The 72,089-nt window shown below is 41.8% G+C and overlaps 1 long non-coding RNA gene and 1 pseudogene across 3 annotated transcripts; one reads left to right on the top strand and one right to left on the bottom strand.

The window, feature by feature from the left end:
* Positions 1–4,062: 4,062 nt before the first annotated feature.
* LOC146702613 (uncharacterized) lies at positions 4,063–5,756 on the bottom strand (annotated as a pseudogene). Its single transcript, XR_014922073.1, has 4 exons — positions 5,317–5,756; positions 5,007–5,159; positions 4,650–4,733; positions 4,063–4,551 (listed from the first exon to the last, which is right to left on the bottom strand). The product of XR_014922073.1 is annotated as an uncharacterized LOC146702613 (transcript).
* A 34,034-nt stretch (positions 5,757–39,790) lies between these two features.
* LOC146702612 (uncharacterized) lies at positions 39,791–58,977 on the top strand. Of its 2 annotated transcripts, none has more exons than XR_014922072.1 (3): positions 39,791–39,933; positions 54,059–54,237; positions 58,766–58,977. It is a non-coding gene; the product is annotated as an uncharacterized LOC146702612 (long non-coding RNA). The 2 variants fall into 2 exon arrangements; XR_014922071.1 differs by having other exon boundaries at positions 39,791–39,952.
* Positions 58,978–72,089: the final 13,112 nt, after the last annotated feature.

Below are 72,089 nucleotides of genomic sequence, written 5' to 3'. Positions count from 1 at the left end.
TGGGCATCTATGGTTTGATTTCTCTGCATGTGTGGATTGGATTGTTTGTTATCAACATTTGGTAAGATTTTAATGTCAATAGCGCCTTTACAAAATATATTTATTTACAAAATTTGTGACGTGTTCAACACTTATTTTACCCACTGTATGTGCAAAAAGTCTGCATAACTGTAAAATGGAATTACAATATGTTCCAGCAAATTACTGTATAAACCTATAACAGTATCCTAAAATGACATAAATTGGATAAGTCATTAACAGTTATTACATTCTCTAAATGACACAAGATATTCTTAAATGTCTCATCTGCTATTCATATTTTACTAGATAAAAAGTGCATTTTCCTCACTGAAGCATAACCTAATTTTCCAAAAGTAGCAGCAGGAAAGCCAACATTAGATGTGTGCTTTGCTAAAACTATTCACATCTGCACTCATTCTCATCCAGGAATTTGCAAGCAAAAATATTCTGCCATCAACAGCATTCTGGCTTTCATTTGTGGCTTACGCATTGAAATCAGCAATCAAAAACCTTGCCAACGTATGGACTCTACATGATGCTAAATATGCAGCAGATCCTTTAGGATGAGCTGGAACGACTGTGGAACACGCTTCTTTCAGCACCATTCCCCATCATCCTATCACCAGTTTGTGGGATGTCCTTTCTCTGACAGGTTTTAGGAGATAAAATCACTATTGCTTGGAGCGTCGTAAGAGTCTTACCACTTCCCAAACTCTTCACCTTGCCTGTCTATAACAATATGATCGTTATCAAGGTGTTTCTGGCCTTTAAACCTAGGGAAAATAGGAAACAGGTAAAGTGAGTTACTGAAACATCCAAACATAGGTGAAATATATAAGGCAAAACAGAGTTTGCACAATTCTGTTGAGCTCGAGGGTCGGCATTTGGTATAAAACCTTGATTCTTCAATAAAACTTGGAATCTCTTAGGCAAACTTTCTTGCCATTTTTTTCTTTAGGAACAGTCCAACGCTCTTCATTGGAAACTGGCCACTGTTTTCGTTGTTTTCTATAAAGAAGATCTCACACAGCTTCAATAATGTTGAGTTCTTGGCTGGAGGCAGGGGGTGGGGGAGTCCATGTCTGATAGTATTCTATCAGATTGTGTGTCTCTATCCAGGTATGCCTTTACCACACTGGCAATGTGTTTGGGATCATTGTCATGCTGAAAACTGAAGTGAGCCAAACTCCTTCCAGATGGTATTGCATGGTGGATCAAAATCTGATGGTGCATTTCTGCATTCCTTCAGTTTTGACAAAATCCCCAACACCGCTGGCCGAAATGCAGCGCCAAACGCTTGGCTGTGTTTTACAGATGGCTGTACTACTCCAGAACAAACCAACCAGAAATATCAAATTTGGATTCATTACTCCTTAAGACCTGTTGCCACAGATTTTAAATCCAAATCTTGTCTAATTTGGCATTTAAGCTTTGTTTTTGCTAGGTTACCTTATTTATGTGTACACAACACTGGTTTGTCGCTGGGTGCATTAGCTTGAATGAGTCATAAGTCAATATTAGTGGCCAAACAAACAAAAAACATTCATCTGAAAATAATCAGGTAAAACGATTGGACTGAAACTGAATGAAAAAGCAGCCAAAGACCCTGTGAAAGCCTGGAGAACAGTGGTCTGGCTCAAGACTACTTTAAAAGTTAGATGAAAGTCTGGCTTCTTGGAAGCCAACTATAAAAATTTGAAGGGTGTCTCAAAACTTTTGCACAAACAGAAACATTCCAGAGGGTTCATAAACTTTTTTATGCCACTTAAACTTTGGACGGTCTAAACTCTGTCTAGTAGATAAACTTAATCTAATGGTCCTGAGGCCACGGGCAGTTTCGAATAATTCGTCATCTGAAAATGCTGCCAATTAAACAAACAAAGCACTTATACTGAGGATTGATTTCATTTGGAACTACTCAAACCCAAGTGTGTTTTTAACAAGCTGTAGAAATGTTTGCGGACTTTGAAACAGAGCAGCTAACACAGTGACCTTTATACCTGCTGCTGTCCGCTTTCATCTTCAGACTTATCGTAGTTATCGTCTGCCTCGCTTCAGGAGTGCTGCAGGGAATGACAGGACGTCTGGCTCATGTCTTGCGCGCGAGCTATTTCGGATCTTTTTCTGTCTTTTTCAAAAGCAATAACCTGCTCCAGAAAGCACGAACACGGTGGAAAGTGAGCCGCACTTCAGACAGGAAGCGCGAAAGATAATATATTTTATGCTATATGTTTTGGGAACAGAGAATGTTAGTGTGACTCCATATATTAAACATACACCCATTTAAAGCTAATTGAATACAAATACAGGGTCAGTATATAAAATAAGATAAGTGGGTAAAGAGACATATCGGGTATTAATGTTAACTGTTATATTTTTCCTGCTAGTAGGTGAGATATTCTATGTCCAGACTATTATAAGACATGAGGCCCCCTAACATATTTTTCTTGGACAGGGCCCACACACTACACACACACATCCTCAGTGGAAGCTCAGCGTGCTTGGAGAGGAAAGGCGGACATTTCGGGGCACGGGGCTACATTATACTATAGTAGCGGCTTTTATGAGACAGACAACATGCCTGGCTCCAGCAGGAAAACCTCATGATGGACAGGCACTTTACCTGAGCCAAGAGCAGGCGGCCTAGGAGGAGGGAAAATGAAATAAAATCAATACTCGAACATAACTTTTAAAATAAACATTTGCACTCTATGGACATTGTTGGCAGTGGGAGCTGGTAACCTGCCCCTATTGGTGGAACTCAACACCAGACCGTGCGTGGAGCACTGGCTCCCATCGAGGTGATGGCTACTGGCAAGATGTGACATGAATAGCAGGCTATGTTATGTTTGTCCTAGGTAGAAAGAAGAGAGAGCGAGACAGAAAAGAAAAAGGAGGAAAAGGTAGACGGGGCTCTAATCCTGCTGTAAAGCTGCTCTTTCTCTTAGCGAGGGTTTTCGCGGCTTGGGGATCAGGCTGAAAGCTGCCTTAGCCCGTGCAGGGGTGACGTCTGGTTAAGCAACAATTCTCTTCCTCTGTTTAAAATGCAGCAGGTTACTTCTCCTAACTCAAGGTGGGATTTGAATTTCTTTCTGTCATGATAATAATGATGTATTTAACAGCAGCGTCACGAATGGAATTTTAGTGGTACACTGAAAAAAAAAGTTCTTTCAATTTACTTGATTTTATTGTGTACATCGGTCCCACATAATATGAATAAGTATGACTGACTTAATTTTCCACTTTCCCTCAAGTAATTAATGCTTGTCAGATCAAAGTATTTTATTTACATCAGATTACTTTAAAAAATCATGTTTGATGTACTAATATTAATCTATTATCATAATATAAATGTATTGCATAATGTCAATATATTTTAATGTTTAACACCAACTTATTTTTATTTGCCAGTGGTACGCAATGATATTATGTAATGTAAACACATTGCAATTATGTTCCTGCAACACAAATTATGGCTTTAAATCCTACTTAATTTTTTCAATTGAAATATTAACTGATTATTATTGACAAAAAAGGCAAAGACTGTGAGTGCTACTGAACAATTCACCTTTATTAAACTGTAACAGCAGTGAAAGCAGCAATTCTGCCATGAACAAGTCCAAAATCGCATCCATATAAACTTGTTAACACATTTTTAAAGATAGCCTGCAGAAATAACTAAAAGAAAAAGTTAGTTTGAGAATATATTTGCAAATATTTCACAAAAAACTGACCTCAGCAGCAAATAAAAGAAAGTGCTTATAGATGATCCCGTCATCTCTTACATATAACATTTGTATTAATTACACAATTGAAAATGTAAACTAAATTAAGACTACCTGAAAAAAAGCAACACGCTTTTATGAATAAACAGATTTACCCAAATATAACTTGTGTGTTATTTGACAACAGTTTCAGCTTCTGTACATGTATTTACCTGTATAAGATTTCAACTAAGTTGAGCCTTAAATGACATTGTTACATAACTAATACCAAACACCTACATGAATTTTAATCTTCATTTTAAACATGTTAGCAGGACATTAAGGTTGACTTAGAACATATTGCTAAAAATCGTCAGTAGAAATTTCTTACAACATGATACCAAAAGGAAAAATTATCCTGCATTGCAGTCACACGAGGGGAAAGCAATAAAAACATAAGCAGTATAACGTTACTGAACACAAAATGAAAAACTGCAAAGAATTGCAGAAGTGCAGTCTTTGACTTTTCAATGAAACAGATGGTTTTTGAAAGCAAGAACTTTAGAGAGTTTAGCTCCATCCAGTTCCATGAAAACCTTCTGGAAAACGTCAAAGTTGCAGCGAAGGTCAGCAGGGTAGGCAAGGTTTAATGCATACATTAGTCCAAATAGCATTATCACAGCAAATGCTACATTATCCAAAGTCTTCGCCACCCTGATGCCTGCAAGGACAACTCTTGTTCATCTGCTGAAGCTTGCTCTTTAAGAAGATAAATTCAAACAGTGGTGTCTTCAACAGTCTCACTGATGGCACGTTCTTCCATGCCCTGTAAAAAAGAAGCCATGTTAGTCATTTCCAAGTAAGTAATATGACACACTGTGGAAAGTCCAAAAAAAAAAAAAAAAAAAAAAGACAAGTACATACCACATACTCCTGGATAAGCATGCCAGGGTCTTCACCCATGTAGATACACACTCCCTTGACACACTCAGCATCAACATCTTCACACTGAAATGAAATGTATGTAATTAGCATCTTCATTCAGCTCTTGTTTTAATAGTGTACTTTACATGAATGTTTTTAAAGTAAAGGCACACAAATTAATAATAGGTTTACTGGCAATTAATAATAAGTTGACAAAGTGAAGGTTAAAAAAACAAGCAGATGTAAAAATACAAAATGAGAGAATTTATCATGGGAAAACATTTGAAATCTTCCACAATTGTAAAATTTCATCCAAAGAGGATCATGTTAAGTGAATGTTGAGGCTTTATCACTTACATTATCCATTTATGCCACAATTCTTTTCAGTATTAGTCCAAGCTCTCCTCTTCTGTTGACCAACTTCACCAGGTTGTCCAAGTGGAGATCCAGCTGAGCCAGGAACTTTGTTTGAGGGGGGATAGTGGCAATTCTCTTAAACTCAGCGTTGATCTGAAAACATGAGCACAGAGAAATGAGCTTCAAAGGTTTAATACCTGGAAGAAGGCCTCAATCACTCATGCTGAAGAAATGGGCTGTCAAATAACAACTGTGCCTTAACCATTTTAGGCTAATACCACAAGAACACCGTGTATGAGGCAAACCTTACCTCATGGAAATCAAATAGAGCAGGCCATCTTGCCATGAAAGCCTCCACCATTGGTGCATCACGAACAACTTCATGTCTTCTGTATGAAAAAGTCTTTTCCATCTTGAGTTTCACCAACTCTTTTACTCTTTTTTATATCCATGTGGTGGGCTTTGACATGTCAATAGCTTTAAGAGTCCCCTTGTCTGCTACTTCTGAAACTGAGGTAAGGTTAAGAAACTCATTCCCAAACAAGGAATCCATAAACTGAAGTCTGAAACTGCCCTGAAGACAACACTGTCTCTTGACTTCAGCGATGAGATCCTCAGTTGATTCAGGCACTCCATTAGAGAGTGAGCCTTCGACAGGTTCCGTCAGCCAAAACAGTCTTTAGGACCATAGGACTCCCCATAGGACTCTGTAGGAAAAAAAGAATTAAATATCAGACATTCAGAAAGAATCATTTCAGTTTAGTTTTCATAAAGCTATCCATACCCAATACTCAAAGCTATAAAGATCAGACATAAAAAAGAAGAATTTATCGAATGAAATACATGCGACTGAACCTATTACACTTATATGAACACCTTTTATTTCTATATGCCTTTTTAAAGTCACAATGTGGACTGATCCAATCTCATAGTCAACCAATGGATAAGTATCAAGGAGTTCACAGAGCGAAGCGAGAGTGAATATTCTTGTGGATACTGGGCGGAGCTCAAAAGCTCTGTCGTGCTCTCTGTACCAGCCACCAAGCTCTCTGACAATGTAGAATATGCTGTGGTACAATGCAGATATGGTTTTTCAGTATTCTGGCAATCCACCTGCTGCCCTTTGGGCCAGTACCATTCCATTTCTATAAGTTATGCCCTTTAATGTCACACACTGTGCAAGGTTGACCTCTAGAATGTCAGGGAATATGTACCTAATGACTTAAGCTATCTCCTCTTTAAGCAAATCCACTAGAAAGGCCGATACAGCTGAGCCCTCTAATTCAGACTTGCCAAGAGATGGGGAGTTTAGATAGTAAGCTATCATCATCTGATGTTTTGACTTCTGTAATCATAAAGGTAAAAATTCCACCATCACAAAAAACATTAATTTTAATTGAAGAAAGGTATTCCAGTCCAGAAGAGCATCATTGGTTTCTTTAATTTCTTTTGAGAAGCAGCTCACATATGTTCTACACAAACTAGAAAAAAAGAGGGGGGGAAAGGGTCCTAATTTGTTTTGGGCCGATGTTGGAAAATTCACAATACATCACTTAATAAGACATAGTCTGTTGAACAAACTTATCTCCTTGTAGATATCTGCTGTATTATTTGGGCATGACCGATAGAATAGTCAAGTAAGTGACACTTCACCTAAAACAATGACTAAATGGAAAAATGATTTGGCATTTATGGGTACAGGTTCTCAAACCCACGTCTAAGGTGGCAGGATGCTTATTATAACTTGAGTGCATGTCATCAGCAAGAATTAAGGTATGGCACTGTGGCCCTCCCAGCTTCTGAAACTCTGACGGTTACAGCCAGACTAATTACCCACTGTAGCCATAGCTAGCACGAGTAACACAAACACTATTGCGCTCTCTCAGTGACGTTTTAACTTGCTAAGCCATCAAAAACGTCAGTGCTCTCTGTCACATGCATAAATTCCATATCTGACCGACAACAGCTGCTTTCTCCCGACTATGTGCAATTCGTTAATATTTTTCAGCTTTAGCCACAAAGCTAATACCAACTTTAGCTAGCACTGTAAAAACAACATGTAGATGCATTACAGATTACGTTTCATATAGCATGCACTACAACAATTCTGTGAAAACGTACCCAACTAAAACAAATGTATTTAAATTACTTACCTTCTCACTATGCCTGACTCAGTGCCAAAGGTTGCATGCGGCTGAACAGTCTTCCAGAATCTGGCGGTCAATTGCGCTGTCCTTAAATTATGTTGTTGTCTTATTGGATAAGGTAGGTCTTATTATCCAATCACATTTAGTTGTTGTCTTTGAATATATTGCATCATTTCCGGTTGTGGTCAAACACGATTACAATGGTTTTAGTATTCTAATTTAGTCACTTTAAATCAATGCAAGAAAAATGAGTAGTCTCAGTATTGTTTATAAATAAATGGTACTTTATTTAATCATGTAAATAAGGGAAACATGAGAGGCTTGTGTAGCATTAACTAAATTCATTTGTGCAAATTCAAAAGCCTGCCAATTCCCATTTTTTCAGTGTAGGCCAACATGTCACCAATGGATGGAACAGAGGTTCATTTTCCTAAAAATCACATACTTGCACTTATGTTACACCTGTACTGTAAGTGCTTTTGCAGCATCAAACACAGCTATGGAAATTCACTAAGACAGGAGCATGTCCAGAATTATTTACCTCTCCTTCAAGGTCAATAGACTGATCTGAAGCTCACAATGATAACAATGTGATATAGAGCTATTCAGATTTTCAGCCTCTGTGGTAACTGTGGTAGATCTATCATTTGTCTCATCCTCATTGGTCAACATCTTGGCTATGAAGTGGAAAGAGGAGGGCCTTTTACTGACAAAGGGCGAGTAGACACAAAATATGAGCAGACTGTTTTTTTGCAGGCATTCAGTATATCTAAGATGATCACTAAAACATGCCAGGGAGCATAAACGTTGCAAAATGCAAGTGTCCGACTCATATCTTCAGATTCAAGACACCATCCTATGGAAATTCATGTACTACACAAGTAAATATGTGACATCTGAAATGAGAACGACCGAGACCATTAGTCATGCTGTTCAGTGGTAAGATTTCCAAAATTGTGGAGGAATTTTGATTATTTGAACTAACATTCAATAGCAACATTGAATAGCTGCCATTCTGCATGCATAAGATAAATCATTTGTAGATACCCAGTTCTACATCATCGCTAAACCAGACTGCAAGTTCTCCACGATGCCTTTCTTCAGACCACTTCTGATATCCAAACCTCTCGTCCATTTCACGCCTGCATTTCACCATAAATTCTAGCAAACACACAAGAACCTTCAAAAAATAAACATGTGATTTCATAATTCAGTTCCTATCTTCTGTGCCTGCAGGATTACATGTTGCAAGCAGGTGATCCTGAGCCAGAATACCCTGCAACAAGATCTAAACAAATAATTGATTATGTGTGTTAACTGATTATGTTTCTATCCAAAGTATGATTTATCTTATTATTGTAAGCCATATGTGCTGAATATTGATGACGCATTAGGATGCCATAGGTGGCCACACAGAGGATGCAGAGTCAGAGGCCAGCTCTTAGTCTCTCGTCTTAGAAAAGGTAATGCTCTTTCTACATGCTTATATAATGTATAGCTCATTCTCTGCATGCTTATCAGGGGAGCAGGTTCAGGCAAGGTGGGTCCTAAAGCATGAATCACAGCACTGCATCTCATATGAACCTGTGGAATGCACTGAGCGTTGCAGACTGATGAGCGATGTAAAAGTATCTGAGGGGGATTTTTGCTTAAAACAACAATAGACAGTCTGGGACTAATAGTCCACAGGATAAGCTGGGTGGCCTGGTCTGGCTGCTGGTCCTGCCCTGAGCTGGCCCAGGTGCTGCTGACTTTGGTGGAAAAGACCTCTCACTCTCCTCACAGCTGGCTGGAAGGACACACACACACATGCAAACGCACACACACATGCACACAGCTGGTTCCTGCAGTGGTCCAGCTGCAGCAGCTGCTGCCACACTGAGTGCTTGATGGACGGTCGCCGTGAAACACCTGGAGGTGGATGTAGTCAGGTTATGTTTAAAAATAAATTAATAGACGCGTCTCACATTTCAAATGTGTGAGCTGCTAAATGTGAACTTTGATTGTGTTTGTCACCATAAAAAACACAAGTGATGGTCCATTCGATGTCCAGATGGCAGTATTGTAATTTTTAAGTGATCAATAAAATAAGAGTGGCTTCTATTTTCACTTTGGTTTTGCATTATGGCTTGAATGCTTCCTGGATCTTCTTTCTATTAAACAGTACTGTGCAAAACGCCGTTTAAATAGCCCTCATTTTTCATGCTTCCAAGGAGCCAGAGCTTCTTGAGCAAGAGTTCTCCAGGCTTTGTGAAGGTTATTGAAAGTTTTTATTTGACTTCTAGTTCATTCAGTACAGTTCTTGTACCTAAAAATTGTCAGAAGAATTGAGATTGTTTGATTGGTCAGCCACTTAACATCAATCTATGGATAATTTCAAGCATAAAAAAGCCGTGGAGCAGTGTTGTCTGCACAACTTAGCTAAGAACTACATTTACATTGTATCTTTAGGCCCTTTGCTACCAGCAGCCCATTGCAAAAACATATTTGTTCCCATTGCTCTAAAAATGCCAAACATAACACACACAAAAATATCCACAGTAGATGAACGATCTGAAAGTCATGTCCTTTAGAAATATGTAAAGCTTCAGCAAAGACCTGACAAGCAACTGAGAGATGAATCTGGCTATTCAGCTGATCCATCTACTGTTTACTGAAGCCTCATTAAAAACACTCATTCTTAAAGAAGGGGAAACGGGGAGAAAGAGCTGAGGTATGCCAAATTACACAAGAGCTGGCCTGACAATCAGTGGCAACAAGTCCAGTGATGTGATTAATCCAAATTTGAAGGTTTTGGTTCAAATCATCGTCTAAATTTAAGAGGTCAGGAGAAAGGCACGAAAGCAAGTGTCCCCAGCATCTATACAACACTGTCATGTCATGGTTCGTGGCTGCACTTCAGCCAGCGGTGTTCAGGATCTTATTAATTAATTAAATCAAAACAGATTAAATTATGAAGGCAGAAGCTACCGTCACATTTTGATCCATCACAAGCAATTGGAAGTAGCTTCATTTTTCAGCGTTACAATGATTCCAAACACACTGCCAGTTCAGTAAAAGCATACCTGGATAGAAACAGATGCAATGGAACAATACCAGTCAGGGATTGGCCTCCACAGGGCCCGGACCTCAACATTGTTGAAGAAGTGTGGGATTGTCTTATCAGAGAATGGAAAAGAACGCAGCTGCCATCAAAAGAAGAGCGTTAAATGTTCTTTAAGAACTTTGGAGATCTATTCCTGCCTATGTGAAGAAATTACAAGAAAGCTTCCCTGAGAGACTTAAGAAAGCATACCAAATTTTGACTTTCAAGGTCTTCAAAATTGCAAAAAGTCCGTTTTTGCCTTGCTAGTTTGAGATTTTTACACAGTACTGTATATTTCCAAGATGTCAGGATTATTAGCAGCTTAAACCTGCAACTATATAAATGTATATTAAATGCTGTATTTGAATGCTGTATGAGTTAAGTGATAAATAACCTCATGGTAGTGAAACTAAAAGGAGGAATGAAAGAATAGGAAAGAAAAACGTTCCGCTCTTCTCCCCTCTGCTCTTCTTCCCTTTTCTGGGAGGCAGTGGGGAGGTAGAGCGTACAGCCCGATCCAGCGGGAAGGTGTGGGAAGCCAGATCGGGCGCTCCTTTCTGCTCTCTCCTATCTTATCTTACTTACTTGTCTTACTTCTCTCTATCACCTTTTCTGTCCCTTTGAAGAAATGAGGCTCCATTAATGTTAGAGGTAAGTATTTCTCAGTTGCTGTGAATAGATAGAATAAACTGTAGAAAACTAAACAGCAGAAAGATCTTTCTCTCAAAATAATGTTTTGTTTGAGAAGAGAGATGGCACTTCCTAAATAAAGCTAAGTGTGGCTGAATATTAGTTTGGCATCAATTTACTGTTAAAGAACTGAGTAAAAATAAACCAAGGTGGTAAAAAAATGAGCTGGCTCTGTTAAGGGCAAAATGATTAAGTTACAATTGGAAGTAAAAGCCGGGGTGAAAGAAATGTGCACGCTTAGTTCTATGGGGACATCGCGGCATGACTGAGAAGCAGCATGTTTGTTTCTTTAACTTTTGTTACTGGAAGAGAAGGTAGGGTGTGTGTGTGTATGAGGCCTGAAACTGCTGTGATTCAGCTGCATGGTTGTATAGAGAGGACACTTCATCTGTGGTCAGCCTTCACACTCACATTTAGAGGTCTGCACAAACACCACCGGCACACTTGAAGACACAAGACATAAACAGTGAAACACCAGCAACACATCATCTTCCTGCCTCTTTTGACTTTATATCACTCTCTCTGTTCTCTGCGGCCACACACGTAAACATCCACCTGCTTGACTCAGAGCAGATGCAGTTCACGCTCAGACTGTGCTGACTGCATGGCCTCTGCTCCGTATGCTGCACGTAAGAAGGAAAATACCCATAAATCTCTCAAAACGCCATGTTCCACCAAGTCTTTTCTCATTAGCTGCCTTGGAGAATACATGTAAACACACCTGTCACAAAGGATGATCACTACGGGGAAAATGACAGCGAGCATGCAGGTCTTTCTGGAAAACTAGCGCCAGCATTAAAAACTGAGATTTAGCTGAGATTAACATTCAGCAATCCAGTTCTGACATTTCTATTAGACGGCAAAAAGAGCTGCAAAAATCAAGTCATGGACTGTATATGTCTATATGTGTTTAATAAGGGAAAGGGCAGCACTTAAGCAAGGCACTCAACCTGACATTACTGCTCAGTGTCTAGTATTAGCAAAGGGTGGATACTGGACAGATCACAGGTGTGAATGCATGAAACTGTGTGAGTGGGAAGGAGAGTTAAATGAAGCATTTTATTTTTGAGAAGAGAGCAGGAGTCGGTCTGTGCGAAACAAGCTGAGTGACTGACACAGAGGCCTGAAGAGGGTCAAGATGTGTCTGTTTATTTTTAAATATTAATTTGTCCTCCAAGCCTAGAAATATGTCTTACTTGTGACTTTATATCAGTGTAAAAACCTAAAGGCTTTGTGAATAAGTAGTATGTCATGTGCACTGCATGTGTTTGGTTGTGTTTTTAAGGAATAGCTCTTTTTTATTGTTACGACCCGTCTAGGGCCAGGCCATAACATGAGCGAGGCACTCGCTTCCCCCCCAAGACCCAAGCAGTCACACGAAACCAATCCGTTAGATACAAGGTGATTTATTTACAATGTGAATAAAGAGAACCAAAACGGGAGTGTCAACACTTCAGGGTGAGCCAAGGCCAAAACAATAAACAAAACAAACCTACACAAATCCCGCACCCCTGACCTTACCAAAACAAAGCCAAAAATAAAGACAGAGTCTGACCTCCTTAACTAACTCAAAACAGGAGAAAACGGGTGATCAAAATAACGGCAGCTCACCCCTACCCACTCCACTTCCACAACTTTCAAGCGTATACTGCAGCCAGCGGCTACCACAGGACTACTGCTGGGTGATGAGGAGAAGCGCGAGGGCCTCTCCCGCTGTAGCACTCCAGCCTCCTTTTAATGGGCGGGTCCTCCAGCTGGATCCAATCACGCCGGGGCAGTATATCCACGCACCAATCGGAACAGGGCCCTGGCACAGCTAAATTAACATAGAAAAAAACACAACACCTGCACAAACAAACACATGGACATACAAGTTCGTAACACCCCCTTCCATAAGATTTAAACAATCCTCCTATTGTTTAATTCCTAAACTACAAAATTGCTCTCGACAGGGCGTCCGCGATGACATTTTCCGTCCCTTTCTTATGCTTGATCTGCAGGTTGAAGTCTTGCAAAAGAAGGGACCAACGCATAAGTCTCTGATTTGAGTTTTGCATCTGGGAGAGAAATACCAATGGGTTATGGTCAGTGAACACTTGAACAGGGATAGAGCTGGATCCGATATACACCTCGAAATGCTGTAGGGCTAACAACAAGGCAAGGGCTTCCTTTTCAATAGTACTGTAGTTCATCTGATGTTTGTTGAATTTTTTTGAGAAGTAACAAATTGGGCGATCCACGCCGCAATGGTCCTCCTGCATAAGGACAGCTCCTGCACCAGCCGCACTAGCGTCAACCTCGAGCTTGAAAGGGGACATGAAATTTGGTGCCGTAAGAACAGGGGAACTGCACAGTAATGCTTTCGCAGACTCGAAAGCAGTCTGACAAACAGGCGTCCACACAAAAGGCTTCTTCGGACTGATCAAATCGGTGAGAGGAACGACGACAGTGGCAAAGTTCTTACAAAACCCTCTATAATAACCACACATTCCTAGAAATCGGCGCAGCGCCCTTCTCGTTTGTGGGACTGGAAACTCAACGATCGCCTGTATTTTCGCGGTCACCGGCAGTATCTGTCCCTGACCCACCTGTTTTCCCAGATATGTGATGGTGGCTCTGCCAAATTCACATTTGGCTAGGTTCAACGTAAGCGAGGCTTTCTGAAAACGGCTGAAAACGAGGGAGAGTGTTTGTACGTGGTCAGACCAGGTGGATGAGTAAATGACGACATCATCCAAGTAGGCATCGCAGTTATTCACGCCCGCCAGTACTTTGGCCATAAGGCGCTGGAAAGTAGCGGGTGCATTACGCAACCCAAACGGCATAACCGTGTACTGGAGAAAATGATCTGGCGTGACAAAAGCAGATATTTCAGAGGCTCTGGGAGTTAAAGGTACTTGCCAGTAACCTTTTAACAGATCAAGTTTGGTTACAAACGATGCCGATCCCACTCTATCAATACAATCCTCCATTCTAGGAAGAGGAAATGAATCAGGTTTGGTAACAGCGTTAACTTTCCTGTAATCATTACAAAACCGAGGAGTGTTGTCGGATTTTGGTACTAGCACACACGGCGAACTCCATGCGCTGGCGCTCGGAAAGGCTAAACCGTGTTCTAAGAGGTAGTCAACTTCCTTCTGCATTATCGCCCTTTTCACTGGGTTCACTCGGTAAGCATGTTGCTTAATCGGTTTATGTCCTTCCACATCAATATCGTGGCACAGGACCGCAGTTTGACGAGGGTGATCAGAAAAAAGTGATAAGTTCTTTTCTATCAGATCAGTGATGTCAGCTCGAGCGGGTTCAGACAGGTGGACTAAATATGTGTCTAAATCATTTAAGATCTCCGAATTTTTCAGCCGGCCGCTACCCAGCGCTTCACTTTTCTGGAGTAGCCCGTCATCAGAGGGTTCATAGGGAGAAACAGTACTAGCGGCGCACACTGGAGACGGCGCACCCGAAGGACTCCTCGAGTGAAACGATTTTAACAGATTAATATGACAAACCCTAGACTTTCTCCGGCGGTCTGGGGTCTGGATCACATAGTTGTTGTCACTGAGTTTTTGTTCCACCACATATGGGCCAGCGAACTGAGCTGATAAGCTGGACCCTACCACAGGCAACAACACCAACACTTTCTCTCCCGGCTGAAAACTTCTGCAAACAGCTTTTTTATCATAGCGAGTTTTCATTTTAGCTTGCGTATGTGACAGATTCTCTCGAGCTAACTGACATGCAAGGTGAAGCTTTTCCCGAAGTCCGCTAACATAATCCAGAACATTATGCTGAGTTTCAGAAGTTTCTGACAACCACCTCTCCTTCAGAAGGCGGAGGGGACCGCGGACCACGTGTCCAAACACCAGATCCATCGGACTGAATCCCAAGGATTCCTGAGTGACTTCTCTGACTGCAAACAACAATAACGGCAGACCCTCATCCCATTCTCTATCCGACCCCGCGCAGAACTTGCGCAGCATAGCTTTGAGGGTTTGATGGAATCTTTCCAGGGCACCTTGACTTTCCGGGTGGTATGGACTGGATTTTACATGTTTTATGTGCAACTCCTCCACAACCTGTGCAAACATTTTTGAGGTGAAATTCGTTCCTTGGTCTGTTTGAACAACCTTTGGAAGCCCGAAAGTAGAGAAAAATTTAAGTAGTGCTTTTAGCACCGGTTTTGCTTTCAGCGTGCGTAGTGGAATTGCCTCTGGGTACCTTGTTGCTGAACACATTATTGTAAGTATGTATTGGTGTCCGGATTTGGTTTTTGGCAGGGGACCCACACAATCCAATATTACTTTTTCAAACGGCTCACCTATTACTGGAATAGGATGTAACGGAGCAGGTGGAATGGGTCTGTTAGGTTTCCCCGCCATCTGACATGTGGTACAGGTACGGCAATATGCCACCACATCAGCTTTCAACCCTGGCCAAAAGAAGTTGCGCAACACCCGATGATATGTTTTGTTCACCCCAAGATGTCCAGCCATGCTGGCATCATGCGCTAAGCTAAGCACCTGCCCTCGATGTGGCTTCGGCACCACCACCTGCGTAGCACCAGGCAAACCACACCGGTCAGAGGACCACCTCCTCATAAGAACTCCATCTCGCAAAAAATAAGAAGTGGGTGATTCACTTCCTGCACTCTTAGCTGCAGATAGAAAACAGGGAGCCAGTGATGAGTCATTCTGCTGAGCGGTTATCAATGCATCCCTATTCAATTTCTCATCCAGCTCTGGCATCAGTTTCATCACATCATTTCCGCTTGCTATTCTGCCACTCTCACGGCTGGGAGATTTACTTTCGTCTAGCGTCGCCATAAACGTGTCAGCAACATCCACAACATCATCAAATTTGCGTGACTGCGCACGAGTGATTGCACAAACAGGAAACACATTTAACAAAGGGGCGGCAACCTCAGTGACAGAAGAAATAGGCGTTTCCACCACTTCAGGCGGTGGGAAAACTGTCCCACCAGCCAAGTCATTTCCTAAAATAAACGAAACCCCTTTAATCGGCAACTGGGAACTCACCGCAACTTTGACATGCCCCGTTTTCACGGGCGAATGTAAATGGACTTTGTGTAACGGCGCCCGAAGAACGCTCATCTTAATTCCCCAAACCAACACATCCGAATCACAAGCAGTTTTATCTGACAATGGTAGTACACTATCCAACATAAACGACTGATGCGCACCTGTGTCCCGAAGAATAGTAACAGGCACTTTGTCCCCCTCTTCTCCCGTCACAGAAACAAAGCCTTTCGTGATGAACGGTTTAAAACGTGGCTCTATTTCTGCATCCACATGGTGCAAATCACGGGTGAGAGTGGAATGCGATTTAGGCAAAGGGACAACTTTGATGAGACCTACGCCCGCTGGATTTTTAGAGCCTTTGCGCTGCTCTTTCCTCCGGAGCGCAGGACAGACAGCGATTAGATGTCCGGGTCCGCGACAATAAAAACAGTCGCGATTAACACCATCCTCCTGTCTATCTTTCAGTCCTATCTTTGGTGACTTTATCTTCCTTTCCTGTCCCACCCTAATATTCTGTGAGACAGCGGCTGAAAATATAGTTTTGTGGGTGAGAGTAAACTCATCAGCCATCACTGCCGCTTTAGCAAGTGAGGGCACCTTTTGCTCATTCAGATAAATAACTACTTGGTCCGGCAAACATTTTTTGAATTCCTCTAACAAAAGAAGCTCTTTCAGCCCCTCAAAATCCTGTGCTTTACTGGCCTGCAACCATCGTTCAAACAGGCGACTTTTCTCACGGGCAAACTCCACAAATGTCTGATTGGCGGTTTTTTCACACTTCCTAAATTTTTGACGGTAGGCTTCTGGGACAAGCTCATATGCCTGCAACACAGTCTTCTTCATGACGTCATAATCCAGGCTATCTTCAATCGATAAACTGGTACACACCTCCTGGGCTTTGCCAACCAATTTGCATTGTAACAGCAGCGGCCAAAATTCCTTCGGCCAACTTAACGCGGCCGCTATACGCTCAAAAGCGTTAAAATAGGAATCCACTTCGGCCTCACCAAACGGGGGAACCAGTTTAACGTGTTTGGTGATGTCAAAACCTGTCGGGACCGCGGTGGACGTACTAGGATGACTAGAGGCAGATGTGGAGGGCTTTCGCTCCAGCTCCAAAGCTCTGACACGGAGGTGCATTGCTTGTACCTCAAGCTCTTTAGCACGGGCTTCCACCTCCCTAATACGGAGGGTCAAACGGAGATCTTCCGTAGACCGCCCCGCCAGGGGTTCCCCGGCCGTACCAGACTCAGCTGCTTCAGGCTTCGCCCCAGCAGCATCAGGGTCCGCCTCGGCTGTGTCAGAGCCCGCCTCAGCCGCATCAGAGTCCGCCTCGGCTGGTAGCACGTTAACAGGCCCTTTGGCATCCGACCCCGGCTCAGCCTCCGGAGCCACCTTCACACCCCCGCCATCAGGCTGCTCTACAGCTGCCTGCGGGGCAGGAAGAACGCCTCGCTCCACCAACTCTGCACACAAAGCGTCCCTAACCACCGCTTTGCGGGCACCATAGGACACTTGAACGTCATAACAACTAGCAATGATAAGCAAATCCGCTTTCCTGCACTTCACAATTCTATCCCACGAAGGCGAAGTAACAAAATCATCCAAAGAAAACTCCATAATTCCACACACCTACCACCCCCACACCCAAGAAAACCGCCAACAGACCAAACACACGCAAAAACCCACAGAAAAAGGCAGAGGACGAGCCCCCAATTCATGTTACGACCCGTCTAGGGCCAGGCCATAACATGAGCGAGGCACTCGCTTCCCCCCCAAGACCCAAGCAGTCACACGAAACCAATCCGTTAGATACAAGGTGATTTATTTACAATGTGAATAAAGAGAACCAAAACGGGAGTGTCAACACTTCAGGGTGAGCCAAGGCCAAAACAATAAACAAAACAAACCTACACAAATCCCGCACCCCTGACCTTACCAAAACAAAGCCAAAAATAAAGACAGAGTCTGACCTCCTTAACTAACTCAAAACAGGAGAAAACGGGTGATCAAAATAACGGCAGCTCACCCCTACCCACTCCACTTCCACAACTTTCAAGCGTATACTGCAGCCAGCGGCTACCACAGGACTACTGCTGGGTGATGAGGAGAAGCGCGAGAGCCTCTCCCGCTGTAGCACTCCAGCCTCCTTTTAATGGGCGGGTCCTCCAGCTGGATCCAATCACGCCGGGGCAGTATATCCACGCACCAATCGGAACAGGGCCCTGGCACAGCTAAATTAACATAGAAAAAAACACAACACCTGCACAAACAAACACATGGACATACAAGTTCGTAACATTATTAACCAACTTTTTTATTTTTATCATTATGAATAATCCCTGTTAATATATAGGTTAAATTTTGTAGTTTGATAGAAAGAAACATTCTTTAGACAGATGTTACTGTAAGAACGTTGGTGCTTCAATGGGAATGAGGTGGGCGAACCCAAAGTTCCGGTCCAGTGGTGCAGTGTGGACATGACTTGCTTAGAAATGAGTCATGTAATAACTTTTATTGTGAGCTCCAGCAGATTTGCTTTCTTTGTGTCCAGGCTGTGGTCGACTGAACGATGCTGCTTCTCCACCAAAGTTTACTACACTTTATGATTCAGTCAACTGTATTCACAGTACATGATCAGATGTTACATGAGGCATCACCCTCAACCGGCCACGACAGACAGCCAACCCTCCCTGAGCCTGCCGGAGGTTTCTGCCTGTTTGAAAAGGGAGTTTTTTCTTCTCACTGTCCCCAAGTGCTTGCTCATACAGGGTTGTCTGATTGTTGAGGTCTTCTCTGTAGGGCAGGGATAGCTCAGTAGGTAGAGTGGTGGCCCCATGATCGGAAGGTCGGGGGTTCGATTCCCCTGAACAGCTACCCTGAGGTACCCCTGAGCAAGGTACCGTCCCTACACACTGCTCCCCGGGCGCCCAATGGCTGCCCACTGCTTCACTGAGTGAATGGGTTAAATGCAGAGAGGGATTTTCCCCACGGGGACCAATAAAGTACACTTTCTTCTTCGTATTATTGTAAGGTCTTTGGTTTACAATATAAACCACTTTGAGGTGACTGTGATTTGTTTATTATAAAAAAAAATAAGGTTTTCAAAACTTTTTGGAAGTTACTCTTCAACCACTATCTTTGCTGTTGCAAAATCCTTCCAGAAATTTCTATTCGGTATCTAACTGGCAGTGACCACGGATACCACAGTCTGCCCTGCATCAATCCAGCATCCATCATTGTAAACTGCTCCATGCCACAGCAGTCTAACCTAACATATCTGTAGTTTCCAGCATGCACTAAAAATTATTTTTCACCACCAATTATTTGAGTAAAATGCAACTAAAATATATAAAATCAAAAGGTTCATTTATACAATTACATAACCTTTAAGGAAAATGTGCTTGCTATAAACTCAATGTCTACCATCCATCGTCTTTTGCTTATCCGGGGCCAGGTCGCAGGGGCAGCACCCTAAGCAGAGAAGCCCAGACCTCCCTCTCCTCTTGTCTGGGGGAACACCAAAGCATTCCCAGGCCAGCCAGGAGGAATGTTTACTGTCTTACAGTTAAAGGCAGGGTAGACCGTGGACAGGTCGCCAGTCTCACACACAGACAGAGACAACCATTTGCACTCTCTATGGGGAATTTAGAGTTTCCAATAACCTTTGCTCACTAACTGCGTGTCTTTGGACTGTAGGAGGAAGCCCGCATGCAAACTCCACACAGAAAAACCCTGCCTGATGGTGGAATTGAACTCAGGACCTTTTTGCTGTGAGGCAACAGTGTTTAACCGTGCACAGTATCATGCCACCGTGCTGCCCCACGACTGTCTGCCGATCAAGTAAATTTCCTTTAACTAGATTGCAGTAAATTGACCTAATTTTGTTGTATTTATGCAACAACATTACAATGAAAATATGCATTTTATTAAATGAGCTAACATTTTTTTAGTGTGCACGTTAACTGACAACCTGAGCCACACACACACATGTATAGATACACTATGATTGAAAGGAAAAAAAATCTAACTTCAATTATAACCCTAGATGTAAGATTTAAATTTCTAGTTTATAAAATGAAAGATTATTTTCTAAGCAGTCTTACCTTTAAAAACAATCTTTCATTTTTCGCTCAGTATCACACATTAACTTTTTGTCCCTAGAAAATACAGAAGTTCTGCATTTATCTAGTAAACTCAATGCAAAACTGCTCCTTTTTTTAACAGTTTTTGTTGATTTTTGTTGAAGCGTTTCAAACACTACATTTGAAATTACACCAAACACAACTTTATTGACGTTTGCATCACAAATGCAACCAGCACCTCACCAGCATCAGCTGGAAAGATGCCAGCCTGCAGCCAATGAAAAGTGATCTTATAATAAACTGCCTGCAAGATTTAATTCATCATTAGCTGAACACAGTGAAATGCTTTTCTGGATCATTTCGGCCCACTTTAATGCCTGAATGTACCTCTTGCAGTTTTTCTTTGTTAGGGTTACATTATCAACCTAACTGTTAAAGCCACTTTAGTGTATGTGAAATATTTACACTGGATATAGAGTCCAGTATCATTTAGCTTACAGCATGCATCAATTAAAATTCAGTTAAATTAGGGAATAAAAAATAAAGATCGAAGGACAAGGTACAGAATCTCCTGTGCACCTCAAAGGCACAGTGGCTCATTTGTAGTCATTGTGGGCATAAACAGAAGTGGTACCAACTCTTTACTAATAATCAGGAGCTCATTTTTTTGACTTTAAATTGACTTGATGTCACCCATGTAGATCAATGTTTTAATTACATTACATTCTGGTACATTATGTTTTTCCTCTTGCAGTTGGAAGGACAAATTGTTGGGACGAATAGGGAGCAGGGCTGACTCACCATGCCAGATTTGGCTCTGTTAATACATCCATTGTCCAGCTGAGTGAATCATAGCAAACTGGATCTAGGTGCTTTTTGACATAGTGGCTGGATTCATCCAAATTTTACTTAATGCTGGCCAATGGAAACATTTCAGTCAATAACCATTTGAAGGAATAAGCTCCTGTACCTGCAAATTCATGAATTTCCACTGATGGAACCAAGATCTGAATGACGTTCTGGGCAGAATCAACCTTTCAGCTATGACATTAAGTATCAGCCACCTAAAGCAGTCTTAAGATCCTTTCACGGGCAATTTAAGTGCTGTTCACACCTGGAGCCATGTGACCCTCACAACTCACAAATATGTTCTGACATGTCCTGGTGACTCACAAATATATTTTGACATATTCTGGCGTTGTCGGGACCACCCCCGCATTGGTAACGCCATTAGAAGTTAAATACCTTGGACTCCCCGTCAGGTTTTAGAACTGAAGAAGCCTTTTGGATGACAGGTGAAACATCTTCAAGGTCTCAAAACAAGTCCAACTGCCTTCAACTTAAACACTTTAGACTACCATGACCTGGATGACTGAAAAGCTACACAGACATACCCCCGAAAGGTCTTTCCCTTACTTAAAGTTAATTAAATTTCAGGAACTGAGGTCCAAGTTTGACAAAGTTGCAACTCCAAACAGGTTTCTCTTGTACTTTGTCTTTCTTATTTGGTATTTGTAGTTTTTTCTGTGTGTCTTTTGAAAAAATCATGTTTAATCATTAATTGTTATTATACTCAGGATAAAAGACATGCCATGGAAAAGAACCAGTCTTCCTCACCTAAGCTCCAACCGGTCGTGGCAGATGGGCGCCCCTCCCTGAGCCTGGTTCTGTCTGAGATTTCTTCCTGATAAAAGGAGTTTCTCTTTCCCACTTTCGCCAAGTGCTTTCTCAACTGATTGCCGGGGTCTTCTCTGTATTATTATATTATAACCTTATATTTTAAAGCATCTTGAGGCAACTGTGATTTCATTACATACATAAGATTCATTTAATTATCCACACAGTAATAACTGGTAAACCAGTTATTTGCACTCACTTGAATGAAGTCGTTCTGTAAGCATCTGCAGTTTGAAACTTGCTGAAGCCCAAGCACAGTCCTACCTCCAGGTGGGCCAATCAGCACGAGAGTTGTGGTAGAGGACGCGTGGCTGGCAGCGTGGCAGGAGAGACCACAGCCACCTCGCAGCTCATGAAGGCCTCCATTCACCTCAATTCACACAATATTCATGCAAGAGAGAGACTTCCCCAGCGAAAACAAGCCCCGTTTAAAGAGAAAACAATCAGCCCTCCCCAACAAATTCCTGCTAATTTGCCAGCGTTAGGAGAGGTAGGAGAGGAGCGATGCGAGTGATGGACGCCTGCCCGTCTACAGCAAAATCTGTGTGCGTGTGTTTGTATCTGTGTGTGTGTATGCCCTGTGGCATGGGTGCCAGCTATTCCATCAGGCTCAGCGTTGACACATCCCCGATGCATCCTGTTCTGGTGTTTCACTCGTCAACCTTCCAACATCCCCTTCCTCTAAACACAGCGCTCTCTCATCTGACTCCACATACCTCTTCGTCAAAAATAAATGTTTTTTCTTCACGGATTTACTTATTTTATATTATTTTTTTTTAAATTGTATGTCACCTTCAGAGTGGATCCAAAAGCCTAAATTGAATAAGTATTTTCATCCTGTTTCATTAATCAAAACCGTCGGTAGCACACGTGAATGACTTATTATTGTGTGTCAACTTAACACGCAATGCAATATGACTCAGAGTATAATTTGACTTTCCATATTTATTTTTCTGCCTTATTAGTAATAGCGCTGCTAGCTCAGTGAGGACTGTGAGGGTGCACTGTGCTGAAAGAACATGTTCCACCCCATGAGGGATGAAACACTGGGGTAAACCGCGTGTGTGGAAAGCGCCTGTGGCAAGTGTGTGCACTAGTAATACGTGTGTTCATTAATTATGTGTGTGTGTGTGAGAGAGAGAGAGTGTGTGTGTGTTATCCCTGCATATCAAGTCGGTTACAGTAGGCAGATTGTCTGAGAGATTAGCAGGTGGGTCTCGTCTTTAACACTTTGGACACCCGTGTTTGTTTGTGTGTGAGGTTCAGGTGTTATGTGATTTGGAGAAATGGAGGACTGGTATATGTGTGTGTGTGTGTGTAGGTATGTGTGTCTTACTTAGGTCTGTTGCTGAAATTGGTGGTTAGAAATATTTCAGTGCAGCAGCTTTACTTGCTCAAATAATTCACCTCATTTAACTGATTAAATTAACATATTTTTTGTGGAAATATACCCTACTGCCTGTGAAGCTTGTATTCATTTTGGTGGCAGTAATTGCTTGTAAGAATTTCATTTTTTTATTCAGAAGGAAATCTGCTCTAATATCATCCATTCATCAATTGTCCCCCAGCCTCCTACTTCAGCTCCTCCAGGGAAACACTGAGGTGTTCCCAGGCCAGCTAAGAGATATAATCTCTTGTACTTCTGGGCTTCCTCCGGTAGGACATGTCGCTTGTATCCGCAACCTCAGCCTTTCAGTCACTACCCTATTAGGTGAGGGTAGGGACGTAGATCGACTGGTGAATCGACTTTCATGCTCAGCTCTATCTTCACCCCGATGCGCCAATTCTGCATCCGCATCATTGCAGACGTGACTCCAGTCCATCTGTCAGTCTCTCGCTCCCCTCTCACTGTGCTCATTATCAAGACCCTAAGATACTTAAACTCCTCCACTTGGGGCACCAACTCGTCCCTGACCTGGAGTGGACACTCAACTCTTTTCTGGCTCAGAACCATGGCCTCAGACTTGGAGCTGCTAATTTCCCACTGCTTCACACTCAGCTGCAAAGTACTCCAGTGTGAGCTGGAAGCCATCAAATGATGAAGCCATTATCCGCAAAAAGAACCAGTTTGGATTTACTACGTTTGAAATATTGAGTAATCACACAAAAATCAACAGGTTAAGGAAAGTCATTTGTCGCTGTGAGGAGTGCTGAGTTAGGTTCAAATTTGCTTAGATTTGTGAAGCTAAACACAAAGTTTAAAACATTCACAGCTGTTTTTGTGTTTAAAAGAAAAAGGCAAAGACAGCCTCCACGCAGCACCACAGTGGGATTTAAAGTAAAAAATCAACATATGACTGAAGTGTAAAATTTTTGAATTCAGAGGCTTCAGAACAAAACTTTTTTTTGAATTTTCGAGAGATGTTAGGCATTTACTGATCAGTCTTTATTACAGCCACTTTCAGCTGTTGTTTGTTTGCGGGATTCTCTGACTTCAGTTTTGTCTTCAGTAACTGGAAAGTTTGATCTATTGGTTTGAGATCAGATGACTAAATTGTCCATTGAAGATTATCCCATATCTTTGACTTGAGAAACGCTTATTATTTTAGGTCATTATCAGTTTACACTGTGAAGTGCTGTCTGCTCTGTTTTACAGATTTGGAGCAGAAAGTACAGCTCTGTATGCTTAGTATTCATCCTGCCACTTCTGCAATCACATCATCGGTTCTGCAGGTAGCCCGTGCCATAACATTGCCTGCACCATGTTTTGACAGGTAATGCGATATCCTTCAGATCATGACCTTTTTCCCTACTTCTCTTTTAAGAATTTATTTTAGGGATTTTGCCTTTATTAGAAAGGATAGTGGAGAGAGTTGACAGAAAAGTGGCAACAGAGTCTGGATGAATGGAAAGCGTGAAATATTCTGAGAAAGACTCAAAGAGATGTCTGCAAGCAGCTTCCACTTTGTAACTCAAGATAAGGCAGGGAATCAGTGACGCATCCAGTCTTAACTCAGTCTAACATGTAAGGGAGCAGAAGTAGCACTCGCACGATCTACGATTCACACCGATTGCCAATCATGTTTGAGGACATGCAGTTAATGAATGAAAAAGTAAACACTATGATTACAGCTGCACCTTTGTCAAGCAACCATTGAGCAGGAAGGATGGAAGAGCCGACCAGCTGGGGTTTGCTTTTATTCTAGCGCTACTTCTTCTTCCTCACACAGAGTTTCTGCAGTTTCTCCAGCAGATCATAACGCAGGTTGGGTTATAGATATCAGAGCAACACCGATAGCTCTGATGTCCATGTGCCATAACAGCTGCAGCTTGCTATTGCGAAGCAGTAGACTTATATAATATGTATTATAGCAGTATTACATGTATTGCACATTTGTTGAATGGTCTTTTAGAGAATATACACACTGGTGTAATCAGAGGTTAGATGCTTAAAACTCAGCGTGGGTTTTAGCCAGCCCTCTGCCCTCGACAGGCCACGCTCTCTTCCCCTTGCTGTCCTCTCCTTCCTCCTGCAGTCAGCTGGCATGTAAAAGAAGGGCTCTTTGACTCATGTGGAAGGAGGGAAATGATGAGGGTTGGGGGTCTCAGTGCTCTTGGAGTCTGATAGTCTGGCTGGTTAGCACAGCTTTTCCTCCAGGGCTTTAGGCAGTCAGAGAGTCGTGCAAAGAGATTTCTGACAGCACATCTCCACCATGTGGACTACGACAGAGCGGCTACGAAACCTGGCCAGAGAATCATTGCAGATGACCTGAGTATGGCTGAGACCAAGGTTTCCAACAAAGTAACAAAGTAATACCAGTAAAAAGTATCTGTCCTTTGACTCCATGTATTGTATCTGGTTGTGTTAGGCAGGTTTAGAGATTGCAAAATCATTTAAATCAAATCCATGAGGAGACCAGCTTTATGACATTAACCTTGCATTCATAATCTATTCCTATAATGCTTTGATTTTACTGGTATACTCATTTCCAGGCTCATATTTTTATTCTTGATTTCTACTAGAGTAACTTGGCATTACAGTTCTAAGTAATCATTACTTCTATGCTGCTTAGTTCATCCTCTGTGTTAAGACTCAGTCATGCTGGCCTAGAAAACGCTCGGCAACCGTTGATTGTGAGGGGAAAATGTGTTTCGCCCAGGAGATTCAGTAGGTTGCTGGCAGTCACTGCGTCATACCCAGTCACAGAGGTCCTTTTGCAACTGATGTTACCCAGAGACAAACAAACAGTTTTAGCTACTTCCTCATCCCTGTAAGCCAGCTTTTCTAACTTGCACCACTTTGTAAACAGGAGGATTTAACAGCAGGTGGGTGGAGTTTCTGTACTCATTTCCCTCCCTGTGAGCCTGAGACGATCATATTAAGGACATCGACTCTCAGATACGACCTCATACAGAGCCAAGTAGAGGATAAGCTGTCAGGACAGTCTGAAGCCTGAGCTGAGCTGTTAACTTGAAACTTGTCAAAATTTAATATGAACATCAACTATTGTATATAGTAAACCAATATATGTATGATAAACAAGAAGGAAAAATATAATAAGTCCCTTTAATTAACCAAATAAGCCAAAAACAGACCATACCTTGATTTTTTATTAAAACAAATTTATGTTGAATTTAAAAAAATGTTCTGAACCGCAAATATTAATATTGTGATACATTATTTTCCATTAAACAAGTACCACAAGCCTGTCTGCCTTGAAGACCTGTCGACATTAAGCAACTTATGTTTTCACATTTGTACAACGTAACATAGCTTGTTTACCTGAACAATGCATTTATACTGTACTTAAACTACTGATACTACTACACTACATGACCAACAAAAGTGTGAAAAACATTTGCAATTGCAACAATTGCAAACCCTCAATTTTTTGTCACATAATTATATCTGTTTGTTCCACTCCAAAACAGAGAAACTGCTACAGTAGCTTTTAGTACATACAAATAAAGCCAATGTACGATGTACACGGAACATAGATTCTTGCTATATAAATTCAAGCCAACACACTTACTTAGGATTCATTCAGTACATGCTTTAGCCATGCACAGCAGCCTCTCATGCCCCCCGCTAGTTGTAGACCCCCATGCTGACACCTAATCCTTTGCCTCGCTAACATAACATTTTCACAAGGGTTGCAAACTGCACACACAACGACACAAGAATGACACAGATAATTAGTGTTCATTGGTGGAGGCCTGCTGCTCCTTCTTGCTGTGTATTTTCATAAGAGTTGAATCTAATCCTGAGATAATGTGTATCTGTAGTAGCAACTACTGTTTAAATATACATATACATATATATATATATATGTAACTGTAACTTCGGTCGTTGCTGTGCTTTTTGGAAGTCGAATTTCCCAGAGGAACCCACCCGAGGGATTAATAAAGTTCTATCTTATCTTATCTTATCTTATCTTATCTTATATATATATATATATATATATGCACTTAATTTTTTCATTTCTGGCTTTGGTTATCTTCTATATCTTGTACAATACAAGATGAGCACATAAATATTACAGCAAAAATAAGAAGGATAATTGCAAGATCAAAACATTTATGATTATTATTTTTATTTTACTTCCCAATTTGGCCTTGTAGCTTTTAAGAACAAAACCTTTCAAACAAATATCATATAGCCACCTCAGACATCTATCGTCTGTCAGCCCAGCAGTAAAACTAATGACAAAATTGGAACAATCTGCTTTTTGAATAGTCACTTTTATTCCTCAAATGTAGCGATCTGCGGCCTAATTTGTCCTGTGGGACGCTGCACGCTCCCCATAAAGCCACATTAGGGCTCCAGTAGCAGAGGTAATGAACATGATTCAGTCAAGGTGCCCGGCAGCAGCTCTGCCTCGCCAGGACACGAGGCAGCGGCAGCAGAAAATGAAGGCGAGTGCGCACACTCGCACACACACACACGCAGGCATACACATTTTACAACTTGTAACATCACGGTCAGTGTAACTAATCACTTTATAACAGTTGTTTTCTACTTGTTTTAGTGTGCTTGAATGGAAACGGTGATTGTCATTACATTAATTGATTATGACACCGTTTACTACTTTTCTGTCCTTTGAAACCCAAGATGGATTTTAATAATGTTAAAAGCTTTAATCAGCTCTTCAGTGAGTAAAAGCAACAGAACTGGCAACAGGACTTTAAAGCTGCACAATAATGCATCTGTTCCATTTGCCTAAATTCAGTCCTACAGCTACCTTCTAGTAAAAAAGGTATGAGTTTGATTTCTAACCAAAACTTTTTCCGGTCTTGAATATTGGACTTTTTTCATATTTCTGTTCACTGTTCAGTGTGTCCAAAGTAGAATCATTCATTACCAGAAGCACATAGAAACAGCTCATGAAGACATTTCTACACCACTTGACGTCAAAATGTTGACCTTAATTAGGACAACAAACTGCTTGCAACTAGGAAATTATAATGGTGATTGCATTAAAAAATTTGCATTCATTAACCAACTGCAAGTAGTTAAGGCAAAAAGCTTGTTGCACAGATGTTGAGTACGTGAGACCCTCGTTTGATGGCAATCTGTTGCCAAACATTCACTGTCCAACGGACTGCAATCAGTCAGACAAAATGTCTAACAGACTGATTCATTTCATGTCACATTGCCGCTGACTAAAAAAAATGAATCTGACACACACACACACACACACACATTTAAGTGTGTTCATAGACATGCTGCTACATGAGCAGAGCAAAGACCTTTCACTTAAGATTACCCCTCATCTTTCATTGCCTACAGCTTCAACATCCCTCTGCATCCCGAACAGTCCAGTAATACTGTCACTGTCGACACACACACACACACACACACACACACACACACACACACACACACGCACACACACACACACACACACAATCAATTACATGTTCTTGACAGACACGGTTTTATATGGTCTCGATTATGAACAGGTTTTTGCATGCACATGCTCTCCCACCATCTGTGCACACACTGAGGGTTCATCCATCCACACCCCGGCGTGTGCCAGGGAGTTGTGTTGCAGATTTATATGACAAGGTGGCAGACAGACAGTGGCAGGGCTGCGATCCTGCCCTTCTCACTGCCGATGTTGACAGTGTTATTGCTCTACCGCTGCACGTGTGTGTGTTTGTATGTGTGTGCATGTGCGCTTTTGGCCACATTTAAGTGCAAGAACATAAAGAGAATGAATGAGCTTGTTTACAATTCACTTTTTTCCCCCTCACTGTATAAACTGTTGAATTAGTCTGAAAGCACTCATTTCATTTCGGATTAGCATGGGATGTTAATAGTAAGCACAGACAAGAGGCAGGATAAGAGATAAAAGCAGTATTTTGAAGCTTCATTGGATGGGGGGTGGGGCGCTAATTTATCAGCTAACAATATCTGGCTTGATTGACAAAATGCATTCAAAGCGTGCAGGTGCAGTGCACACACACACATATATGGGCTAATAAGTGCTAAGGAACGGATTAATAAAACACTAGGATTTCACCAAAACTGAAGCACAAACTTCCTGGATGGACTGTACCACACGACAAGCCACAATATTAGCTCAGCCAAAAGTGCTCAAGAAAGCACCAGCAGCATGAATTCAATAAAGACATCCAGTTTAATGACTCGAGTAGTGGAAGACACCCAGCAGACGTGTCAATCAAAATATCCAGACCCACTCACTCAATTGCTATGTCATGGAAGTTATCAGAGGTGGGACCAAGTCATTGTTTTGCAAGTCTCAAGTAAGTCTCAAGTCTTTATCCTCAAGTCTCAAGTCAAATCTCAAGTAATGTCAGGCAAGTCAGAGTCGAGTCTCAAGTCACTGGTGTAAAAGTCCAAGTAAAGTCACAAGTCTGAAATTTTGAATTTCAAGTCCTTTCGAGTCTTTAAAAAAAAAACGAAAAAAAGCATGTTGCAGTTATATGCTAAATGTAAATATTAGACCATGTAATTTTTAAATCTGTGTTTTTCTCAACACATGACAAAATAGTGAACTTAGAAAATATACACAAATTGTGAAATTGCACCTCTTTAAAATGCAGCTCAATTAAACCTAGCTCCAAGAATAATTTTCACCGACAGTTCTGAGATAAGCTGCATGTTATTCTTGGATGCGCTTGTAGGACCGGCTTTAAAATCGCATGACAAAAATATCATACATAAATAAATGATATTTTTTAAAAAATATAATTAAAAAAAAAACTGCATCACCAACGTAGCCTGGAAAACATTTGCTAGTTAGATGAAGTCAGCTATCTCATCGTAGCATATTTATATGCATATTTATAATTATACGCTTCTTGGAGTGAGTGCATACACTCATGAAGTTTAGTAACTTCCGGTCACTGCAACAAGCCCAGGTACAGTTTACCGACGGATGGGTGCAGGACCTTGAAATGCACCGTGTAGAAAGTAAAGACCATCGTACGTATCATAAGTTTACCAGTCTCACAAATCGTCGTCATAAATACACATTCCTTAACCGTTTATTAATAGGACCTTTGAGCTCAACGGTAATTAATTAGCAGTGGAAATAATTTCTGGTAGCATCACAGAAATGTAGCAGTGACAATAATATTGTATGCTGTAATCGCACTGGACAATTAGTGATACAAAACAACTGTTTTACCCTGTGAATAAAAGTATATGTTTTTGTCAGTGTACCATAATAACAGAAGCGAAACGCAATATTGTGTCAGGACAATTCACTATTTATGCACAATAAACAAAGGAGCATAGCGCGACAATTTCTGTTCAGCGCCAGACTTGCTTGTAACCTATATCACCAATTATGTTAAGAAAAATGACGCATTAACTACAACAGCAGACTGACCTTTGTGTAAATGCTTGGAGCAGACTAACCTGTGAGCTGGAGGGTTCTGGGACGTTATAATTGGTCTTTGAATGGCTGCAATCCAGTCGCATCTTTGTTACTTCGGAAACATGGCTCGAACAATTTCTCTTCAACGACGTAATCCGATAACAACCGATCTCTTTACCCGTCGGCTTCCCGTGGCTGTCATGCGACCAGCTATTGCAGTTAATAACACAACAGCTTCTTGACATTTTTGTGTTTCTTTTTATCGCTGTGTGACTGGTTTCAATTGAAAGCCTGCGTGCGCTAGTACCGCTTGCCACGAGTTCCCAGAATCCTTTGCGGTTCTACCCGTGAATGACGTCACATTTTCAATCTCTATATAATATGCATGTTAAATTTTATATTTGGGGTAAAATATCAAGTCTTTTCAAGTAAACCGGTTCAAGTCCAATTCAAGTCCCAAGTCATTGGTGTAAAAGTCCAAGTCAAGTCACAAGTCTTAGAACATTATTTCAAGTCACACTCCCTAGCAGATCATTACATGGAGAAACCTTTGGAATGCAAGCATGCTGATCCACACAGGTATGCACACATGGGTATTCACAGACGCGGACTAAAGCTTTCTTGGCTGCTGCCTCAAAGCACACTGTGCGCTGTCTATCTTGCGTGCTGCACAATATCGTTTATTACTTAGTAAATACTGATATCTATGACTAGCTAGTTTATTGTGATGGTGCTTTGTTTTCTCTATTATTATGTTGCTCTTTGTTGTTTGCTGTCTCCTCTGTTTGTTTTTGTTTGTTTGTTTTTTTTTTTTTTCTCCATACAGGTGACCCAGGAGTTGTTTTTTTTTTCTCTCTCTTCCCCCCCCTTCTCACCGTCTCTTCTCCCCTTTGGTTTTCTTTCTTTCTCTCCCCCTCTCTCTCTCATTCATTCCCCCTGTCCTATTTATTTAAAAAAAAAAAAAAAAAAAAAATGACAAAGGATGAACTGAAGCTCTGCCATCACGTAATGTCGCATACTGCTGTTTCTGATGTCATTTAGAAAAAAAAAAAAAAAAAAAAAAAAAAAAAAAGAACATTATTTCAAGTCAAGTCTAAAGTCATAAAATTAATGACTCGAGTCTGACTCGAGTCCAAGTCATGTGACTCGAGTCCACACCTCTGGAAGTTATGCACAGAGGCCAAAACTACGGTGGCCCTCAGCAGTCAAAAACATACAAAACACAACAAAAGAGTTTCTGAGGCAACAGTGACTGAAGAGCTGCATAAGTATAGAAACCAGAAGATGCAGATAATTTTTTTTTAATCACTTAATTCGTATCACACCGTAGCATGTTTTTTCTCCAACTCATGCAATACTTCTTGGTGCTTTTAGTACTTTTTCGTAAGGTGTATAGTTAGGGCTGGATCAGGTGGCGCTGAATCCTCCCTGAGGTACGCTGCAATAGTGTGTTTTTTGTCTTGTCTTCCTCCCCTCACCCCCAACCGGTCATGACAGATGGCCACCCCTCCCTGAGCCTGGTTTTGTCGTCAGGTTCTTCTTGTTAAAAGGGAGTTTTTCCTTCCCACTGTCACCAAGTGTTGTTCATAAGGGGTCGTCTGATTGTTGAGGTCTTCTCTGTGTTATTGACGAGTTTTTACCCTACAATACCCTACACTTCTTGAAGTGACAATTATAATTTGTGATATATAAATAAAATGTAATTGCAGTGCATTTGACCTTTCAGGGCCACAAAACTGCATTTTGTATCAGTATTTTTAAAGCTGTAAATCTGGACATTTTAACATGGGAGGCTATCAGGATTGACTTACATACTGTTTCTGCTAGCTATACGTTGGCTTCATGGTTTAGCTCCTGAGGTTTCCACATGTGCACAACCAAGTGATGCAGCACTGAATGACAAAAAAGTAAGAGATTGCATAATTTGAAACTGTGTGTCAGTGAGTGTTAGAGTCCAAATGTTAATACTGATACAAAAGCATTTTTTTTTTTCAAGTGTGTTCCAAGTAAGAACTTTGATGATAACACTTCTCTCTAGTCATTGGATCAAACCTGCCACATACCAGACACATGGCTGATTGGCCCTAAACAGGTAGCACTGGGTTGAAATCTGTTGCAGCACATTTCAGATGCACTCTGCCAGAACAAATGAAACATGAGCTCGCAGATTCGTCTGGTACTCAGGCTAAACTGTCACACACAGTTGACACTCTTGATTTTTCCTTTCAACAAATGTTTGATACGCACACACTCACTCAGACTCTGTTTGTTGCCTTATCTGACTCTTACTTCCAGCCTCTGATGAGGTGTTTGAGGCTGTTAACGTTGGCCTAGCACTGCCCACACTGAAAGTACTCGTTAGGAGAGGAGTAGGAGCTCTGATTATCTCTCCTGCAGGCAGTGCAGACTTGGCTGCAAGCTTCCCTCCATCCATCTTCACTTCCATCTCGCTGCCTTTTAAACTGGGGTGGCTCGCTGCCAAGGAACAGCTTGCCTCTTGCACAGTTAGTGGCGTAATGAATTCAAGTAGTTTACGTGAGGCTTTGTGTTCATATTCACCTGCATGCACACTGCACTCAAATTACCCACCTACGGCCATGAGAGGATTCGCCAGTAAACACATAATAACACCAGGCTACCTACAAGCAGTCATGTGGAATACATGAAGATGGCATATTTAAAATCAGGCCACAGGAAACACAAGAGCTGAAGGGTGAAACCAAGCCAATCTGGCAATCTGAGAGTGTTTTAACTGGAAAACTACTGTAGTGTGACTCCCATTCAAACACCAATTTGTGCAGCTCCACCCATTTGAAAAACTAGATATTATATTGATTGGAAAATATAAACATATACTAAGTCAGCTGTAAAATCTGAACAGTGTTATTCAGAGCAAGTCCAAAAAAATAAGCAACTAAAAAGTTAGTTAATGAATAAACAATTGCAAGTGCCAATGCAAACTGGGTTTTAGGGGGAATGGCAAAGATTTGCCACCTGGCAGGCATTTTGGCGTTTTGACAGTTATTTTGTCAAGACTCCACTCCATCCAACGTAAATGAATGGGAAGAGATTCAGCTTTTAGTTTAATGGTCACCGAGTTATACAGACTGTATCTATAGAATCAGCTGTCAAAATGGATTTTAAAGAAAGATTTAGAAGTTTGGAGACTTTGCCCCAAAGCAAGCTTTTAAAAGCTTTTTTTACACATGCAGAGTTTAAGGGTTCAGTTCAGGGGGCACGTCCCACCAGAGCACTCTAACAACAACAACTCTAACTGAAATTATGCACATGGTAACCCATAGAAAGATTAAGAATGAGCACTTCGCTCTCACACTGCAGGCTTACTTGTTGTTCCTAGAGTATTTAAAAGTAGAATCGCCAAAGTGCTTGCTCATAGGGGGTCATATGATTGTTGGGTTTTTTCTCGGTATGTATTATTGTAGGGTCTACCTTACAATATAAAGCACCTTGAGGCGACTGTTGTTGTGATTTGGTGCTGTATAAATAAAATTGAACTGAATTAAATTCAAATGAATAGAAAGAGATTTTTTTTTTTTAAAAAACAGCATAGTACCTATATGTTCACTACAATAAAAAGCAGATATGAAATAAATTTAATAAAATTTTATTTATAAAATGCCAAATCACAACCACAGTCACCTCAAATCTGCAGGGACGCAGATCCTGATACGCTTAGAAACAAGTAAGGCACAGAAACTTGGCGCAGGAAGGGAGTAACACCTGAATGACAGATGTGAGGGCTGTGGAGACCGAAGGAAATAGATGCATTATGGTCTTAAAGGGATGGACATGTCCAGCAACAATAATCAGGGAGGCTGTCAGCTAAGAACCCGAAAGTGTGCCAAGAAAACATCCCCCACACCATTACACTACCACCATCAACCCGAACCTCTGGTAACAACGCTGAATGGAGTCATGCTCTTATTTTCTTTATTACAAATTCTGTCCTTTTTGAAAAGTTGAGACTCATCAGACCAAATTTTGATGAGCCTGTTTCCTTTTTTTAGCTGACGGGAGTGACACCTGGTGTGGTCTTCTGTTTCTGTCAGCTGGAAACACTCTGGCATCAACAAGGGATTTTTGCCCAGAGAACTGCTGCTCACTGGATATTTTCTTTCTCAGACCATTTTCTGTAAACCTGGAGAAGGCTGTGCAGGAAAATCCCAGTAGATCAACAGTTTCTGAAATACTCTCTGCTACAAACAACCCTGGCACATTCAAAGTCACTTAAATCTTCTTTCCAACACATTCTGATGCTCAGTTTGAACTGCAGCACGTTGTCTCAGTGACGTCTGTTTGCATAAATGTGTTGAATTGCTGTCATGGGATCAGTAGATTAGATATTCACACTAACAAGCAGCTGAACAGGTGTACCTAACAAAGTGGCTGGCGAGCATATATCTACGCTGCCACCTGATTGGCTCGTTGGGGTCAGAGACAGGTAAGCAACATCTCTGTGAATTACAGAAGTCATCAGCTGAGCAGCTAAAAGTAATAAACTATCTGATAGGTCATTAATATGAAACTGAAACAGCTAAAATAATGTATCAAATTTTGAACAGCAAACACTGATTTAAATATGTTTGAAATGTACTTCCTGTACTTACCCGCTGATTTCTTGTCCATGTGTGTGTTTACAGTGTGTGAACACCTGGTACGATCACCTTGGCAAAGAATTCACAAGTAATGGAAATCTCACCATGTGACCAACCTTTTAGCTAGCTGTGTAATGACATGGGGTAATGTAAAAGGAGTGTAGATACCAGGTTCTGGTGCTGTGGTTGTGACTGCTAATGTCTTACTGTCAAGTAGGAGCTAAGCCTGTGAAAGCAACATGAAAGGAAACCGCCGCGAGTCTATCGACGGTCCCGCTGGAGGCCGATGCCAGGACTGAGCCACAGGCCGAGTCTGGCTGGCAGAGTAAAGCTGCTCTGGAGCGCTGTGCCGCGTGGCTCTGCAGACTGTCTATCTGACTTCACCAATGTTCTGTACCAAACCACAACATGAAAAGCAACAACCCCTCTGCTTCTCACAGGCTCCTTCTAATGATCTCCTACATGTGTACTTGCTTTTACATGTTAAGTATATAAACACGGTTCTGTTCAAAATGAGGATTGGCCATATGGAGAAGGAACTATGACAAAATGATTAATGGTATAAAAATAAAAAAAAGTTATCTTAATTGAAAGAGATACAAAGTTAAATAAGTTCTTCGTGGGCACAATCATAACACTTTGCAGAGTGGAACCTCTATATTTAGGCTACGCTGAGTGATGAAGGTAAAGATTTTATTATAGCTTGTTCCCACCATGGTTCAGTATGTTTCAATATGTATATAAGCTGAAAGCGGCAAACTTTCCTTAAATTGTCCAAACTACAGTTAAAAATTCCTTGAAATAAAAATACTGAACACCCTGAAAAGAAACAGCTGGGTAGAAGTTTGCAACAGACAAAAGTTAGACAAAAAATAGAGCTAAAAGCAGCTTTTTTACAGTATATGAACAAGGGAGTGAAAGACTATATGGGTCAGGTGGATGCATGTAAGTATTTTAAATATGAAGAGGACATTTTACTTTCCACTAATTGGTCTGCTAATTTGGACCTTGGAGTTCGATCCTCAGCTCCTCCAGTCCAGTGAACCCAAAATACCGAACTCCAAACTGTCCCTGAGGCATCACATGTGGGTGCACTATATGAATGTGCATGTAAACGGGTGAATGTGGCATTCAGTGTAAAAGTACTCGGTAAGAGTAGAAAAGTTTTGAAAAAATTGGAATAAAATTGGATTAATGGCAGGAATAAAGCCCCAAATTATGTAAAAGTAGTAAAAGTGTCATGTGTGTGCTGTAAATGTCCTTGGCTCCATGACATACCCCTCTCTTTTATCTCCATCACCAATATAAATGCCTAAAAATAATATTTAAAAACACCCTAAGCCCTGGAGCCCAGGTTATGAGCTACTGGAATAAACTTTTATTATTATTATTACTATTATTAGGAATTAGCCAGGTAAGTCTGTCTGTTTCATCCATTTTTTAAAGCTTACATTTGTGAGTCCCAATACTTGTGTGGCATTGCCCTGAAACATACCCCAAAACCATCACAAACACACATGCAAAGTGTCAGCCTTTTTTTAACTACCCGTTACCGTTTTCCTGCTGCGCTCAACGTCATTTAAAATAACTAATATATCCTATAAAACCCACCAGCAGTAGCCTGCTCAGGTTTACACAAATAATTAGCTACAGGCAGACACAATTATATGCTGAGAGAAATATGACCTGCCAGAGTGCACGATAGAAACCAAAGGTAATGACCTCATGTTGTGGAATTTCTCTCGAGCACTCTGTGGTAAACAACTAACGGGATCTCTAGGGGGTTTTTTGCTGATTTTTTGGGAAATAAAATGAGGGGATTAGCAGCATTACATGCAAGATGTCATCCTTAAGTCCTCTTCCTCCACCCTCTGCTTTAATTCCATCATCTTCTAAGCCGTTCTAAAATATGTACTCACCGTGGTTTTCAGGAACAAAACCAGCAGGGTGATCTGCGGCTTTTTAACAGGGCTCGGTGCTGTGTACCTCCTGGGTCTGCGATCCCTATTGACAGCTTTACAGGCAGCTGACTGGAGGTGCTATGCCAGCACAACAAGGGAGGCCTGCACCAACAGTGGCAGCTTAAAGAATCGCACATTAACATCATTCTTCCTGGAACTCAACAAGACCAAATAAAAAGCTGTAATGCAAACTTTTCATGCCATTATTATGTTGAATTTTAGGACAGTATTTAGTGCATCGGGACTTTCTGACATTTTACAGAAACATGAGGAAAATAGTAACTTCTTTGCCAGGAAGAGTTATTTAAGTTTGAGTAATCAACACAATTAAGTGTCCCAATAGTTATGCAAGTAAATAAATTCATATTCATGAACTGAATGTGCTCATTCATAATAAACAGTGGTTACTGTTTCTTTAAGTCAGGGATGTGTTGTAAAAATGGTCTTTATTTATAACATAATTTATAGTTTTTCATGAGTGATATGTGAGGTGGTGCATGTCATTCACCCATTTTCCAGGATATGGGAGATCCCTCTTCTCAGCTTCTTTTTCCAGCTCTACTGGGCGAACACTTTGGAGTTCTCAAGCCAGGCCAAGAAATTTTATCTCACCAGCTGGGGCATAATCATGCTAATCAGAATCTCAAACTTCCTCAGCTGACTTTCTTTCATATCGAAGAGCAGCAGCCGAATTTGACTCAAGATGACCAAGATTCTGACCCCCCTGATTTCCAGGAGGGAGCCCAGACATCCTTCTGAACAAGCAGATTCCATTTGCATCTATGGATGCAAATTCACCACCACCCATAGGTTGTGGCTGTAGGTCAGGTTGGACCATGGCTACGCCAATTCATCGTCAGCTGTCACAACAAACAAGCGGCAAACACAACACCAATCTGTCTGTCAATCTCCTGCTCTCTCCTCCACTCACATGTGTAGAAATCCTGAAAATACTTGAAGTTCTACACTTCTACACCCAAATTTTGTCTGTAAAAATGATAAAGAAAATCTGTGAGGGAGTTTCCAATTCCCATTGGACACTGACTGATTGCCAGCAATATGAACCAAACTGTCCCTGTACTTGTATGGTACAAGAACTGCAAATCAGACAAGTTGTAGGCTGATTTAAAATGATATGCTATGAACTTTTACGCCATAAAATAGAATAGAACAGAAAAGAAAAACTAATTTTCATAGATAAATCTATATAACGGTCAACAAACATTTTGGTTGAACCACGCGCTTTGACTGATTTGGCTGGCAGAGGGAATATAGCAAAGTAATCTGCTATGTCAAAAACATTTGTGGATTTTAGTGTAATTCGATGGTACGTGTGCCATGTTCACAATTCCAATGTTAGAGCTGGATCAGTGACACTCTCCTTTCTGGTTAAATATGTATTTAATCCCTGAAGCTTGTTAATATAAGAAAGGTTCCAAACAAAAAGGCTGAGACTGGGTAATAATCCCTGCACAGAAACAGGGAAAAACATAAGTGCTAAAGTGACAGTGCAGATTCATACAGGACAAACACACTCTCTCTCTCACACACACACACACACGACTACCCACACAGACAAACATAGAGCACATACTGGAAAAATACCCATGACATCACCGTCACTTTACCTACCATTGAAATGCTACTATTTATGCACAGGCAGCTGCTACGTGCTACCAGGGACTTAAACACACACTTCACCTACCACACCCACGCAAACACACACACACACCCTAACATACACAGTCACTCCACCCCATACACACCCATGGCACCACCTACATACCCACCCGACACCACAGACATAGTGACCATTTCTTTTCTAGAAATCTGCCCCTCCTTTCACGCAACACAGACACACACCTCTCAACCTGCTCAACAAACACATAGCAACACAAACATCAGTAATGTGTATATTTGTGTGTGTGTGTGTGCGTGTAGTGGAAACTTAGATTGGTCCAGAGGTGTCACCTTCTAGACCGGCGTCACACGTTTCCTCTCCTGATATTTAGTGGAGCTTTCTACTTGCTGATCTTTCCCCTCCACGCTCACTCTCTTCTTTTTGTCCCCCCTGTTGTTCTTTACGCAGCATCGTTAATATATCTTATTTCTTTGAATGTTGTCAAAGGAATCACACAAAGGTCAACTCAGTTTTACAAGACTGTGCCAGGGCCTTTTTGGTCTGTTTGTCCATTTTCCCCTGGTTGTGCTTCATATGCTGCCACTGCTGAGTGCACTGTCAAATAACAGAAAGTGATTCACATGTTCTGAGAAGTCATAAAAACAGAAATGTTTAACTTTATAAGTGATATGCTTGGCCTGTTGTTAGACAGCTCAGGATACTAACACGTGAAATGCTTTCCTGCTTCCTCTGTTTTTGTTTTTAACAGAACTGGTAATCCTCCTACCACATTTCTACATTATTGATTAGCTTGAGCTAATCTAAAAATGGTCTTTCATAGCCCAACCACGTTAGGTATTAATATTAATTAATTTGTGTTTTTTGTGTATAATGAAATATCTTTTAAAATACTTGGTTTCAGTCAAAAAATGGGTCTGCATTTTAAAAAGTTACATGCTACCAGAACATGGTTAGCATAAAGAGACACAACAGCTAGCTTTAGCACTTTAGCTTACTGATTGAGATGGCCAGGTTAACATTTATGTAAACTCTTTAACACTTCAATGGTGTTGAAACAGCAACTTTACTGACCTCTGACATGTTAGGAGGAAATGTGAGTCTTTTAAGGACTTTAACTTTAGCTAACTTTAGCTGTTAGCGAAGTGAGGAGCTATGTTCCTGTTTGTCTGCAGTGGGACTGTGTGAAGATGCTCAGCTTGGTGAGACTTAGATGACACTGTTAGTATCCAATATTTATTTTACATCAATTAATAGCTGAGCATAAATTTTTTTGGCAATCCTTCTACTGAATACTGCTTCACACCACACCCATCAGTGCCAAATTTCACTACCAAATCACATCTATCAACAGCAGTAGGGCTGGGTATCGTCACTGATTTCTAGAATCGATTCAATTCCGATTCACAAGGTCCCGGATCGATTCGATTCACGATTCGATTTAATTCGATTCTACTTGATTTGAATCTGGGAAATTTTGACAGAAATATTATAATTCAGATAAGTACATTTACATATTTCTGTATCTATAAAAAGGAAGCTGACACACGTAAGACTTTATCAAAGGTGTGAGCATCACAGCAGATGCCTTTGTGTCAAAGTAGCTGAGGATAAAACACAGAAAAACATGAAGGTGATTTTCCTGGCCTGGGATTTTATAAAAATATTCTGCAGTACATCAAAAACGAAAGAAAACCATTAATCAACACATGATTGTAATCTGAAGTTACAGCGGTTTTATTAGAGACACGGCTAAGCATTTTGCATAATTTTAAAAAGTTTAAATTTGTTCAGTATTGAACAGCAGAAATTAGGTTTTCTTTTCGGAAGTATATAAAACAAAAAAAAAAAAAAACGTCGGCCGACAGCGCTGTAAACAACGGTAGTCTTGTGCGTAACAAGTAAGCGAATAATGAAGAAAACAGATTTTTAGACGGGAAACTGTTCTTGAAGTACACAGAGAGAGAGAGAGAGAGAGAGAGCTGTGAATCTTGGTCGAAGCAAAACAGTAAAAGTCAGAGTGAATACATGACGATGTTTATGTGAAGCATAGTTTGGATCTTCTTTTGCTGCTGGTTCGAGGCATCAAACTAACAGCTTTAGAATCAGCGCATAAAGGGCGTGAACACAAAGCGCGGACCCGCCGACAGATCAGAATCAGCAAGCTGTCGGCTTTCAGCCCCGACCGTGAGAAAGGCGACATCTAACTGATTCTGGTCCGCGGGTCGCGCTGTGTGTTTAAGTCTTTGTGCAGAATCCGTGTTCCTGCTCTCATTTACTGTCTTAGCTGTTTGGTGGTGGTTGAAATTTTGTGAGATTTCACCTGAGATTCTGGCATTTCGGGCAAAATAAATTTATATTAAAAAATCGATTCAGGATTTTAATGAATCGATTTTACGTTATCCAAGCCAGAATCGATTTTAATCGATAAATCGATTATAAAAACCCACCCCTAAACAGCAGCAGCCAAGTCCCCCATTTACAACTTGGGCAAAGTTTGTAAGACGATGTATTAATATTGTAATGAAGTAGAATCAGCTTTTACCAGAGTAACTTTTAACCCTACTTCTACTTAAGTTATGAATGCGTATGCCTTTGCCACCTCTGAAGTGCAAGTCAGCAGAGTTCACAATAAAGTGGGAACATGTGTAGTGACAAACACTCCCCATGCTCCCTGCTACTGTTACAGCAACAAACTCACACAATTCTAATTAAATTCAAAATGTCAGGTTTGATTAATGTCCAAAAACCTTTACGGCACAGTAAATATATTCAACGCTTTGGAAAAATCACAGAGAAATGTGTTTTTCTTCAGCAGTTTTTTTTTTCTGGCAGCAGAGTGACGTGTTGAAGGAATTCCCTACGCGTGCTTTCATTAACTTTTCATAAACCTTCTGATCTCTACGTGATTGTTCTTTCCTTTGTCGTATCTTTTTTCCTCCATCTGTGTTTCTTCCACTTCCCTCAGTCCTATGTAGGATCCCCTGCCCCCATTTTTCAGTAATTTTTATCATGCCTCCCCAATTAGCCTAAGGTCTGGTTTAGCACTAAAACCAATGCTAAGATTCAGAGTGACACTGCTAATCAGGGTTCAGCTAAAGCTGGACATGGCCCGCTTAGGACTGTTTGCATGACTGTCTATAGCATTGAGTGTCTGTGCATTTAACACGGAAAATAACCTCTTTGTCCACTGGCCAACAAAGCTGGTGCCACTGTTATGGTCTTATCAGCCTACTAGATATTTAGTATAAAACGCCTCCTTGGATTTATCCAAAAGCAAACTTGTGTTGTGTAACATACGTAATTACAAGCTAAATTTTTGTGGGTTTGGTTGTGATGTCCCACTGTGCCATCATGAAACTGTATGTGTGTTCATTTGTATGCACTTTCTTAGCTGAGATGTTTTTTTTTAATCTTGTCTGTGTAGTGATAAAGTTGTTGAGCCAGCATATGTATAAAGTATGTATGTGTAGGCATTAGTGTGAGCACAGGACAGTAAAACAGCTTTGGATTGCACCTAGTAATGTATTTGAATTTGGAAAAGACCTTTGATTTTAATGGAGAACACTAATGCAATTCCTTTTGTTAATTTAAGCTCTATTTTTCTGGTATTCATCAGGGAGTTTGGCCTTTTTTCCAACAATAATTTTGCGGATGAAAATGATTAAGTTGTTATTCCTCGTTTCATCTGATGATGATGACAATGTTCTTTCACTCTTACAGTACTTAAAACCAAACACAGTGATACAGAAATTTGACCATTTGGTCTATTAACTGTGAAGCCGGTTAATTCTGATGTGTTTTGAATTCTTTTCAAGGTCCTCAACATGAATTTCCCAACATTGCTTGGTTGTCCTGAGCATGAGATTTCATCAGTCTGCTGTCATACTGTATGTACTGATTTGTGTCCATGGTCATGAAATAAATATTTTCCAGTTAAAAGGCCCAAAAAAGTCTGCTTTTGTAGGTTGGAGAGGTTTGTGATGGAAAGAATCATTTTGTAGCTCATACCAAAAAGCAAAGTTGAAGTCATACATGTTACAGATATTCATGTCATTTGCTTTGTAAGCTTGTCTTGTCAAATGATCGATGAACGTACGCCATCACGTTGTCCTTCCATCTGTCTGTTCACAATTCACCAGAATTACTATTCATTCTACAGTATTGATCAGAATTGAATCATAGTTAGACACACTGAGCACAAAACAGATCTTTACTCAAACTATGCTCAAGGTCAGAGCCAAGATCACAAGATTACAGGAAATAACAAGTCAGTAGTGGTTTGTCAGTGGAATGAACTGATACATGACTGTTATTTTTTTTAAAACAGTTAGATAATATGCGCAACACCCTTGTTAGGTTTTCCATTCCATTTTGCCACACTGTCAAACACAACACTGATGTCATTGCTCTAGTCCAGGGGTCTGCAACTTTTAACACCCAAAGAGCCACTTGGACCCGGTTTCCACGCAAAAGAAAACACTGGGAGCCGCAAATACTTTTAAATACTACTTAAATGAAGATAACACTGTATATTTTTTTTACCTTTATGCTTTGTGTGAACAACTGAAGTAAGTAAGTAAAGTTTTTTTATTAAGCGCTTTTCACAGTAAGCGCTGTACACAAATATTAAAATAAACAATACAATCAATAGACATTATACACAATGTAAAAGATCAAATGTAAATAATGTAAAGAATATAAAATACGTAGATCAACAAAAGGCTTGTTTGAACAGAAACATTTTTAACTGCTTTTTAAAAGAATCCACAGAGCAACTAAAATGTGTTCTTTACGAAATCCATGAAGTGCTACAGAGAAAAATAAATTTTATTCATGCAATTAACACATTTTGAACTCTTAAAGAAGTCCAGACGCTTTTCTTTGCAAGCTCCTTTGACTACGATGACCTGGATGACTGAGAACCTCCACAGACATAAAATGATCCATGTAGCAAACAAAAACTGTTGTGAGCCGCCACCCTTATTTCGCCTTTGGGCTTTTGGATCCTTGACCTGACTTTTAAAAAGTAATTGTAAAAAAGCACTATGCTGCTAAAAAATGCAAAATTCTGCCTAAATATGTATTTTACCTGGTTAATGTGTGTGGTGGGGCGTGGTCTGCAGCGCCGCTGCAGGGGAGGCGGACGCACCTGAGCGGCACCCGCAATCACGCCTCGCCACCTTAACGTCTGTGCTCTCTATGCTGTTGTGTTGGTATGTGTCGGGCTGTGAGCTGAAAAGCTACAGCCGGCTGTATGCGTACAGCAACCGTGTGTGAACAGTGGTCAATAAAGAGATGCTAAAAAGCAACGGGTCTGCCCTGGTATGTTTACAATGGAACTTCTGCTCCTGAACCTCTGTGTACAGCGTCTTCAAATAAGCTGTCATCTGTGAGGCGTGAGCGGTGTTTGTTTTTAACATAGTTCATGGTGGAGAACAGCTGCTAACATAATGTGGATCCGAAGATCCATAATTGGCCTACCTGGGGTTGAAAGTCTCGATAAATGCACAGAGTTTCGGCGGGTACACCGGCTCTGACACTTATTTTGAGCGATGAAAAAAATAATAAAATATAATTTTACTTTATATTTCAATATCACAATAATCTTCCAATTTAGAACTACAAGTTAAAAAAGAACTAAACACAAATAAAATACACTTCACTAAATATTTCTAATTTACCTTCCCAAACAACGTGGAGCCGCAGTATAAGGACAAAATAGCCGCATGCGGCTCCGGAGCCGCAGGTTGCCGACCCCTGCTTGTGGCGGAGGTGTGGTCCGGGGCGCGGCTGCAGGGGAGGAGTGGTGCAGTGAGCTCGACGGGGCGGTGCTGGTAAGAACGGCTGATGGCGATTTTGGACTGATGGTGGTTTTCCTTCCCTTTATATAGTGAGGCAGAGAGGAGTGGAGGAGCGCTAAGGGAAAAGAGACACACATCAGCTGGGATCGAGAGCTGTCAGTCTGTGCGTCATATTGTCTGCTGTGTTAATATCAATAAATGTGGTCCTTGGCAATACGGATCTGCGTGTGTGTGTGCTTGGGCCTGGTATACTCCACAAGTGGTGCCGAAACCCAGGAGCCTGCCGGTGTGGGGATGTCCGACCCGCAGGCTGCGCCGCCCGCCCAGCCTTTGCAGTATTTGGCGCAGATGCTGGCGGAGATGGCAAAGATGAGCCACGACCAGGCAGCGGCCCAGCGGGCTCACCTGGCTGCGCTGCAGGAGCAGACAGACCGGCAGACTCTGGTTCTGGAGCGACTGGTTGGCGCCGCTGCCCCGCCGAAGCCCCCACCGCTGTCGGTGGCGGTGCCCCGGATGGGGGACGGGGACGAACCCCAGGTTTTTCTGGAGACTTTTCGTGCCACGGCGGAGGCCTGCCAGTGGCCACAGGCGGAGTGGGCTCCGCGTTTGCTTCCTCTGTTGTCAGGGGAGGCTCGGACGGCGGCCCTGGGTCTGCCGCCGGCTTCGAGGGGCAGCTTCCAGGACGTGAGCCGGGCGGTGGTGGACAGGTTGGGGCTCACCGCTGAAGATCATCGCCGACGATTCCGGGCCTGTCGGCTGGCCGTGGCGGATCGGCCGTTTGCTTGGGCCCGGAAGCTGCATGACGCGGCCGTACGCTGGCTGCAGCCGGGATCGTCAGAAGGCGAGACGCTGCTGGTGGGCAAAGTGGTGCTGGAGCAGTTCGTGGAGGGGCTGCCTGCAGAGACGGCGAGATGGGTCAGGTGCCACCGTCCCGCGAGTCTGGAGGTGGCGGTGACGTTAGCGGAGGACCACCTTGCCGCTAGAGTGGGGGAGCCCGGGGACAGCGGCCGGAGGCCGAACAGACAAGCCCCGGTGCCGGCACCGAGGCGCTGGATGCCTGTGCCAGGGCAGGCAGAGCGGACGCTGGCGTTGAGCCCCACTAATCCTTGTGCTGCGTTTGTGCCTTCCCAGGGACCGGACCTAAGCAGCGCTGCCCCTGAGCCACGGAGAGCAGCACAGACGCCGGGGCAGGAGTGCTGGAAGTGCGGACAGCCGGGACACCTGAGGAGGGACTGTCCTCTGATGGAGGTGGGGCAGGTGTTCCGCGTTGCCGGTGCTCCAGCGCCCTCTCCCGGTCCGGGAGGGACATACAGCATTCCGGTAAGGACTCGAGGGGGTATACGCCATGCTTTGGTGGACACGGGCTGCACGCAGACCCTTGTGCACCACCCATTCTGAGGTGAGGTGTGTGCATGGTGATGTTCACAGGTATCCCATAGTGCCACTGTTATTGAAGTATAAGGGTAAAACGCATAGAATAACGGCTGCGGTTAGCCCGCGCCTGTCGCATCCCCTAATTCTGGGTACGAATTGGCCGGGGTTTCATCATCTGTTGGGACAGTATGCGGGGGTGCGGTCACGACCGCTAGTAGCATGTAGTGTCTGCGCGGCGCTCAGTGGTGACGCGGGGTCGTCCGACACTGACTCAGGGGAGGGGGAGACGGCGGGTCCTTCACAGGTAGTCCCGCCGGCTCCGGAAGTTCCCCCCACGGGTGATTTCCCACTGGAGCAGTCTCGTGACGATACCCTACGCTCAGCCTTTGACCAAGTGATTGAGATTGGTGGTCACGTGGTGCGCCCCGAAGCCGTGCGGACCTACCCACGCTTCATTTTGTCGAAAGATAGGTTATACCGAGTGAGTCGTGACGCTCGCACGGAGGTGATGCACACCCAGCTGTTAGTGCCGCAGGGCCGCCGGGAAACGATTTTCCAGGCGGCTCATTATAACCCCATGGCAGGGCATATGGGATACGAAAAAACTCTGGAGCGAATAACGGCCCGATTTTATTGGCCGGGCATCCGAGCGGATGTGCGCCGCTGGTGCGCGTCCTGCCCGGACTGCCAACTTGTTAATCTGCCGGCCATACCAAAAGCGCCTTTGCGTCCGCTTCCACTCATAGAGGTCCCGTTCGAGCGCATTGGCATGGACCTCATCGGGCCGTTTCACCGGAGTGCACGCAGCTACCGCTTTGTGTTAGTCCTGGTGGATTATGCAACGCGGTACCCGGAAGCAGTCCCGCTGCGCACCATCTCTGCAAAGAGTGTGGCGCAGGCACTGTTTCAGGTCATCTCCCGAGTCGGAATCCCGAAAGAGATACTGACTGACCAGGGCACGTCGTTTATGTCTCGTACACTGCGGGAACTGTACGAATTACTGGGCATTAAATCTATTCGGACCAGCGTCTACCACCCTCAGACGGACGGGCTGGTGGAGCAGCTGAATAAGACCTTAAAGTCCATGATTCGTAAGTTCATTAACGAGGATGAACGCAATTGGGATCACTGGCTAGACCCTCTGTTATTCGCAGTGCGGGAGGTGCCCCAGGCCTCTACGGGATTTTCTCCCTTTGAACTGCTGTTCGGCAGGAGGCCACGTGGGGTGCTCGACCTGATCAAAGAAAGCTGGGAGGACGGTCCGAGCCCCGCCAAGAACGAGATTCAGTACGTGTTAGACCTGAGAGCAAAACTCCACACTTTGGGGAGGTTGTCACGGGAGAATTTGCTCCAGGCTTAGCAGCGTCAGCAACGCCTGTATGACAGAGGGGCTAGACTTAGGCAATTTTCACCGGGAGACAAAGTGCTTGTATTACTCCCTTCTTCCAGATCGAAGTTGCTCGCCAAGTGGCAAGGACCCTTTGTGGTCACACGGCGAGTCGGGGACGTTGACTATGAGGTCGCTCGGTCGGACAGGGGAGGGGCCACGCAGATTTATCACCTCAATCTCCTTAAAGTGTGGAGAGAGGTTGAAACCGCTTCTCTGGCAAGCCTGGTTAAGGAGAGAGATGAGTTGGGGCCGGAGGTGCCAAATTCCATCATCCCCGCCTCCCTCCCTTGTGATGACCATCTCACACAGGCCCAGAGAGCGGACGTTGTCGCGTTACAACAGCGTTTTGTGGACGTGTTCTCCCCCCTGCCCGGCCAGACGTCTCTCATTGAGCATCATTTTGTAACGCAGCCTGGCGTGACAGTGCGTTCACGGCCCTACAGGCTCCCTGAGCATAAACGGCAGATCGTTCAGAGAGAGTTGGCGGAAATGCTGAAATAGAAGAGTAATAGAAGAGTCGCACAGCGCCTGGTGTAGCCCCATCGTTCTCGTAGTGAAGAAGGATGAGTCGATCCGGTTCTGTGTCGACTATCGCAGGGTGAACGAAGTATCACGCTTTGATGCCTCTCCCATGCCCCGGGTCGACGAGCTCCTGGACCGGCTGGGCACGGCCCGCTTTTTCACGGCGCTGGATTTGACCAAGGGCTATTGGCAGATTCCCTTGTCTGCCGAGTCCAGGGAGAAAACGGCCTTCTCCACTCCGTACGGGTTGTACCAATTCGTTACGCTTGTTCGGGGCCCCTGCCACCTTCCAGCGCCTCATGGACCGGGTGCTGCGCCCGCACGCTGCGTATGCTGCTGCCTACTTGGATGACGTGATCATCCACAGCGACACCTGGGCGGAGCACGTGCAGCGGGTGGCCGCGGTCCTGGGGTCCCTGAGGCAGGCGGGGCTCACGGCCAACCCGAAGAAGTGTGAGGTTGGACGGAGGGAGGTGCAGTATCTGGGGTACCACTTGGGGGGCGGGCAGGTGCGTCCACAGGTGGAAAAGACGGCAGCGATCGCATCCTGCCCGCGCCCCAAGACTAAAAAGGAGGTGAGACGGTTTCTGGGGCTGGCGGGTTACTATCGCCGGTTCGTGCCAGGGTTTGCGCAGCTGACCAGCCCCTTAACCGATCTTACCCGGAAGGGTGCTCCAGATCTGGTCCAGTGGACGGGGCCGTGCCAGACGGCGTTTGTGCAGGTGGAATAATAATTTAGATACTAATAATGATAATAAAAATAATATAAGCACATAATAGGTTATACAAAATTATTCAAATTTAAATTAAAATTCTAATGGATGTCCTTAGCTTGAAGTTGAATTTTAAAATTTAACTATTTTCTGTTGCCTACATTGTAGAGGGTGACTTTACTTCCGCACATAAACAGTACAACTAGTACAGTAAAGGGTTACAGTGGGATTCAGCAGATCAGGGAACCCTAACGCCTGTGTAGTGACTCAGCACAGGGAAAAGAATCATAACTAACATGCTGTGATCAGCTGATCTGCTGCAGATTTACACAAATAAATTCAACAACATGTAAACTGTTTCACAAGCTATCCTGGCTGATGTGCATCTCCTACACTGACACTATACTGTTCACACAGTTTTTACACCACACAGGATAAATTTGGAATTCAGTGAATTAATCTGAGCATCATCAGCTTAAACATAAATTCATCTCTGCTACACTTGATGTAACCCAACACTGACCATAAGCACCACAGACACTGTGTATCAGTCCAACACACTGCTCCACTGTGAATTCACCACATTAATGCTAGTGAACCTGTTTATCCTGCACAAAGCTACCCAGTGTTTTCATGCAACATTTATTTCACATAACTTGAATATGAAGGTTTTTAACTGATAATGCAAAACTCACATGTTTTTGATTCAGGTGGTAATTTTGGAAGAAATATACTATACTATGTTGTTTTAAAATCTGGCTTGCCACCATTATAGCACATTTAAAATCTCACTCCTGTACTGTATCACTGTGATGAAATAAAATACCACCAGCAGTGCATGCTTTGGTACAACAGTGTGGTTAAAGGTAAGCATTATTATGGGTTTCTACCACAAGCCAGACAGAAGCCTCGACTCTTTCAGCCTTAAAATAATATGCCGAGTACTGAACCTTGGCTTCCAAAAATAAAAATACAAAAAAAAAAAAAAAAAAAAAGAAGCGGTCTGGCTTTTACCCAGCAAGCCCCTGGGGCTGAGCTGTGAGACACAAGTGCTGTAAATGCTCAGCACCTGACTTTTTGTGTGTTTTGGACCTCAACACGCCCTCCAATTGTTATGGCAGCAAGATGGAGTGAGCCACATGAGAGCCCACCAGGGCTGTCGCCTGTAACCCCAGAGAGGTGGACAGGGCAGATTCTTCTTCAGTATATAATGGATTTTAAAAAACAAAAAATACTGGTCAAAGATTGACATTTATTTAGACAAAATTTCTTCTCAGCTGCGGAGAGAAAAAACACAGAAAAGCTAAAAGATGTCTGAGAAGCAAATGTTACAAATCCAGTTGTTCAGAACTAGCCAGCACAACTGTGCCAACGTGTAGTAAAGGTCGGTATAGTAATAATGGGTCAAAAAAGCGATGCAATTTTTGATAATGATTCCTAAAAATCAAATGTTATGTAAAGAGGATGAATGTTGCCTCAGCCGCAGTTTATAAATCTGTCTTTGTTTAAATTTATGTCCTAATCTGTTTAGGTTAAACTAACAATATCAGAATATCAAACACAATATCAGGTTCGAGAAACAGAACAAATGTGCATCCTCATTATAAGAGGTTAAAGACGCATTCTTATCTAGCCAGTGCTAGCCAACATCTTTGTCATATTTTAATTATAAAAGAATACACCAAGTTAGATGTGACTTATTAAAATGCAATTTGCAGCTCTCAGAATGACTGTACTGTTTTACTAAAATGTGTTTTACTTTATTTGGCTGCTATTTTGGCTATATTATTTGCTCTATGTTAGCTTGAAATAGTTGTATGCAAATTCTTTGTGAAATAATAAATATAAATAAATAACAAGTATTCATCCATCCACTTCAGGGTCGCTGGAGCCTATCCCAGCTGTTTTAGGGCAAGAGGCAGAGCACACCCTGGACAGGTTGCCAGTCTGTCACAGGGCTAACACACAGACAACCATTTGGGCTGCCATTTACACCTATGGACAATTCAGTGTTGCCAATTAACCTATCCCCACTAACTGCATGTCTTTGCTCTGTGGGAGAAAGCTGGAGTACCCAGGGAGAACCCACGCACACAGGGAGAACATGCAAACTCCATACAGAAAGACCCCACGCTGGTGGCAGAGTTGAACTCAGGACCTTTGTGCTGTGAGGCAACAGTGCTAACCACCGTGCCAACGTACTAGCAACAAAGCATCCAATACAAAGATGTAAATATCACACTTATATTTGGATGAGAGGACGGTGCTAAGGAGTTAGTACTAGCTGGCTAGCTTTGTAATCTGCTGTGTGGTATGAAAGGTGTTTTTTTTATTGCTAAATAGCAAATGCATAAATAAATACAGGGAGTGCAGAATTATTAGGCAAATGAGTATTTTGTCCACATCATCCTCTTCATGCATGTTGTCTTACTCCAAGCTGTATAGGCTCGAAAGCCTACTACCAATTAAGCATATTAGGTGATGTGCATCTCTGTAATGAGAAGGGGTGTGGTCTAATGACATCAACGCCCTATATCAGGTGTGCATAATTATTAGGCAACGTCCTTTCCTTTGGCAAAATGGGTCAAAAGAAGGACTTGACAGGCTCAGAAAAGTCAAAAATAGTGAGATATCTTGCAGAGGGATGCAGCAGTCTCAAAATTGCAAAGCTTCTGAAGCGTGATCATCGAACAATCAAGCGTTTCATTCAAAATAGTCAATAGGATCGCAAGAAGCGTGTGGAAAAACCAAGGCGCAAAATAACTGCCCATGAACTGAGAAAAGTCAAGCGTGCAGCTGCCAACATGCCACTTGCCACCAGTTTGGCCATATTTCAGAGCTGCAACATCACTGGAGTGCCCAAAAGCACAAGGTGTGCAATACTCAGAGACATGGCCAAGGTAAGAAAGGCTGAAAGACGACCACCACTGAACAAGACACACAAGCTGAAACGTCAAGACTGGGCCAAGAAATATCTCAAGACTGATTTTTCTAAGGTTTTATGGACTGATGAAATGAGAGTGAGTCTTGATGGGCCAGATGGATGGGCCCGTGGCTGGATTGGTAAAGGGCAGAGAGCTCCAGTCCGACTCAGACGCCAGCAAGGTGGAGGTGGAGTACTGGTTTGGGCTGGTATCATCAAAGATGAGCTTGTGGGGCCTTTTCGGGTTGAGGATGGAGTCAAGCTCAACTCCCAGTCCTACTGCCAGTTTCTGGAAGACACCTTCTTCAAGCAGTGGTACAGGAAGAAGTCTGCATCCTTCAAGAAAAACATGATTTTCATGCAGGACAATGCTCCATCACACGCGTCCAAGTACTCCACAGCGTGGCTGGCAAGAAAGGGTATAAAAGAAGAAAAACTAATGACATGGCCTCCTTGTTCACCTGATCTGAACCCCATTGAGAACCTGTGGTCCATCATCAAATGTGAGATTTACAAGGAGGGAAAACAGTACACCTCTCTGAACAGTGTCTGGGAGGCTGTGGTTGCTGCTGCACGCAATGTTGATGGTGAACAGATCAAAACACTGGCAGAATCCATGGATGGCAGGCTTTTGAGTGTCCTTGCAAAGAAAGGTGGCTATATTGGTCGCTGATTTGTTTTTGTTTTGTTTTTGAATGTCAGAAATGTATATTTGTGAATGTGGAGATGTTATATTGGTTTCACTGGTAAAAATAAATAATTGAAATGGGTATATATTTGTTTTTTGTTAAGTTGCCTAATAATTATGCACAGTAATAGTCACCTGCACACACAGATATCCCCCTAAAATAGCTAAAACTAAAAACTACTTCCAAAAACATTCAGCTTTGATATTAATGAGTTTTTTGGGTTCATTGAGAACATGGTTGTTGTTCAATAATAAAATTATTCCTCAAAAATACAACTTGCCTAATAATTCTGCACTCCCTGTAGACAGACCTGAAACAATGTGTACTTAATCAAATTAGCATCCAAACATTGGATAAGATGAAATGATTCACGTCGATTTTAGCTTGAGTAAAGCGATATCGATTCATTAAATCCTGAATCGAGTTTTAAATATATATTTTTCTAGAAAGAACAGAATCTCAGGTTAAAGCTCACAAAACTATTTCAACAACCACCAAACAGCTAAAACAGTAAATGAGAGCAGAGCAGGTAAATGAATTCCGTACAAAGACGTAAACACAAAGCGTGGACTCGACACTTCATAATCAGTGAGATGTCGGCTTTCTCCCCCAACGGTACGTACGCAGACAAGCCGTCGGTGCTGATAGCCCAAATCTCACAGATTCTGATGCTGCAGGTTTTGTCACTCTCCGACCAAAGTTCACTGAAGAAGATCAAAACTGTACTTCACGTTTGATAAACCTCGTCATGAATTCCCTCTTACCTTTGCTGTTTTGCTTCCACCACAATAAAATCAAACTTCCTGCACAGCTCTTTCTCTCTCAGTGTACTTTGAGACCAATTTACCATGAAAAATCTGTTTTCTGCTTAATTCGCTAGCTTATTACGCACCAGTCTACCGTTGTTTACAGTGCTGTAAAAAATGACCTCCTCCAAGAAAATCTCATTTTTGCTGTTCAAAACCAAAGAAATGTAAACGTTTACAAATGATGCAAAACGCTCAGCTGTGTCTCTAATAAAACCTCTGTAACTTTGCTCTGCTTCACCTCAGCAGCATCAGGTAATGTTCATATGTTGATTCGTGGTTTTCTCATATGCTATAAATAGCCAGGCCAAGAAAATCTCCTTCATGTTTTTCTGTGTTTTACCCTCAGTTACTTTGACACAAAGGCATCTGCTGTGATGAAGTCTCACAAGTGTCAGCTTTGTTTTTATACATAGATATAAAATGTGGATATGTAGTGGTAAATGATCAGATATATAATATTTCTGACTGAGTCCTAATTGAATCGAATCAGAATACCCAGCCCTGCTTCACTCTATGACAAGTAGTATTTCGAATTTTAAATGTCAATATTTAAAATGTATATAGATTAAAAATAACTCAGATGTAAAAAACCTGACTAAGAAAGTCAGCTACAGATTTTAAAAATTTTTGTACAGGGTTGTAAACATTTAATCGTGGGAGTCTATGGGGAGGCAGTCTGGGCCCTTCCTTGCTGGATTCATTTTTCAGCTGTGTAGGCTGCTGCATGAGGGGTGTTGTATTTTTTTCAAAGTCAAGTGAAAGGTCCAATCAAAGAAAATATTGATAAGGCCAGGGCGGGTATTACTTATTAAAACATTAAACCATGAGATTTAACAATTTTGAGATGCCAGGAGGGACTATAAAACAGCGAATATCAGCTCATGCTTCTGGTTTGAGTCTGGGTGTGATGATATGAGCGTGTTTGTGTGTTCCTTGGAAACAGATGAAAAGTCAACTAAGATGTAATAAGCTAACTGCGAGGGAGTCTTAAAGTCTTTGGTAGCAAGTCGGGGTCTTGTTTCAAAGTGCAGAATCTGCCGTAAGCCCCCACAGACGCAGACTAAACACAGCACTGGCCCTATTGTTGTTCTGCACTGTTACAGCCCTCCCTGGAGATTTAGCAGGAGCCATAACCCTCTGCTGCCGCGACAGGCAGCCAATAGCCACGCTGCTTGCTAATGACCCAGCCACAGAGGTCACACCACAGCCTGATCACAAGAATTTTTACAGCACTGGATTGGAAAATGATGGGATTTGGGCTTGTTTTTTTGACAGTTTTCAGGTAAGCCAGTGAAACACTGAGGAGTTCCACTTGCTCTCACAGCATAAATACAAAGTGGAGGCAGGAATATGGCACAGTTTCCCGTTATGGCAGACTGACATTTAGTGATAATCAGTTCAGCATGTTACCATTTCTAACCATTGTGTTTTAGGAGCTGGACAAAGTGTTACACGTCATTTTTTTTCTTTTTTCCATGTAATACACGACTAGTCACTCCATCGCCGTTCTTTTTTTTCTCATCCGTTTCCATCATGTGTCGTTATGTGGTTTGAAGACCGTGTACACACAAAGTAGCCATTACGGGAAGGAAAAGAAGCAAGTTTACTGGAAGAGGAGGCCCATTACTGAAAGCGTAGCGTTGGATCACAGGATAGGTTGAAGGTCAAACAAACCCTACGCGTTTGTTCCGTCCATTATGGTGGACATATGGGATGGTTATACATGCATTTGTATATATTTGACATGTCATCTCCACCTGGGTCTGGGTTTCATCGCCATCTTGCAGTGGCTGAGTCACAAATGCACCATGTTAGCATAGTGATTACCTATCATTATGCAGCGCTCCGGTTTCAGTAAGACTACTCGGTCAAGCATCCGATCTGGGTGTTTACTACTTGTTAACGCTGACTTCTATTTTCCATGTCTGGGGTGAACACAAACCCCTTCTGTCAACAGTTCAACTGCTTTCACTTGAATGAAGAAAGATAGTAAATGTGGCATAACTTAGACTTCTGAAGGAATGGTCACAATTTTAGAGGTTAAAATGACTTTAAAGTATTTTAAAAGTATTTTTATGCCAGAAAAGGTCAAATGGCTGTATTAAAGCTAAAATGGGTCACAGCAGTAAACCCCATGAAAATTTTCACTCACCATTGCAGTTTATTCTTAGGTTTATAGTGCATTTACTGGAGGTTTGTAGTTAATTGTAGTTAATTTCCTTGGTCGGACACCCGCATGTTCAGTGTTCTAGTGCTCTGTTACTCGCGCTTATCAACTTTGTTTATAGCCACAGCAGGCGTCTGTTGTGAGAGAAAAACACCAATAAACCCACTGTAACCTCCCTTAATTACAGCCTACCAAACAGCAGATCAAATTAGTGACTCGCTGGCAAACAGGCTATAAAACTTACCACCAAAGAGCTTGATATCTTTCTCAAGAGGTGACAGAGCCCAACGAATCAGAGCTAAAATGAAGAAAGTGTGACTAATGAACTTCTGTGGTCCACAAACACAGCCATACATCATACGTACAATATTTACAATACTTGTTACCTTGAAAGTGAGATTTGGATAGATTACATGGAACCAAAAGTCTAAAAATAGTTTAAACAGGTCCCTAAATGGGAAAAGCTAAACAAAAACAGCAACCGATGGCACAGACTTCCACTCAGTGCAGCCAAACGTGCCTGGGCATGAGAGATGGCCAGTTATTTAGTGAAATATGTCCCCTTAGTTATAATTTTTCCATCTTTAGTTTGTGGTGATAACACTGTGGATTGCACATGTCAACTAATTGGAGCACTGATAACTTTTTTGTGAATGTTTTATATATTTGTGTTGTCACTAGACCAGAATTATTCAGATTATCGACACAGTTTGACATCTTCATGTTACAAATGTGTAATTTATAGAACATTTAAATGAGATCATTTTTTGCATGTTAAACTAGAAGATTTAGGAAACATAAAAAAATGGAAAAGTAATATTTTGTACCTTAGCCGGGTTTCACGTCTTATACAGCTTGTTAGACAATAAAGTCAAACATATTAGGATTTAAGCTTTACTATAAAATTTTCGACATTAGAGTAACACATAATATCTCTTTTATTTATTTAATAACATTTTTTGCTTTTTTGGTCAAATTGGGGTTCAAATTTTGGGTTTACTGATTTTGGCAGAGGTCTTCATGTGGTGATTGTATTGATATCCACAATTAATGTCTACAATTACTGATCTCTTTAAACTACAGATATGCTAAAATGGATAAAGGATAATGCAATTCTATGGCTTAAATCAACAAAGATTAGATATTCAATAGACCTCATGCTGTTAATAAATATGTGGATGTAGATGAAGCAGGTAAACTCGTAAATGGAACATTTTCAAATTTCAGGCTCCGCCCACCGTCTACAGCAGCAGCAATAGCAGGGTAATAGCTGCTTTCTGAGCAACTATGGAACTAGCTAGTTACTTGAATGAACGTAATCAGCACTTTAACTTTGAGTAGAAGGATGTAGAAAAGGCCTATAAGACTAAACAAGGCTCAGAATCCCGACAGTATTTGTGGTTGTGTACTCAAATCTTGTGCTCAGCAGCTGACTCCTGTATTTCATTACCATCCATTATCATTTTAATAAATATTTACAGCCACAGCATGTACCTAATGCATCAAAGCATTCTTTACTCCCTATTCCTGCATCTAGTTATTCCAAAACTCTGTAGACAGCGATATAAAGTCAGACTGAGGATGTGCTTGACCCCATGCAGTTTGCTTATAGGCCTCACAGACAAATAGAAGATGCTACAGTGACCTTGTTGAACCTGATAAACATCTGGAGAGAAAAGGTTCTCATGCTTAATTACTGTTTGTTGACTTGTCTTCAACTTTCACACAAGTCAGCCTTGAATTTTAATCAAAGGCATACAGGTGGAGACATGGAGAAGGATTTATATCTAGCCTGAAGTAGAGAAGTAGTAGAGATGGAGAGGAGGCAGGCAGAGACAAAAGAAATCCCGAGATGAAGGTTTGATGGCTATCAAATTCCAGGAGCAGGAAAGCGGAAATCAAAGGGGAAGTTAAATGGATGATCTGAAGAAACACTGTCACAGCCCTTTAGGGTTTAAGGGCTTTGGAACTTAGAGGGTGACGGTGGAAAGAAGTGAAGAACAGGCTGCAGGTGATCAGTGACCCACTTGTGGAACAGAAAGGGTAGAAGTGGCTGCATAGCTGATGAAGTAGCCACTGGATACAGCTGAGAGTTTGAATCACATCTGAGAGTTTTTGTCTGCTAAACATTAAAATTCTTGGCAGGAACCACCTGCAATAAAATAAAGAGTAAATAAAGAGTATTGGAAGCCAGGAGTACAACAAGAAGAGGAAATATTCTAGAAAATTCTGATTGCTCTATGGAGGGCCAGTACCTTCCCCTGGCACACATACTTTTGCAAAAAGCTATGTCGCTAAATGCTGTATGCTAGTTCAGCACAGCTCCCCCAGAGGCCTCAGGGCATCAAAAATCCGCTTTGATATCCATCAGAGATATTCGGTCTTGCTGCTGTCACCTGAGAAGGCATTACAAAACCAATCAATTTACTGGAAGAGTTCAAAGTCCCCCAAATTTATTATTTTAATAATGATTTTAATGTCTGTGTAATGAATAATGTAACCTGTATCAGGCAGCTTTGAAAAATAAAACAGTACATAATAATGGTAAATGAAAACACATCGATGATGAACATTATTGTATTCAGGCACCACATTTTTACAATGAGATTAATAAAAGTAGGTGAACTTTATCACCATGCAGAGTTTAATTTATTAACTTCCTCATGTAACACAAGCTACCTCAGTTGAGAGATTAAAAGAATAAATCTCTTGTGTAATGGCTAAAGGGGATTCTCCCAAAACACTAGTAGGAAGGCATTAATAAGACAAAGAAGCTAGGATAAAAAAAGGAGGACATGAACAGAAAAAAAGGGGAAAAAAGTGCTGCTCTGTTTTATTTTCTCACTAAAGTCCTAGCCTATTAAGTATTATTATTTTTGGATGTTGCATGACCTTATACCAGCAGTACCTCCGGCTTGGTCGTGTGTTCCAGCAACACTGAAATCCACAAAGAAAAGCCAGCAGATCCAAAATAGAACCCAGGACTTAGTGACTGTGAGGTGGCAGAGCTAGCCAGTAAGTCTTCCTGGCGGCAGATTCGATTCATAAAAAAAAACATCAGGCAAATCATTTTGGGGACAAGATTATGGCCCTCAGACCTGTCTGCGTGTTTCTTGCTAACACTCAGACACAACCATGCGTAAATACATGAGACACTACACAGATATATAACATCTGCTTCTCATTTTGGTTATGAGTTGCGTGGGATGCTAGGGAGAAAGGGGGGAAGAGATCCTGAGAGAGTTTCCGAAATGCTGGATACGCTTTCAGATGAACACATCTGAGAGTCTAAAATAGGAACGACATCTAAGATCACATCAGAATCCAGATCAGCATTACTGCTAAACAGGTTAAGACATACAGGAGATTTGTCTTGGTATTTTGGTGCTTAATGATGCTCCATAACGTATGCAAAAATTATATAATACTGCAAGTACTGCAAACAAACAGAATATGTCAATATGTGTATAACATATATAGATATCTGTTTTACAGAGTGTAAAAATGTCCACAGTATTCAGTCTTAACATATGTGCAGAGGGTCAGAAAAATGTGCCATTATCTAACCCATAGAGATAGGTGTTATGATTGCATTCTTGCCATGCATCCATTTATCTGACGTATATTTATGTCTGAGTTGCAGAGGCAGCAGTCTAAGCAGAGATGCCCCTCTTCCCCTGTCCCTCCAGCTCTTCCGAGGCAAAACCAGCTAGGAGATACAATCTTTCCAGTGTGTCCTGAGAGGGCATCCTCCCCCCATGTAGGGTGTGCTATGGAGCACATAGGTTTTATCCTAGTCAGATGCCTGAACCGACTTAAGTGACTCATTTTAATGAAACTGTAATAAAGACAGATGGAAACTGTTCTTGTGCAGGGAAGGTATGTTTGATGTGGACCACAACCTTCTGCAGGAGGAGTCTCAAAATGTTTGTGTCCATGCTGTTTAGTTTGATCAAGCTCAAGTCTCATCAGCTTCACTATGTTCTTTGTTGTGCTAAGAGAAACACAATACTCTCACCACCATTTCCTTCCTTATAGGGCCTGATCAGGGGTATCTGTATATTATTAGTGTATTATTAGGTTTTCAAGCAGTGAAAAAAACGTGAAATATTCCAGTGATACATACACAAAACCACACAGATGTATAGAAGTTGTATAATCCACTGCATGAACACTTATACCAATCTGGTGCCGGACAACATACTGCACAGTGAGCTAAACCCAGCTCATCAACTGAAATGTACTAAAATTTGAGGTTGCTGAAGAAGAGACAGTTTTATACTTATTAAAAGCTCACAAGGGTGAGGGCTAGAACAGTAAGGTCCCCATGCTGTGTTACATTAGCACAAAGAAATGTCCATGGCTGAGAACCAGAATCTCATGCAGCAGATCAAAGACATATTGAGCTTTGAGCTGCTAAAATCAGATGTCCAACAGCGCCATCAGCTCAGAAGTGTCAGAAACCACTGGGACCACAATACCTCATCCGCAGTCCAGAAAGGAAGTATTTTTTAGTTAAAGATCTGCTGCCTAAAAATCCATTATTCCCCTGCGATGACAAAACCAAAAGGCTCGCAACAACACAGGAACTGGGTTTGTTTAAACAATATGGACAGATTTTTAACCATTACCCTATACCATCGGGGTATATCTTCAGCGACAAAGAAAGAGGTCTGCAACAGATGGCAGGTCCCCACAGAGCCACGATGTCAACGTCAAAGAGTCTGTCTGGGATTACGTAAAGCAGCAGAAGGTGTGTGGAAAACACTGATATGCTTGGAACAACCTGCACAAATATACCTACAGGAATTGCTACGCTTAGAAGGGAAAAGGCTGTCGCTCTAAACTTTGCTTACTTTACAGTAAATCTTCGACTAGTGCCTAAAACAATAATGCACATTGTACATTCACCATCGTATGATAATGTGTCACTACCAGAATTTTAAAGTAATCATGTAACAAAGGGAAATTGTTAAAGGAGCAACACGGATTTGTGGGCTACTAGTTCCAAAGGAGATCACTCATATGCTGTACAGTAATAAGGTCATATCTATATCTTATATATGACACCAATATAGCATTATAATCAGATTTGCCATGATTTAGTAAAATCATATAATTTTAGAGTGAAAAAAAAGAGTGAAAGGTTCTCAATGAATGCTAATAAATGTAAGGGAAATTAAGCTAATGACACCTTCTGAATGAGCAATTGATACAAGACCTCAGTGGATATTCTCCTTTGTTACTGTGATTGCTGGCTTCTTGCCTTGTGCTAACGCCTCTTGTTTAGGCTCTGAGCGACTCTTGCATGTGCAGAAACAAATATTTTCCCTTTGGTTTTCCCATTTTTATTGCTATTGCTGCAATCTTGCCATCTCCTCCTTGACTTTAACCAGAGCTCCCAGCAAAATGCGCAGAACTAAACAGAAGAGAGTTAAAAACCCCAGCAAGTTTGTTGCTAATGTATGAGATTTATTTACATGAGTCTGCAGTCAAGGATCCAATTGTGTTTGCCGGGCTGCTCTCGTGCTCGCTCATGCTAGCGTTAAGGTCGTCCTGGCTCAGATCTTTCAGTACATGGACCACCGCTTTGTTATATTTAGTGTGCAGAGCTGGCTGCAGACCAGTCCCCATTTACACCCTAATGTTTGGTTACAGACACCATCAGTGCCTGTTTGTGTACATGAGTGCACTCTTTCAATATTCCTGCATATCACAAGGTTGCCAAGCAAGAAGTGTTGAAACGCCGTCACATTCCCACTCCCCAATCACCCCATTAAGTCTGCGTGCACTGTATCTACATGGCATTTTCTACATGTTAGTTGCTGTGCCGTCAGCTATACATATTAACAGTCAGCACTGTGCGTGCATGTGCACGGGTTCATAACGTGTGTGTGTGGTGCATTTTTATGGTTTATGTGGAGTGGCTCAGTTACGCAGTCAGCTGGATTTGCTATTAGACAGCATGTAAAATCTGACCCTGCTGTCTCCAACCTGTTTTCACGTCTAACAGCCTGAGAGCTCCACTTCCAATTGCGTGTCTGCGAGTATGATCTTCATCCTCACCTCCTCATTAAACAGAGGAGGTGAGGATGTGTAAGAATTTGAAGACATGATGAGGAACATGTCTCAATTTGACACAGAGTAAAAAAGAAAGAGCCTAGGCTGCGTTGGCCACCATCAGCTTCTCAGATATGCTGTATTAACTTTAACCGTGTTTTGAGAATCTCAAATATTATTGGAGCAGTTGCACAGACAGTATTTGCTGAGGGACTATCATCTAGTTATGAAATATTGCAATGGCTTAAACAGGACAAATCAGCCTGGTTCCTAGAGACTGGGATATACAAATATCAGAATGTGTGCGTTTGGGGACAGGCGCCGGCAAACCTCGGCACATACCTGGCTTTGATCCTCACCTCTGGAGGAGACGCAGCGGTGCAGGCATGGAATCTGGCTGCATATATCATCCTTTATTTACTGCCTTATCAGACCTTTCCAAGTCGTAAAGCACAGAGCAGAAAGTTCATAAAGTCATCAAATGAGTTTATATTTGGAGGAATCCAAGAATCAGATGCTGGCAAATACAAATGACACAAGATTCACTTGCACGCTTTGTTCTAGTTGGTTTTCCCCAGCGACGAATACATTAAAAGAAAAATTTATTGCTCTGTTACCTAAATGTATGACTCATACATTCTCAGTTACTTCTGCTGCGCTACTGTTCTCCCTGTAAAAAAAAAAAATCCTATTTATAGAGATGTATAGTTTGTGTTTGTGTTATATTTTATAGTAATATGAAAAGGGTTAGAGTTATAGAAAAAAACTCCTTAATGTTTCTGATGTTATCCTTCTTTTGGTGCAAAAATTGTGCTCAAACACAAAAAACGCAGAGTGTTAAGCAGGAGGCCTGAGGAGCTTACTCCATGTTGGTATTTTTCACTTTTTGGAATTAATAAGACAGAAAAAACCCTCAAGACTGTAAGATAGCAGATAGTGATGTGCGATATCATTGACTTCAATTCCGATACGATATCAAGTAAAATTCGGGGTGGTATCGACGATACTGATCCGATACCGATACTTTGAACAAAATGTAATCTGTATTTCAAATTATAGCTTCATAATGATTACAGGACATCAGACTACTTGTTCTTATTGCTTAAAAATGCAGAATTATCATATAGAAATAAAAAAAACTGAAGTTGTGCACTATTTCAACACACTACCACCTGCAGCACTGCGACACATTTATACAGCCGTATTTCGCACATGACTATGAAAGGCGGAAGAGGAAGCAGTTCCTTCCAAGCTAGACAATCCAAATGATATAGCTTCTTTCCACTCTGTTCCTGTTAATGATAAACTACAAATTTACCCCAGATTACTAAAATATTTTAATATGAGAATCGATTCTAGAACATAAATTACTGGTATCGAAGCAATCGATATTTCACCACTAATAACAGATTAACAACAACACATCCTGTTTGTGTGTGCGTGTGGGGGGGGGGTTGTTTGTTTTTACATTTTTGGCTCTTTTGAAAATAAATGCATTTGCAATAATATATATTTTTTAACCCTAAAAGTTAGGATAAATCAGATTTCACTTTTCCTTTAATTTTCCTCTTTTCAGTTTCTTTTGTGTGAAATCAAAGGGAAAATTCTATGAGTGGCTTTAATATCCCTTCCCAAATGTTTTCTCTTGCCTTGCAGGTAAAATTATTTTAGAAATACATAATAATCGACTTTTATGACCATTCTGATAACCAGAATTCTCCCATTTAACTGTTTCACATGCCACACACACACACACACTTGAGTAAATCTAGGGAAGGATTTGAGCGCGACCACAGAAAAACATGAGAAACGTTGATGTGACATATCGAAGCTAACTGATGTTGTCACCGGCCTCTCCTGCCTGGACAAAGTGCTGCGTGTGACTGTGATTGTATGTGTGTGTGTGTATAAGCAGTAAGGCCCATTAGTGTGCCGTAATGGGAGGGGATATTGGTGGTATATAGGTGTAATTACCTCGAGCTAACATGGAGCTCAGGCCGCGTGGCGCCTCCAACACAAATATGAACTGCAGAACATAGATACCACTTTGTCCTCTTTTACCGCTTGACCTGGGGGAGAAAGTTCAACAGTGACTGCAGCTCTGAGAGTGCGTGTTTATGTGTGTGTGTGTGTGTGTGTGTGTGTGTGTGTGTGTGTGTGTGTGTGTGTGTGTGTGTGTGTGTATGTGTGTGTGTGTGTGTGTGTTGGTAGGAGAGGAGAGCCTTGGGAAATAAAGATCCCAAAGAGAACGCCAGAGGAGAAGGGGCAGAGAAAAGTGTAGGTGTGTTGGACAATGTCTGCGCTGACTGTTATCTCCTGGCTCTGCTCCTGTTCTTCTCCTCGTCTGTGATAATCTGCAGAGCATTTTCAGAATGGGCTGTTCCCATCACCAATCTGCCCATCGATCCACATCTCTGGCACGCTGCGTACAACGCCCCCACCCTCTGTTCTTTTTCCTTCCTTTCCTCTATCCATCAATCTATCTCCACCTCCTCCCTGACACAGCGGTTGTACATCTCACTATTGTATTTTCTTTATGAGAACATCTGTTTAGCTTACTAGTTCAACCCTTGGTCTTGAAAAGTTTCCAATAAAGTCTGAAGTCGGCCTCCGTGTGGAGCACTACCATTGTGCTGACTGCCTGACATTTCGGGGAGGCCACAGAGTGCCCACTGCCAAACTTTGCAATAAAGCGATTGAAACTGTACCAACTAGTAAGGCTTTTCAGGTGATGTAACATAGACTGAGGAAGACTTATTGGGGTTCTCAGTTCTGTGTAGAATTTGCTTATAGTAGCATTTAACAAAACATTATAAATAGATGACTGGAATCTCATGAAAATGGGCCGAAATTCTCAAATTTGTAGATGAGAACAAAGCCCAGACTGGCCTCATTTCCATCTCTTGTGTTTCTTGGCCCAAGTAGATTTTTGTGTGGTCTCTCTCAAAATTGGTTTCTTTGTAACAGTTTACATGAAGACCTTATTCACCTAGTCTTCACCGAGCAGCTGATGTGTGAGTTTCAACTTCAATTATTAATTTTAATGATTTGATTTGAAAAGAGAGACCGTGTACAATATTAACAAAAATGTTGCCATTTGATGCGTTACACCACAGCATCTGCAGTCTCTTGGCAAGTTATTATTCATTTTGTCTGGTAAGTCTTTTCTGGTTTAAGTCTGTTCCTTTTTTTGTTTAGTCACTAGCCAAAATGTTGCATCCCATTTATTTTCACACCTCCTAAGACACGAACTCTTTCATGGCAGGCATTTTTAATTTCCCTTTCCTATTTGGCTTTATAGTGTTTGAGAGAACACTATAAAGTCACAATTGAGTAATGATGTGCAAAACTCTAAAATTGGTGCCTGAACACAGCAGCATTTTTCCTGGTTACAAAAACAAAATGAGAAACAACAATTGTGCCCCTTTGAGCAATATGGCTCATTTGAAAGCGCAAAATTTAGGTTTGTGGTCTAGACAACCCAAAATGTGATGTCCCCATATGTGGACACCAGGTCCTAAGAGGTTAAAGACAGATGTGCCTTGCTAATCCTGCTAGCTAGAGCTACTATTACCTGACAACTCTTCAGGTCTACTCTTTTTTCTAAGGAAATGAAGGGAAAAAGGAAACACTTCCATTTACCGGGAAGAAACTGCCGACAGAGTCAGGCTCAGGGAGGGCAGCCATCTGCCTCGACTAGTTGGGGGTGAGGGGAGGGAGACAGGACAAAAGACACACTGTGGAAGAGAGCCAGAGATGAATAATAACTAAAGATGAAATATAGAGTGGAGTATAAACAAACAGTGAATGAAAAAAAGTGAGTGAAGAAGAAACACTCAGTGCATCATAGGAAGTCCCCAACAGCCTACACCTACTGCAGCGTAACTAAGACAGGATTCAGGGTGACCTGATCAGCCCAAACGAAATGGTTTATCAAAAAAGGCAGTTTTAAGCCTAATCTTAAAAGTAAAGAGGGTGTCTGTCCCTTGAATCCAAACTGGGAGGTGGGGCCTCCAATTTCTACTTTTAAATATCCTGGAAACCAGAAGTAAGCCCACAGTCTGAGAGCAAAATGCTCCATTGGGATAATATGGTATCCCAATGGATCTCCTGGCTTCTTTAGGACAACATGTGAGGAGCAGGATTTTAACCCTGTAAGAACCAACCCATCATAAAATAGCAACTGAGATGTTTATTGACCCTTATAACAAAACCAACTTTTTTTTTTGCTATATCATGTTGTGTATGACATATTTTTTTTATATATTTTTTGTATCACATTTAATACACTGGATGTTTTTGGCAACTTTTTGTTGACAGCAAAGTTAATTTTAGACAAAAAAAGAGTTTGGTCCATAATATTTTGAAATTATGGCAAGTAATGATGATATTGATGAGATAGATGTATCAAAAACTCACGTATCAAATATCATACAAAGGGCATTATAGGGTTAATTTTGCTTCAGGTAGCCAGTGAAGAGCAGTCAGTATACAATAAATATGCTTGATATAAAGAAACTGTTCAATTTAACAGTTAGTAGGGTTGTATTTGTGCATGTAGTGCTTGTAGTCAGGTGGATTCTCACCAACCGATTGGGAAATACAGATTTTTCTCCTTATGGTTGCCAGGTGGTTGCAAACCTTTCTCTAAACCTTTCCTTACTCACTTACATTATCACCATGACTGTCACAAGTCTAAAGCACGAAGAATTTACCGTCTCAGTATGAGTTACCATCTTGTTAACCTGTTTTGCATTGTTTAAGGCTGCAATAGGATAGCGTGTCTTTTCCATAACCTTCTTCTGGAGGGCACCACAACTGTAATGATTCCAGTTTGGCTTGTAAAACGATCAAATGGTCCCATTAACAAAATAAGGGAGTACACCTTGTTTTGCATGCTTCATCTTTCAACATATTTAAACCTACTGTTTCTATGATACAGCATCTATAATTTCTTTGGACTTGCTATTCAGTATGCACTAAACATGGCACATTTCCCATTTAGTATCAGCTATGCTCATAAGAAACATGCCTGGCTCATGGTGTTGCTGTGGTGGACCTCAGAGCATGACAGTTACCAGTTACCTCGGTTTGGCCGTGCAGGAGTGTTAGACTGCAACGAAGCCAACTTGTTCTTGGAACAGAAAAGTTTTAAGTTCGCTCCTAGGGAAGTTGGTGAGCAATGTTTTTTCCTCAATCAACTGGAGGCGATTTAGCATTTGTGTGCAAAGAGGACATTTCTGTTCGCATTGACGCATTTAGATGGGCTGGCCTGTTACCAGGTGTGAAACTGTTTAACTGTACAGCAGGACGATGCTAAGAACCAACATGTGGGCTGATTCTTTGTACTCCTGAAAATACAGGTTAAGAACAACAACAGCAGGGGAATGGAGGAGGAGGAGGAGGAAGAAGACAGGATGGGGCTAGAGTGTGGTGATGTCATGCTGGTGGGTTAGGACATTTTATCACACATGGTTTCTATATCAGTGATCCGCTGTTTGGCTGAATGAAAGAGGAGGACTGGGCGAGCTTTAAGATCCAGCAACACGTGCCGATACATGCTGACCACTGGCTTTGATTTGAACTGTGGCTGGCACTATGTTTTCAGATTTTCTTCAACATTTCTGTATTTATTATCACACTTGGACTTTCATAGCTTTCCCTGTATCAAGCATCACTTTGTAGAGGCAATAAAATTCTGGATTCCTCCACTCTATGACATGATGACAGAGCTCTAAATGTGCAACAGCAGCAAATGCATTCATGTTCTTGCAGAAGTGTTGGATCTGTATTACAGCTGTATTGTGCAATGGTACATAGTGACTCTGTTTTACAGGAATAGTTAACCAATCTGGAACATTTGCATTAATTGCTTTCATTCTTACATAACTAGAACTGCTGTTCTCTTATATAGTAAGTTCTGCTCTGCAGCTGGGATAGACTAGATTAGTTTAGCATAAAGACTGCAAGCAGGTGTAAACCACTCCCCTGTGAAAGTTCAAAAACATCACTACAATTAGGAAGACATTTCAGAAATGACAAGTGAACACTGTTTCACAGTTTCCTGATGTTTACATATCGTTGTGCTGTCTGAGTTTTAAGTGCCTAAACATGTAAAACTTGAGGTGAACGTATGTAAAGATTCCCTCTGCAAGTCAAAAGCCTATCCATTCATCCATCTCCTGGTTTGTCACTACATCATTTTAATTGTTTTCCCTAACAAAGTGATTTTGTTGTTGAGGTTTTTTGGTCACATGACTGCAACTCAATGCATTTAAGTTTGTAGATGAGGTCAAGACAACCTGTTGAAGTTCAAACTGAGCATCAGCATGAGGAGGAAAGGTAATACATGCAACTCTGAATGTGGCATGGTTGTTGGTGCCAGATGAAGCAAGCTTTATTCGTCACATACACGATCATACAGAGTGCAACATGCAGTGAAATGTTTAGTGTCCAAGCTGCGGCCGTAGCCGCGCCATTCCAGGGCTTGGGTTTTAGCATGGGGGGGTCTATTCAAGACCCTTACTGGATAATGGGTGGGAATCGAACTTGCGACTCCCACGCCAAAGGTGTGTAGGTGTGTCCAAAGGTGTGTAGTCCTACCACAACACTATCCAGCTGCTACTAGATGGGCTTGCCTGAGTATTTCAGAAACTGCTGCGCTACTGGACTTTTCCCACAGCCATCTCTAGGGTTTACAGCGAAAGGCCCAGAAAAGAGAAAACTTTGAGTTGGCTGTTGTTCTCTGGGCAAAAATGCCTTGATGATGGCAGCAGTCAGAAAACAATGGCTAGGCTGCTCTAATAGAAAGTTATCTCAGATAACCACGTGTTTCGGCTAAATTATGCAGAAGAGCATAAATGTGCATCTCTGAATGCACATCAAACCTGAAAGCAGATGGGCTACAGCAGCAGAAGATCACCTCACACTTCCTGTCAGCTGAAAACAGGAAACTGAAACTACAATTCACACAAGCTCTAAAAATTGGACAATAGATGATTGGAAAAATGTTGAATCTTTTAAATGAGTCCAAGCTTCTGCTTTAAAACTTGCAGAGTAGGATTAGAAAGCACGGATCCATACTGTCTATTATCAGTAGTTTAGGCCAGCGGTCCCCAAACCCTGGTCCATGAGTCATTTGGACTGCAAAAGTTGAGGCTTGGGTGTGGAAATTCAAGGTTTTCAGAGCTTTTATCGGTTTTTAGCGTTATTTTTTAATCGATTTTATCGTTAACTCTGTTTCCCTGGGTCATATCCCATGTGTTATGAATAAATCTTCTTTTTTTTGGTACCGGTACTGGTTTTATTTTGTTATATTTGTCCGTGACACCTTAAAGGCCAGTCCGTGAAAATATTGTTGGACATAAACCGGTCCGTGGCGCAAAAAAGGTTGGGGACTGCTGAGTTAGGCCATTGGTGTTGGTGTAATGTTGTAGGGTAGAGAATGCTGGAATGTTTCCAGCATATTATTGAATCTTTACCAATAAGAATAGTAAAGGAGTTCTGAAGGCAAAAGACGGTCACACCCAATATTAGCTATGTGTACTTAAAAAAGTAGCGAGCTTCAAGTTAGGAATGGCGCAATCAGAGGAATAAGTGCTCAAAAAGACAGAAGCTAGCCAAAGCATCAGGGCAGCATAAAGGACAGCGGTTTTAGAGCTATTTTTTCCCTTTCTTTGTGAAATGCTATGCTAACTGCCTTCCGTTTTATAATTAACAAATATGACATTGTTATCATTCACCTTTTATTGCTCTTAAGACAAAGGAAAAATCCAATTCCCAAAATACTAAGGGGTTCTGACAATGACGTGTCATTTGTTTTAGCATATTTGTTGTACAAATATGTACACATAACTTCTTCTACTCTTGTATTAACTATTGTGATACTATACGCCTGGTGACTCTGGCACATCCACCTGCGCAGCTCTGAGACCAGTGAGCAGGGGGCCAACCAGGGTGCAGATACAAACCAGAGAGACGGAGGGACGGGCAAGGCTGTTTTCAATCACCCTCCTGTGCGATCTCTATTACTCCTCTGCCTGTTTTTGTCATCCCAAGATGTCATTACTCAGTTTCAACACGCTACGGACTCTGTGCACAAATTTGTGCACCTGTAACTCATATTGGTGCACGCATGGGTCCAAGAGTGGAGGATATCTCATGGCCTCTGCAATTCAAAAAAAAGTGATTAGTGATATTCATGATGGGGTCCCCCCAAAAACAGTGTGGTGCAGAAGAGATATATAGCTCGAGTGAGATGGTTGGATTGACTGCAGGAATGAATGTTACTAATATTTCTAAGAAGACAACTGATTTTCATTTCAGTAACATTTGAAAAATCCTGCTGTAATCTGTTTTCTTTTTAAAACTCAGTTCACATTTTATGAAAGCTGATGATGCTGCTTCACTTTCTTAATCCTCTAATTTAATTACCACTGCACATTTGCCACGCTAAAGTCAGACAAGGACAAAGGTTGTTCCGGGTGAAGTTTATTTCAAGGCCACATCTCGAACCCCACAAACACACAGGTGCTCATATGAATAACCTATTCTCTGACTCGCGCTTCATAAAAAGGAGTTGGGAGTTTCCTAGCATGTGGAAGGAAAGGTTAGACAAACCAGCTGACCTTCTGTTTCCTCAGCTACCAGTGTTTACATAACCAACATACTCCTGTGTTCATGTATGTGCAATCACAGGGGCCACCGCCCCACCCCGGCAGGCTTTATCTGCAGCAGAACAAATCAATCATGTGCATTCATGTGTGCGTGTCTGCGTGCCTCTGTGTTTTCTTGAATATGCATCTGTAGCAATCATTTCCCCCCGGCTTTTGAATTATGGATTAACATATTAGTAAGGCGAACGATTATGAAGTTGGGCTGAGCGTGCTCTGTGCAATTTTAAGGTTCGGCGTGTCAGCGCAGATTTGAATTAAAGCGTTTAAAAGAAATGAAAGCAAATTAGCAAGCAGGGCTCATTAGCTTTCTCTTCTAATCAGCTATGGAAGCAGACGAGCCAAATAATAATCCCCGTCTTTCATCCTCCTCGTGTCTTTCATTTATCAAACCCGATTGTGTGTTGCTCAACGTCACCCTTCGTGGCTTTGGCAGTCAAATTTTGGGCTATTGGCCGTTCCTGGTTTCTAGTTTCTGCTAAATTAGAAACAATAAAACAGACAGTTCAGCAGTGTGGCTGTTTATTTTGTGCAGTTGCACTGCGAAACGGATGCTGAGGTGGAGTCAGTAAGTGGTGCCAGTGAAGACAACTGGAGAGACTTTGGACTAATTTCGAGGATAATTCCAGCTTATACATGTGATTTTTTTTTTGCAGCTCTGTAGGTTCCACTACATTAGTTCTGATCATCCCCATTGTACAGGTTCTGGCAGCATCACCAGCCAACAAATTTCCAAATAAACGTGATTTTAACATGAATCATTTTAAAGTTTTGTCTCTAGGTTTCACTGGAAATAAACAAAGGAAGGAAGCACGTGAAACCTGAATTATAGCGTGCTCAGTTTGACCAGTCATCTCTGTGCAGTTACATGTGGGGCAGTAGATCACCTTCTGCTCAGTCAGCATTTGTGTGCAAAGAAGAAATGATAGAGAGATTGTGGCGAATGAGGGTCTGCAAGGAAAAAACGACATTTCTCATGATGAGTATTCTGTTGAAAGCAAAGCTCCAGTTTTCTTAGCGGTTCCTAAGACAGATTTATTTTTGGTTTTGGACTTGCAATGTGGGGTAACACATTCGCTTTACATACAAAGACTGGAAGGAGAAACGATCTTAATTTCATTTATACAGCGCCAAATCACAAAAACAAGATAAAGTCTCAAGCTAAAGATGCTTTTTAAGGTGAAGACCCTAAAATAATACAGACCGCTGTGTGCAAGCACTTTGAGTCTTACTGCCTCGTTTCAGACGCATTTCCTTTTTTGGGGGGGTTGAACGGGGTAAATGTTATGTGTCAAGCAAGGCTCTTAACTTTGAATAAACCAACTTGGATTTTTTTAACTTAGCCCATATTTTACTTGATGTTAGCCATATTAGACCAACCTCATGGCACATTTGCTTGCACCACAACTAAGTCATCAGTGCCATAAGTAGCCAAGTTGTGTCTGCTGTCTGGGTTTTCCTGGAACATTTGCATGTTTTGAGTTAAGAAGGGGAATAAATTTAATATTCAAGGGTCAAAAACCAGAAACAGAAAAGCAAACTAACGGTTTCCAAAATACAATTTCATCTTGATTCATAAATAACAGTCACAGAGAAGTTAGATGATCATACATAGTATATTTATGAACCATCCTTCATAACCAAATTCCACCAAAATACACAGTAGCACAGTCTCGATATTTATGTGGTTAGTAAAAATAAATTGTAAAATTCAAGCAAACATTTCTAGCTAAACGTCTAGTTCTGTAGGATTCTGACAGATGAATAGCTACTTTGTAACATGGGACTGACGCTGCTAACCCTATCAATATTACACCCGGTCTATTACTACCACGCGTTGCTTGCTAATCATTGACGGTTCAGTGGCGTGTTTTCTTTTTCCAAACGTTTCTGTGTTCCTTTTTGTTGTCATAGAGAGCAGGAGAGTGAAATGGTTCCCACATGTTTGAATATTACTCTGTTCATTAACTCTGTGTGTGTGTGTGTGTGTGTGTGTGTGTGTGTGTGTGTGTGTGTGTGTGTGTGTGTGTGTCAGAGTGAGCTCTGATTAATTGGTCCTATCCACTAAGCCCTGGAAACAGCGGGGTTTGGACCAGGCCACTAATTGTCATAATCCACATTTATTTATTTCTACTGCTTGACCAGACCTCACCAGCTATAAGTGCGCATGTGTGTGTATGTGTGTGGGCGTGTGTCATCTATGCTTTCGACAGACCATGACTTGGCATCAGCGTC

Source organism: Copadichromis virginalis, linkage group LG8 (genome assembly GCF_057382275.1).
Source record: "Copadichromis virginalis isolate Kocher_CV1m ecotype Utaka linkage group LG8, C_Virginalis_male_GT1.1, whole genome shotgun sequence".
Lineage (NCBI taxonomy): Eukaryota > Metazoa > Chordata > Actinopteri > Cichliformes > Cichlidae > Copadichromis > Copadichromis virginalis.
This window is presented reverse-complemented; position numbering and strand designations above follow the sequence as displayed.